The sequence below is a fragment of the Melozone crissalis genome, unplaced genomic scaffold, assembly GCF_028551555.1.
Source record: "Melozone crissalis strain CALT ecotype California unplaced genomic scaffold, PUWL_Pcris_2 ptg000004l_1, whole genome shotgun sequence".
NCBI lineage: Eukaryota > Metazoa > Chordata > Aves > Passeriformes > Passerellidae > Melozone > Melozone crissalis.
Genome location: NW_026535782.1, coordinates 32,838,032 through 32,910,120, shown reverse-complemented (window position 1 = coordinate 32,910,120; position 72,089 = coordinate 32,838,032). Strand labels below are relative to the sequence as shown.

Here is a 72,089-nt window from a genome sequence, read left to right as displayed (position 1 = left end):
TTAGTTGATCTACACAAAAAGTTTCCTGGTGGTTCTAAAAACCTTTCCAAGAAATACCTGGATGAAGGTATTTAATTTCATTTCATGAATCTCTGTTCAAATGACTTCTTGGAAAAGTAATTAGGTTTTCTGCATTCTTCCACACTAACTAAACTGAAATGCATATGAATCAATTCCAGCTTGCTGAGTAAAGAAAAACCTAGGTGATCTTTAAACATGTAGAGGGCAAACAGAACAGCCTGGCAGTTTTTACAGTTATGTGTATCTACTTGCATACATACAGGCATGGACAGAGCCCTGCAAGCACCAAAAGAACTATTAACATGTATAACTAGAGTGAGTTCTGGCCTGGCTCTTGCCAGGTCACTGTACTTCATAGCTTGTACATTTTGGTACAAACATTAAGAAAATAAGAACTGCAGACATTTCAAAATATTTTATGCATCTTTAAATTGCTTCTTTCTGCAAGGTGCTAAAGGGTTGCTATAGAACTCACTGAGGGATAATATACAATTCAGCATGAGTCATGCAGACATAATAAAGGAATAAACATTTTGTGAGTGAATGATGAAAATGTGTATTCTGTTCTCATTCAAAATACTCAATACACTTGTATGTAATATGAAATTAAAATGACATCTCCATGTGAATATTGAGCAAAGTTGGCCTAGATATGAATGTAATGTAATTAAAATCTCACAGATAAAACTGTTGCAGATAAGTATTTTATGTGTCCTAATCAGGCTAAGGCATTACTAAATCAAAACCAAGTGTTGTCATGGCACATAAACACCTCTGTCTCAGAACTGCAGTAAGTGTGCGATACAGAGATGACACCATTTGTATGAACTTATGGATCTGTGAAATCTGTGAGAACTTGATTAGGGTGAAGAATAAAAAAGATAAATTTGTATGAGGTCAAGATGACCTTTAAAGGATAGTGGTGAGACAGATCCTAGTCATGTTCCTGTTCGGCTTCTGTATAGTGACCATTAAATTTATTTCATTCCTTGAAAATTTACATTCTTATACAAGTTTAAAGATGAAATTACAGATTTCTTTCCAACTGAAGAGATATATTTACTATCTTCATCTCGGGCTTTTTTTCATTGGTTTTTTTCCCCTAAATATTTTCAATGTAATTGTTTTATGGATTTTTTTTCAATTTATTTGGGTCATATGGGGTACAGTGAATGGCATTCCTGGCCTTTTTTTGTCAGCCATACAAAACAACTATGCAAATCCTAACAATTCTTAATTCTTTTTAGTTCTACAGTGGAGGGACATGCTCCTGAAAGCTCTGTTGGGGTCAGGGTTTTTATGACAGGAAGGTGATGGAAGTTACATCTTGGAATGAACTTGTCTGACAACTAAAAGCAAATCTGAAAATAAACACAACACTTGTGACAATATAGATATATTAAAAACATATGAGACCATAGTGTATATTGCATATATATGTATTTTTTTCTGCATATCAGTCCAAACAGTTATGAATCAGGATTGCTTTTATTCCCATAAACAGAAATATTTTAATTGCAAAAATCATTAAAAAAAGCCACAAATGTTTGCGAACAAATAACTAGCCCAAAAAAATTACAATTAATTTTAAAGTTCTTCTTCTATTTTTTTATTTCAATCTCTGCTTTTCAGGTTTTTTGGTCCTTTCAGCACACATGGGTCATCTTTTTAAAACATTCTGTAGCAGAAAAGCTGGAAAATTTGTATGGGATTTTGGACAGCACTTAAATTTTCTACAAAGTCTAGTCATTTTTATAAAAAATAGGATTAAAATGGTGATTTGTAGTATATGATTTACCTTCATCTAATACTACAAGAAGAGAACAAAAGGGAAATCCAACTCCATATGCACTATTACACACCACTCCTTCCCATGATTTCGTATGGTAAGAAGTAATTGAAGCACTGTGATGAATCTGGGCCTGAAATCATTTTCTGTGTGCAATTTCAAATTATGTCTCCTTTGTGATACAGAAAATTTATTATTCACTTCAATATTTTAATATAATGAGTTATCATAATTATGAAAAATTGTGAAACCATATTTATATGAATGCAATTATTCATAATTTTACAGAGAAGGGAATTATTTTTTAAAGGACTGATGGCTCATTAACTGATAGAAAAGTCTTTCTTCAGGAAATGACAACATGCAAATATATATACAGTAAATGAAGATTTGAATTTGTGCATTGGTAATTTTTCTACAGGTGAGAAACACTTGACTCAACAAAAGGGGTTTTTTTTGTTTGTTTTGCTCTATCTATCTATGTTTCTATCGATGTATTTATCGATGCATCTATCGATGTACGTATGTATGTATGTATCTATCTATCTATCTATCTATCTATCTATCCATCATCTGTGTATAACTATGCATATAGGACAGCATTAAAACACCTCAGCTCCAGTCTCCATTGTAAAGAGAATGATGAATACAAAGACAAAATCATGTGTGTACGAGCCATTCATTATGGCTGAAATGCTGGCTTTCTGTGGAGGAGAGATATAGAAGTACTAACAGATAAAACTCTATAGGTATGGACAATCTTCAGTTTGTTCAGTTTAGGAGCAAAGTCACATACAGTGGACATCATGTGTAGGTTTTCAGTGGATATATACTCTTCTGAATTCTAGAATTACAGAAGCCCAGTCACTTTTAGAAATGAGGCTATCACAAGTATAATTCAAAAATCTCAGCAACATAATATCTAATCTGAAAGATATTTCCTGATTGAGAAATATTCTTCAAGAACCCAATTGTACTTGAATATCATTTCAGAGACCACCATGTGCACCATCTGTGGGGTTCACGGAACACAGCAGCGTTTCTTTTTCTTGCGAAGTTTGTAGGCCTGAGTGAAGGGGAAAACAACAGGAAAAAAAGATGTCTCCATTCAATAAGCAATTCAGTTAGTGTATGAAATCACTGGCATGACATAAGTAAGTACACAGAAATCACAGTGTGCAGAGAAGCAGAATAGAGCTAGCAGAGACTGAATTATCAGAGAGGCATGTGACTCGTGTTATGGTCAGAATGAAAGCAGAAATTAGAAGGATTGTAATTAAAATATCAAGGTCTTCAGGTCACAGAAACTGTAATTTCTTACAGCTTTCAGTTCCCAAGAATCAAGTTTAATGTTAACCCTATTCCTGAAGTACTTAGTGGAAGTATTGTTGCAGTTCCTTAATTACACTTGAGAGAGTAGGTAACAGAAGAGTAAGTAACATTCCTGCAATAGTAGCCACAAATGAAGGGGGAAAGGACACAGGAAATATACATTTCCACAGAAGAATGTGGCAGCCCCAGACATCCTCCCCACTTCTGGTCTTTGTCTCCCATGGTGGAAGCTATGGGGTTAACCTGCCTCTTTTTGCTCCTGTTAGGGACCAACCAGGTTCTGGGGCTGCTCAGCTGCTTCTGTAGAGCCACAGAATGGTTTAAGTTTGAAGGGACCTTAAATACTATCAGCTCTGAAGCCCCTTGCTGTGGGCAGGGACAACTAACACTAGACCAGGTTGCTCAAAGCCCCATCCAACCTGGCCTTGAATGCTTCCTCTGCTGGGACATTCAAAATATCTCTGGGCAACCTGTTCCAGAGCCTCACCACCTTCACTAAAGAACCTAAACCTAGTTTCTTTCAGTTTAATGACCACAGCAGATTACAGTCTGACATCTTAAAGTAGACTGCCATCAATTCCAGTTTTCTGTAATATGTCAGATTGTCTTTTGTGGCAATTCAAAAGCAGCTGTCTGAGCAGTGCACCCATATCCGTGGTTTAGTGTTAAGTGGCAGAATGCTGTGGGTTGCACATGTCCTAGTGTGGAACTTCTTGGCCTCTTTAGGAGTATTGATGTATTGATATGCAATGCCTAAAAAACCCACAACAACACCTAAGTGCACTGATTTGCTACATAATTTTAATGAAATATTCAGTAGTTGATAATGGCTGACAAGTGTGGTAGATCAGTAATCTCAATTCTCTGACAGACATAAAAATTAATATTTTATCAGCTACAAGCTGACAAGAGACTGAAGTATTGCTACTGGTCACTGCTATAATTTTTGCCTCACACTAAGGCCTTTTTGTAGGCTTTAGTATATATTTCTGTGAAAAGGAAGTAATTTCCTTTATATGATAATGCCATAAAATTCAAAAGAGTTATGATTATAAGCAGAAATAAAGATTTCAGTAAGGTTTTACAAAATAATCTAATACCAAATAAAGATTCACATTTTTTACCTTGAAAATGTGATATATTTAAAACTACTCATCAGAGATCCTTTTACTTACACTTTGGATAAACTGTATAGCTAAATATTCTCCTCTTGTTGTCCTTAAAGTATATGATGTGTTTTACAGAATTCAATTACTTCTGAATTCTGTATAACAATAAGCAAGTTGCATATAAGCATATAGCACAAAAAGACAGCACAACCATAAAGGAAAATGTTTACCAATTCATGAATTTCCCATAAAAATGCAATTTCTCTTATTCCTCAAGAAAACGCATACAGGAAAAAGCAATAGATATGTACCTATATATTTTACCAACAAAATAAAATAAATTGAGTAACACTCAAATCTACTAAAACATAGGGAGAGGGTAATAGCATATGTAGAAGAAAACAGGGACCAGAATTTAATTGTATGCTTGTTTAATTGTATGTTGAATCTCTACTTAAGATCTTTTAAGATCGGTGAATCATTTTAAACTAGAAGATCTATACTGACTTGGAAATTAAGAGTTGATGTGTGAAATGTTATATGGCAATCTTATTATCTGTGGAGACCATAATCTGATATATTTAAATCATTATGTTTGGAATAGTATTTAAAAGTAAGCTTTGTAAGCCAAGACTGAGAAGAAATTACAGGCAAGTTTGTTCTTGTACCATTCTTTTATTCTCTTAGTGTTTTAGCTCACTTCTTCAGTTTCTGATTTTCCTTTCCTTCTATCCCTTCTGCATCTTTTATTATTTCTTTTCTCATGGCATTTTAGCAGCGATTTTTTGGTCAGAAGTTCTGGCATTTATTCACCTTATGATTTCTATCCTGTTTTTCTGGTATTGGGAGCAAAATCTTGAAAAAAATTAGCCCTGAAAATTGTAATTATTTATAAATTACACACATCATGTGTCTTCACCCTGCCTATATTTAAAAGCAAAAAAAAAAAAAATTAAATGAAGCAAGGAGCATAATTTCTTCATAGGTCTCCTGTGGGTGTAGTTTATGCTATTCAGTATATTATTGGGTAACTTGTGTCTTATATTTATTTAGCATCCTTTAATTACCAAGATTAGTTAAAGGATACTAAAGAAATATAAGACATCAAATTAATCTTCAAAATTTCTGTGTCTCAATAGCTTGAATTTTATTCAGTTTTGGGACTTCTGAGAAAAAAATAACGGAAAAAACCCTCAAACCAACAAAAAGAAAGAAATGCTGTCAGAAAGAAATTGCAGAAAGCTTCCATCCTTTCAGAATAATTTTGAAAATAGCTAGAAGTTTTCTTTTTTCCTATGATGAGAAGGAAATTATCTTTCATGTTACCTGAGAAGTGAGGCTTGGAATGTGTTAAATAGAAAACTGAAGGTGAAGAATTCTGTTTCCGGAAGTTTCTAAATTAGCAGCCAAGTACGAGATGGCCTGACTGGCAAATCGAAGAGTATTGATCAGGTGAGAGAAAAGAAAGAAAAGAAAGAAAAGAAAAAGTGAAGACACATCAAAATGCAGCCAGAAAACTTGTTTGCTATAAAATTCATTACTAGATGGGATTACATTTTTCTTCTTACCTATGAGAGAACCACAAAAGCAACCTAGTCCTCTGAGATGCAGATAAATTATTGTGCCAAAACGATTGTAAATTATTGTGCGATATATTATAACTATCATGATTACAATGTAAGACAGAGGACCTTGATTCATCTTTACATGACTGTTTGAGGGAAGGGAAGAATTTCAGTGGCAGCAGAGGGACACAGCGCTCTTGGGCTTGGGCACAGCTCACTTAGCAAACAGCAGTTGCCCCAGATGTGTGTGTGCCTCTGCCTCTGCCAGAAGATCTCACACCCATAACCCAGGATGGAGTTAAGTTTTTTTAATTAACTTAAGTTAATTAAGTTTTTGAAAAGTCATGTGGCCAAATCGAACAGCTGACAGACAATTTTCAGTAGAAAGAAATAAATCAATAAGCTGCATGGCAAAAGAAAAAAAATCAATGAAGAATCAGTTTGATAAATAAAACTGAACCTTTAAATATTGCTTATGAAGCTAAACAAGACTCAAATAAATTCTCTACATCCCAGCCTTTACATTGGAATATAAATCTAAAATTTAAGATTTATCTTAAAAGGAAAATTGTCTAGATGTCGTTACCATATCAAAATTAATCTTTTTTCAAAGGTGAATAAATATAAAAATATTGCCCTTAATTTTTCTGTTAGCTTTCTTTCCTTTGCAAATTTTGTCAAAATTCTTTAAGACAACAAATTACTGTGAATCATAATTATAATGGACATAAGTTGGTGGCTTTCACTGATGAAAAAACTATGGGTATTTATTAAAAGACAGGTAAAAGGTTTCAAATATATGATGCATTTTGCTATTTTAAGCAAAAGTTGTTCAGATTTACTTTTGCTAGATGGTACCATTTAAAACATTTTTTCCTTCCTCTGAAAAGATAAATGAAAAAGAAACCTCTTCCTTCTTTACACTTTGATTTGGTTTATTTACATCTGTTTCCTGAATTGAAACTAATTTTCAACCTCTTATGGCTGAATCCTATCCCGTTCAGCTCTTGACTTTGGTGGGATTACACTCAGAAAGGCTGAAAGACTGAGGAGTACCTGCTTCTCTGACTTGCCTGCTATTTGAACCACTAGTTGTGTTGTCATTATAGGGCAGCAAAGAATCACCTTTATCCTTACTGCATTTCTTTTCCTTTGGAATGAGTGGGAGGCCAAAACCTCTAAAGCTTTGTATTCATTTGTATTCCTTTCACCAATATCCCTCAGAGAGGCATCTTTTTAACATAATGTTTTACTAAATTAAGCAGTAACAGGGGAAATGGCATGTCTCAGCCTGTTATCAGTCAGAAACAGATGGGAAAATTGTGGCTGTGATGCAGAATGCATTAAACTGGGGATTGTAGGGGGTTTTTTGAGCATGTTTTCCTTAAGTTTTGTCCAGTTGATTTGATTGTTTCATCTGCTATTTATGTCCTGTCATTCAGACTGAAAGCTTTTAGGGACACAGACTATCTCATCAGTTATGTTCATACAGTGTTTAGCACAATGAGACCAATATTTCTTTTAAGTGGTAACAAGGTAAAAATAACTGGCAAATACAGACAACAATAATGATAATAAATAAATAAGTAAAAATAATTAATAATAATGCAAAACACTGGCTTGTCTGTCTTGGTTTGAAGAGGCCTTATTTATAGTTGACAAGATGAGATCAAGTGGGATGTCTGGAGGGATGTTGCATCTTTCCTGTGGAAACTACAGAGGGGAAACGGCAACAGCAAGAGCTGCTCAGTCTCACATAGACACTAAAGAGAGTGCAGTGGGCAGCCAGGACAGACAGACTTCAGCCTCGCCAGATTGTGCTTCTAGGGACCAGCCAGAGGTGGTGTCACTGAGAAATCACTGACATTCAATAAAAAACACTGAGGGATCAAGGTCTGACCTTCAAGAACACAGACGGCAGAAAGATAGGAATGTTAAAGCCCCTAATTTGGATTTTCTCCAATTGAAATCTGCACATCTAGTTTCAAAATGGAATTTCTATTGTCACTTTAACCAAATAAAACTGATTTCAGAAATTCTTACATCCTTGTGGAAAAAGTCAAGTATATCTAGATCTAGCCTTATGAGCCTATTGGAAAATACATACAATTTGTAAAAATATGAATTTGTTATTAAGACAATGTGAAATGTATAAATAAAAAATTTAAAAAGTCCTAGGAAAAATTTCTTACAGAGAAAACCATATAGAACTAGTTGAATCTTCAGTCTGTCTTACACCTTAATTATCATCAAGACTACAGCTTGCACTTACTTGGTTTAAGAAATACAAGCTGGCTCATGTGCACTCTGGCTGTGAAATAGACTAAGAATGAACAGAGAAACCATTGTTTTCCCCTTAGAACATAAGTAATTAGTAGTAATAAAAATATTTTAACAGGACAAGAACCTGCATGATACTGTTATTAAAATAATCCATCTTCTCTTTGCTTAAACACTTTGAAAGACAGTCCTTTTTCTTCAACTCTGTGTAGAAGGTCATATTAATTTGTACAATCTGATGTCGCATTCTGTTGTTTAATACTGATTTTATATGGCTAGGGGAAAAACCCACCTTAGTCTGTGTAGTCAAGATAAACATCTGCTGCCATTTTATAAAATGTCCTGCAATTTGTGCTCATGCTGCTTTATGCTGTAGAACAGCACACTGCTTTACCATTGTCCTTTCCTCACCACGTGTCTCCAAATTTCCATTCCCACTTTATGCACATGCTGCCATTGCAGCAAATTGGAGAGGAAGCTACGAACTGAAAAGCACTTTGATAAAAGGATAACAGGGCAGCTGAGCAAATTCGTGGATTGTGTTGACTGCCCATTGTAGTAATGGCTCTGAACAAAGAAGGGGAAATATGGGTTAGCCTTCTTCAGATGCTGATGAGGATATTGTCCTGGACTCTGCAAGATTCAGTGCTTTTGCAGCCCTGTGGTGCAGATGAATCTGATCAGCAGCATCCTGAAAGAGGTCAAGGAGGTGTTTGGAGCTATGGTTCTGTTCTCCCAGCTGCCCAGGGCTCCCTGACCAAGCAAACAACATGCAGCAGAGTGTATAGTGCCTCATGGTTGAGTAAAGGAGAAAGTCAAGGGCCATGGACTACTCTGAAGAAATCTGAATTAAAAGGTGCTTATTATCACATCTTGATGTTTGATCAAAACAATAATAAACCCTTACTCAAAATGTGTCTTACTCTAACTTTATTGTAATGTTCAGGTCAGAGTAAGTTTTCGCAGTCACATAAGGAAGCCAAATGAGATTGAAATGATGACTTTAACTTTTAAACAAAGTCAGCACCAGCATAATTGCTGATCTTCACAGAGGAAATAATGTGTAAGTTACAGATGAATATTTATCTGCATTCAACTGTGGAATAGTTTTAACAGTTAAAAACAGCCTGCAGTCATGTATTCACATCAAAACAGGCCTCTTTAACCTGTCAGCAAGATTCTGAAATCTCTGTAGCTGACCAGATAAAACACTGAAATATCGAAGGATTCTTCTGTTTGTGTGAGCTTGCAATTTTTTCCAAGCCCTTACCTTGTTCCACAATCTCTACCTTCCCCTCACAAAGGAAGCTGTAGCAAGCTGCTGCACTGAAAGAAAAGTTGGATGGTGGATCTGAAGCTAAGTTCATGAGCAACAGAGCACAAGGGCACAAATCTAAGTTAGTGTCATTGTTTCTGACAAAACTTCTGTCTCAGACCAAGAGCTTTTAGCATGAAATCAAAATTACATAGAAGAAGTAACACTGTCTATGCGTGGATTGTGCTAATTAGTTTCTCTTAACAATTTTTACCTGCTCTCTGAAATTGATGTTGATTTTGACATTCCCGCACCCCTTCAAGTGACCATTTTGTAGTTTGGCTTTTTATTTTTGGCATGATCAATATCTGTTCATGTTTTTCATTTTAGCAATAGGATGCTAATGGGATATTTTTCCAGAAATTACATGAAAAGGCCACTTATAATACCCATAATAGAAAAACTATAACATTAGTTTGAGTTTCTGACCATGTACAGCGAAATACTTCCTTATTTGCATTTTCAGAACAGGAATTTAGAACATGTTGTGCCTTGGACAGTGAAACCTTGATCTCTGATTCTCATACCTAGATTGAGATAAGTCTCTCTGAGTGTTGGAAACTCATATTTGCTTGTTGGAACAATGAGGGAAGATAATATTGTTGTGACTCAAAAAAAAAAAAAAAACTGCAGAAAATAAAACTTTAGAAATGTTTAACATATTTAATGATCAAAATTCGATTACAATTTTGATACTGTCTTTAAAATGCCTGACATGCATATGTAGTATAAATGAGAATGATTTGCCTGTTAAATATACAAGAGAATGTGTGCTTCATTACTAATTTTTCATGCTTTGTGATCTTTCAAAGCTGCAACTTCATCTACCTTTGACTGATTAGTTCACTTGCTTCAATTGCATCTCTCACACGATTGGATAATGAGCAGTAGTATAGGCTTTGTATTCCTACATTGCAAGGAAAGATTAGAAATTATAGTGCTCATATCAGAGATATAAAAGTAACTTTGAAGACAAGATATTTCAGTTTAAAAGGGTGTTTTGTTTGATGTAGAATTTTTATTCATCTTATTCAGGTTAACACCCCCAAACCTTTGGCTTATATTAGTTTAAACTGTTAAAGCTGGTGAAGCTTTCAGAGTCTGTGTTTTAATCACTTTCCAACATCTTCCTTGTTTGAAGAGCTCTTAAAGTGAACGAGTTACATTTTCTCACTTAATATTCTTCTAACACCTAATAAGAATAGAATAAAACCCTATTAATTTGATACTTCACAGGTACCTGAAACTCATAAAATGCTAATTAAATCAAAGGTTTTATTTTTTAGCCTGTATAAAACTTATAATCCTTTCATTCTATGATCTGATGATTATAGCCCCAAGACTTCATTTTTTTTTGTTACCTGCAAGGTAAAGGTTATATCACAAGTAAAATAAAAATGCACTGTTCCAGGTTCAGAGCCTCAAAGCAAAACTTAATTAAACTTGAATAGAGTCTTGTAAAAAAAATATGTCAAGGAAAGCAAAAGAAAAAAAACAGTGTTATTTCTTAATTATCCTCTAAGGTTATACTTCAGTTGTTTCTCTTCACTGCCAAGCAATGTTACTCATAGTGAGTACTGGTGTGTTGTAAATGAGCTAGATGTAGCCCACTTTAGGGCTGTATACTGAGATTTGTTTTTCATATGTACTATCATCACCCTGCCAGGGAAATCTCTCATGGTTTGGTTTTATTTCTAGATTTCAGATCTCTCCCTTCCTATAAACCCCCTGAACTTGCAAAATTTTATTCTAGTAACATTTTGGGCATCATTTCTCAATACACACTTAGTATCAAGCAGTTAGCAGAAAGTGCGGTAACTACTAATTTTGACTTGAACATCAGAGGTTGAACATCAAGATAATCTATGAAAAATAAATTGTGTAATAAGCAGAGGAAAAAGAATGAAAGAGAGGAGGATGAGACAGGAGGAACACACATCCATCTGGTATTGTACTAATAATGGAGATGTAAAAGAAACCAGTTTACTCTTGCTGACAAAATGCACAGCACCAGCCAAACATAAACAAACTTTCAGTTATAGAAAAGAGGAGCCAGAGCAATTTCCCTTAGCTGGGAGGGAAAAAATGTAGACAAAAAGCTCTTTCAGCCAAGCTAAGACATGCAGAGTAACATGTGATGCTGCCCAGAGCTTTGAACATGATGAAATACTCCTAACAAGATGTTAAAGCAGAAAAAAACCCCAACCAACTAAAGCACAAAGCACTGGTGAATTTGCCCCCTCTTAAGGGATCCCTAAACACGTGTTATGAGCCAGTGGTGGGTGAGTAAACAGATGAGGAAGGTGACTACCTTCTTTAGCACCACAAAGGGAACCTTGTTCTTGCTGTCCCTGCACAATGGGTGTACCCTGCCAGAGTCCTTGCTCTTGAACCTGGCAGCTGAAATTTAAATCCTGGTTATGTCCTTTCTGGTTATCATATGTCTAAAGGATGATGTATCCAACTTTGTTGATGCTTTTCCATTCCCTCCATATTGTCACTCACAGAAGAGAATAAAACTGGGATGTGAGTAATAACTGTTTTATTGTAGAGTATATGGAAATCATCAGGGAGGCAAACTGTTTTGACTAATCTATACTTCCAACGTTTCCCAACCTGTTGTGGATTGCCTTATTCATTCCACAGGGTTGTAACTCTAAGACAGTCCCTCATTGCCCATTTTTTCAGAATGTATTTGCAGTATATTTTTAACTTTCATAGCCCAGTGGTCAACTTAAAAATAAGAGAGAAGGAAAAATATTGAATTACACAAAACTAAAATATAGTATATTCAAGCTGACTTTTAAAATGTTTCCTACTCCTCATACCCTGAATGCTGAATTAATTTTGAAATTGATTGTAATAATAAAAGAAAGTTCAGAAGTTTCCATGGTCAGAAACCTGTGTCTGTTTTAAATCATATATGCAACCTGCTTTTAGGTTATTGGACAATTCAGTCATTTAAATAAGAGGCTGAGTAATATTTTCATTTTACTGTTATCACTGTTTTATCTGAGATGTGACAGAAAGTATATTTTTTGCTATGGGTCAGTTGGAATATTCCCTACACTATCATCTAAATGAAATATCACCCAAAACAAACAAACAAACAAACAAACAGACAGGATATTCTTTCTCATATATAGAAAGGTAAAAAGATAAAAAGCAGTCTGTGTCCATATATTAGGGAATCTGAGTACATGTCACTAACATGAAAAGCAACCAGTTTTAAAGTATATCTATAATTCAGAAGCATACCTTCATTTCAGACTGATAAAAATCATACTTTGAAGTAACTTACTCACTTATGATTTTAGAAATCATAGCCAGAAGCAAATATCTATTGTCAGGAGAACAGGGTTATATCCTAAGGGAAAGGATTATTATCTGTATACCAAAATATGGCAGAGGAATGTACAACTTTGCTGGTTGTTTCAGATGATTTTATTTCAGATTTAATTTGGCACTGATCTTCATCCCCAATAGCTTTCAGAATTACTTTCTTCTACTCCTCAGGAAAAGAAATAACTGGATAATGAACAATAAATGTTACATGTCATACTTAGTCCAACAAGATGCAAAATTTCTGCATATTTGCAAGTTAGGGCAACATTTTAAATTTGAGATTTGTGTAGCCAGAAGACAAATTTTGTGGCTTACAACTGGGAAGCTGGCAGGATATCGTTCTTTTGATTATATGCAACAGACACAATGTCTTCCAATATATGGTCTAGAATCTGGCATTAGCTGCTGAATTATGTCAATCAAATAAAATAAGTAAAAATTTTTAGTAAGTAAGTAGATTTTCTGCATGCTGTTTTACCATCACCCTCCTTTGACCTGTCTTTAAGTAATTCCCACAAGAATTCATTCACGCAGATATGGAAAGCAAATAGCATTTCTACCATGCACTTCTTGATCCTGATCCCATTTTTGGAGGCACAGCCTCTCCCTGTAGTTATGGATGGAAAGGTGTTCGTCCAGGAGACACAAAGTTCCAGATTTGATGTCACCCTTGGACTAACTCTCTCCACTGATCACACTTTCAGGCCTGGCTGGTCTCCTGTCACCACTGAGTGTCAGCACATAATTCCTGAAGTGAACCCATTCTGTGCTTAGAAACAGCATTTTGTCAGCCCCAGTCTAGACAGGCAAACAAAGCTGAGTTGCAGGAGTTGGTGGACCTGACAGATGGATATGCATCTGTCTCTGCCTCCCCCTACCCCCTTTCTCTCATTGTCTCTCTAATATATGGTCTATCCATAGGTTCGTGTATGCATGTACACCCCCAGACACAGATATCCATGCATATATAGCTGAAAATGCATATGTACAGGTGTATACATGGGTGAACAGTTTATGTATGCATTCTTACAGAAAGAGAATATATGGCAGCTCCAGTAGAAATATGTATAATTTTATAAGTACTATATGATAAGAACACCTGTTGGTCAAAAAGAGTTAAATTTTGAAGCTGTTTTCATGTTAGTCCATCATTTGTGGGATGATTGATTTTATTTTTGCCAGACTTGCAATAAAAAAGCAAATGCTACAATGATGAGTAATATAAGCACTATCCATCTAAGTACCACAAATGTAGAATCATACTCTTTCTTCCCCTATGGTAAAACAAAATCCTTTTGCTAAATTCAAACACTACATGCTTACTAGCTCATTTGTTTTCCATGAACTTGAATATGAACCACAGGTGTTTTATTTTATACAGAAGCATTTAGTAACAACACTTTTCTTCTATTTTTCTCTTTACCTGCTAATCTGTACAAAAACTACGGCTAACTCATAAACCATGGCTAACTCCTTCCCACCAAGCATTCTGCACAAAATAGCTATCCTCCTTTGGCTCATGTGAGGTAGTGAGAGCTATCTTTTTTTCTTCCTACAACAAAAGCTGTTTCAGTTTGGATTTCACAGTGGTGTGTCCGAATTAATTTACACAATTTTTCCAAGAGACTTAGTAGACTCAGTTCACAGGGATTTTGTGATTTATAATCCTTCTATTTCTCACATCAAAGGAGATGACATAGAAGAGATTTCAGTGTTTTGGCTCAGATATAAGAGAGAAAATTTTAAAGAAACTAAACATAAAATCTGCTAAATCACTGCAAAGCGAAAACAAGAATATCTGTTTGTCTTTTTTTTTCATAGTATTTTTTTTAAATAAACTTTCTAAATATGCAAGGCTAAAATGTCTGAAGCCATCTTTCCCTCCTCTGACCCCATTTTAGTTTCTAATGCCAATCCCTCAAGTATTTACTGTACTGTAACCCTAGCCAAATTCAAACCACATGAACAAGAGAGCTGGCTTAATGAAATTATACAACAGATAATTTGCTTTTTTAAATACAAAGTCAAATTGTCCAATATATATTCTACTGGCTCAGAAAATAATTAGGCTAAAATATTAACAGTTTTAAAGTATCTAAGATATTTAAAGCATTGTCTTTAAATTTTTGGTTTTTAACAATTCTCTGTTTTCAAAAAATGAGGATGTAATTTCTATTGAATAAAAACCGAACATTTTCCCACTCCTAACTGATCATTAAACACTTGTTATGAGCCAGTGGTGAGCACACAGGTGAGGAAGGTGTCTGCCTTCTTTGGTATCACAAAGTGAACCTTCTACTTGCTATCTACGTGAACCTTCTACTTGCTTCTGCATGGCACTGCAGAATGGGTGCGGTGTACCCTGCCATGTTCAGGACCCTGTACCTGGCAGCTGAAAATTAAATTCTGGACCTCCTTTCTGGTCTAAAGAATGACGTACCCACTTTATTGGAGCATTTCTATTCCTCCAATATTGTCACAGAAGAGAATAAAACTGGGCTCTGAGTACTTACCCAAAAGTGGAAACACATAAACATATACTTGAAGAACTTTAATTGCTACACTAAATCACCTTTTTCAACATAGTCCACTCTTGACTCTTTCACTACATGCTCAGCTTAACTCTTGGTGCTGCTGCTTCTCCAAATCCACAATTTGTGCTAATCCTCCAGCAAACACCAGAGTTCTTATGCATATGTGAATCTGGCTGCCAAAATTACACAACACTCAAGTTGCCACCATGAAGTATGTACCCAACCTCATCCTCCCAACTTTTGCCGTGTCAATGAGCTTATTTATTTAGCAAGACACTCTGTCCTCCATTAACTTTTTTGCTTATTTTGACAGATTTATGAAAAGCTTTTGAAAACATAATCCTCTGTAAAACAGCTGGAAAAATACCCAGTTGAATTCAGCAGCATTTATCAGTTCTGCTGGGTAAACATGATCGTAACTCTCTGCCCCAATATGAATAAGCATTTCCCATGATTAAGAACTAAAGTTTGATTGTTTGTATTCAGTTTACTTTTACAGGTTAAATAACAATATTACATGCATGGTTTTTCACTGGGATCCCTTCGGAAATCCATTATATATTTCCACTTTTTAAAATAAAATCCATTCTTTTCATTGATTAAACAATGATATCAGCCCTACGAACTAGACAAGGCTTGTTTTGCAGGGTTTTGTCCTCATTTGTCATGTTTAAATAGGGCCACTGCATTTTAAAGATAAGACACCAGGAAAATCAGCTTTCTAACTGGTGCTTTCATGTAATGCATTCAGTCTTAATTGTCTCTTTGTACATTTTTGCAAGAGATTCATTACTTTGAACACACTATTTTTGTGAATAAAACGTGCAAATATGAGGAAGCTTTCTGTCTTTTTAATCATATACTTCACCTGAAGTATATGATTCACCTGTATATGATTATACAGACCTCGACCTTGACAAAGTTTCCCAGTTACTACTTGAAATGTTGGTTACATGTGCTGACTTCCTGAGAGCTTCTGGCTTAAAGCAAGTCTGGTGCCCAAAGCAGCAGAACTTACAAGTACTGTGTCTGTCTGCCCTGAGGCACTCGTTCCTGCCTACTTCTCTTACTCTGGGGAGTTACTTCTTGCTAGTTCATACCTGCAGCAGAGTAAAGCTTTTGTTCAAGTGTATTTTAACATTGTCAAGGATTGGGAAACTCTAGTTGCTACTTACCATGGAAATTTTGCCAGTGACTTTGCCAGGAACAGGATCAATCCCAGCTGCCATAGGCCTGAACCGAAAAGCACATGTACAGAGAATTAAGCTAACAATCTACTCATTAGTTTGTGATTTCAATTCTACAGTAGAACACCCCACACTGCTCTCAGGTGCAGAGTAGTGTCCAAGCTAAAGCAACAGCCCTGAAAAGAGAACGAACCTAACAAGGTCTCCACAGTCACCAAACCTTGTCTGGCACCTCAGTCCCTACAAATTTCACTATCACCTCTGAAGAGTGCATTTAAGGTTTGCTTTTGAGTCACAAGCCCTGTATAGCTGAATGTCTTTCATTTTGAAAATTTGAACTGCATTGCTAAAATGACACTTCAAGGTCTAGGTCAAAGAAAATTCTCACCATAACAACACAAATTCCTTGATACATCATTTGTCTATGAGTAAGGGGAAACTAAATTAGAGTATTCTGTAAAGAAAGCGTTCTACAATATCATCAGTGTAAATATTGCTTATGTTGATTTCTGTGTACAGAAAATAGTGCTTATTTTCAGGCAAATAAGAGTTTAAAATTTCCAGCATTTGTAAATGCATATTCAGAAAAATATAATTTGAGAAAGTTTTATGCCCAAATCGAATTAGTCTTTTTCTAGTATTCATATAGTACTTAGGATGCAAAATAATATCTAGAATCCAAAGTCTATTTTTCTACAGCCTGTTATTCTTAAACTAGAATTTTTACATAGCCTAGCAGTAAATTGTCATTCAAACACTGTCATTTTCAAACATTTCTTCATCACAAATTCTATTAATATGGATTTAGTCAAAGTGTACAACCAGTTAGCTTGAATTTCAAACTCATGTCAAAATATTTCTGTCATAATGAGACCAATTTAACAACTTGGGATCTCATATCTCTATCTATGTAAAATGCCTGGGCGAGAAATAAAATTTTTCCAGATGCTGCAAAATTAGGAGTCTGGATTAAACTAAGGTTCTTCTTTTCAGATGCTGGAAGAACAGGTATCCACAACCAAACTTATCACATCCCCCCAGAGGAACCTAAAGAACAATGATGTTGGGCTGGATGACACTGTGTTAGGTAAATCATGTCTGTGAAGTAATTGTGATACACCAATAGGTATTTTTGCATTTAGTACAGCAAAACCAACAAACAAACCAAACCCCCTAAAACCAAACCTAACCAAAAAAACCAAATCAACATCTCAATTTCATGAGTGAGCTAGTTTGATATTTGAAGGAATTATGAGACCAAATGCAATTTCTAGTCCAAACTAAAGGCACCACTGCAGATTTTGACTTGGTCTACATAAACACAGAGATTAAGTAATTCTGTAACTAACATTTTAGTTTCAGAGGAGCCAAGAGTAAGAAGTTAGGAAACTTATTACAGAAGTTTGTGGACTTTTGCAATGAGTAAGTACAGGGTGTACTGAAGTAAAATATGCAAAAAATTGAGATAGCTTGCTAGAGTCTTCCAGAAAAATTGGTGGTGCAACTCTTGGTGGCAAAGGCAGCGTCGCTAATGAATGATTAAAATTGAGCGCATCTCAATAATAAAACTTCCATTTCTGGAAGTGTAGCTGCAGACAGCCAAGGGAGGAAAAAGCCAAATTATTTCCACACCAGAATACCAAGAAGTACTATGCATGATAGATTCTCATACATGTTTCTAAGACTTTCCTTAGTAATTTTTGACAATGAATAAATTACGAATAGTAAATATGTCTGAAAATATATATATTTAAGATAAACAGTGAGACTACTTATTTGACTTCAATCATATGCTGATTTTTCAATCAAATTGAAAGAAAAAGTAGTCAAAGAGAAATAAAAATTGGTAAGCTCTGTATGGATTTGCTAAGGATAATTCATGCATACTAGCTTCATATTTTTTATTGAGAAAACTAGTATTTTACTTTAATTGTAGGAAATGCTGTCAGAAACTTATTAAACATTTGCTATAATATCAGAAGTCCTACTTGCACAGTTTCTCATGCTTTTCTGCAAACATTTAGCTGCTGAAGGCAGATTCTGTGCAGGTGGACCTTTGCTCTGGTCTGTATTTAACTGGAAACAATGTGTGCTGCATGGGCACTGTACCCTGCTACAGGGGAGCTACTTGTTGTTCCACATAGATGTAGCAGATTAACTCAGGACAAACACTTCTCTATCACAATATTGGAGTAAACTATCACATGCCTGCTCCTTTTAAGACTCAAGCTAATATCTTTTCATGATCTGTATGACTAATATGCATGAGGTTAGTTTCGTATCATCTTTCATTGTTCTAAAAACCCTCAGTTTTTTACTCTTCAAAAACAAAGGGAGGGAACAATGCAGCGACTCTCCAAAAATACATAATGATACATAAAATAGAAAGACAGAAAGCAGTTTAAAAACCTTTTGGCACAAGAAAAAATAATGATGAATAAGCTGTGACTGTTCAAAGATTTCAAACCATCACAGGAGAGAAGTTCTAGAGAGACTTCAGCAAGATGCAGTGGTGAAACCAAAGTAGTTTTAAGAATGAACATGATAAATTTGGGCAGGTTTATACAGGCAGGTTAACTAGGATATCACAGATCTAGATTTGCTAATGCCAGTTGTCCCTTCCAGTCTCTTAGTCCTGTGAATGAAGACACATCCTGATCCTCACTCCCTGGCTTTAACTGATAGTCAACAATTAAATTCTATTAATGTACTATAGGCTTACATATCCTCATTGCTTTATGACTGAAATGTACTAAAATAAAATGAATTGCTTGTGTCTTTTGACACAAGGGTCAAGCTGTGGTTGATTCATAAGGGATTCAGATTGAGGCATATGGAAAACACCAGTCCCCTGTAAACGGATTTTAAACAAAATTCCATGCAGGAGAAAAAAGTAATTTCCATCCTTGCCCATCAATAACTAAAAGTGACACTTGTGTGTGTGCAAGACATGGGCAAAATCTAACATGGATTTTATATTATTATAGAATAACCCAGTTATTAGGCTGCAAGTAGAGAACTATAGTTTCTGTGGGCAGTGATGACTCACAGGATTGCACACATTAGCGGAGCCTTAAATTTGCCCCTGCCAGTCCTAGGATTAAGAAATATGCTTGGGTTTTCTAAGCCCAGAACCTGTCATCACAGGACATATGTTAAAATATACTGGCAAACTGGATTGCTCTGAAATCTCATGAGACAAGAGACATTTTGCAACCTTTTTTAAACCCCTTTTCTTCAAACCACTTTTCTTCATGCAATGCACAGATTAACACAGCTCATGTTATCTTAGATCCAAGAATTTTACAATTCATTTTGAGGACACCACGATTCCATTCTGGCTCACGTCCTTATGCAATGATAAAAAACCCCCAAAGCATAGCAAAATTTTATATTTAAAAAAATGTAACTAGCTCAAACATTAAGGAACAATTCTAAGTACCATGTGCACTTTTAAGCAGGAATTTAACATGAAGGCCATTCTGAATTGAGACCTCAATATAATATCTAAAATGTGACACATTTTTCTACAAGCGATAATAATTTTTAGATAACCGCTCTCCAAGTTTAAAAAAAAAGAACAAATTTCCTTTGTTTTTTATCATTTTACCTTCATTCAGGACAGTACATACATAGCTCAGCTGTATGTTGAACTATTATGTGATGTCTATGTGTGTGTATATATAATGGTTTATATTAATTTAAAATGTGCTAAAACTGAATATACGACAATTTGAAAATATTAGACTTCCATGTAAACATTTTCTTTTTTGAATGCTGTGTTGCAATACATATCTATTTTTGATGTAAAGAAAACAACTCAGTAAACTGCTGGCTTCTTAATTTTCAAGGTAAGTATTTTTTAGCACAGCTGTAGCAATGACACCCATGGCTGAGGTCTTGTTTTTCTTGTATTTTCTGAAGCAGAGCACTTGCTATTCTCCCTACATCCTGTTAGTCTCCCAACATCTCTCTACATGGAACAGTCTTCCTCATGTTGGAGACTGCAGATCTGGATGCAGCCCTCCAGGTGGGGTCTCATGAGAACTGAGGAGTGGGTCAGGACCACCTCCTCACCCTTCTGGCCACACTGCTTTGGATACAGCCTGGGATGCAGTTGGCCCTCCAGGCTGCAAACTCACATTGCCAATTTATGCCACTCTCCTCATCCACAAACACCCCCAAGTCCTTTCTCGGGGGCTCATCTTGATCCATTCTCCACCCAGCCTGCATTTGTGCTTTGGATTGCCCTGACCCTGGTGCAAGACCTTGCACCCGGCCTTGTTGAACTTCACAAGGTTTGCATTAGCCCACTTGTCACACCTGTCCAGGTCCCTCTGGATGGCATCCCGTCCCTCCAGCATGTCCATCACAACACACATCTTGCTGTCATCTGCAGACTTGCTGAGGGTGCACTTGATCCCACTGTACATGCCACCAGCAAAGATTTTAAGCAGTGTCAGTACCAAAACCAACCCCTGAGGTGCCCCACTCACCACTGGTCTCCACTTGGACATCAAGATGTTGGCTGCAGCTCTGGGCACCCAATTCCTTATCCACAGAGTATTCCATCACCAAATCTGTCTCTCCAGTTTGGAGAGCAGAATTCATGCAGGACAGTGTCAAATGCTTTGTACAGTTCCAGGAGGAATACTAGTTACAGGTAGGTGATATCAGGCACAATTGGCCCTTAGTGACGTCATGCTGGCCTTCACCAATAATCTCCTTATCTTCCATGTGCCTTAGCACAGTTTCAGAGGTTCCTTTGATGGTCTCAAACACACTTTAGAAACATCCATTTACATGCCTAAATACATTTAAGTATCTCTCATGGATGGCTTGCAATTGAACATCCTATGCTTTTTATTCTTTGCTGTCACAGAAAATATTTTATCATTGATTAAATCTGTAAAAGTCTTTTGGGGATTTCTGAAAAGAAATGCTCTTCTTTTGTCTTAATATTAGTTTCTGTTATTTACATGGCATTCTGAATTGTAGCAATTGAAATAATAGTTCCTACTTGTTGCACTCTATCATAGAAGTATTAATTTATTTAAAAAACACGTCCCTAACAATTTTCTGGAAAACTGATCATCTCAGATAGAGCACATCATGAGAGGAAATTATTTTTAACTCGTGCAGAGTTTTGAGTTGCTATAATCTTTTTCTTCTAGTCTCAGTGAATTTTGGGGGTTGGAAAGAACTTCCCCTGGGTATGATTTTATTGCTATGACTTTATGGTAAGCACTGGGTCTCAGAGGAGATTATAGCTTCTAAGGTTCTCATGATGTGTTGCATAGATGAATACAAAATGTGGAAGCATTCCTTAGTAAGCAGTAGGTTCTGTATTACTTTCTAAACCAAAATTCGTAAGTTTACGGCTACACTTATACTTTATGTGATACTTTGTATGTATCTCAATATTTTGAACGCTATTTCTTTCTTCTCTGAGTAAAATAAGGTACTTATTTAATTTATTCTGCTAAAGAAATTATGGTCACTATACCATTCCATTAATTATATCTAAACTTTCAATTTACTGAAAATTAAACTTCAAACACCAGTCTCAAACCCTAACTAGCCATACCCTCAAATGACAGTGTCCCTGGAACTATTTTAATCTCTGTACTGGCCCAATGCTTGCAATGTACTCGATTTGCCCCAGTCTTGGAAGAAGAAGGTGCCTTTCTCAGTGTCTCCAGAACACAACAAACAGGTGTTGCAGTCAGGAAATCCATGCTTACTATGCTTGCTATGTCCAAAGGGATAATTTGTGTCTTGAGCAATAAGGCAAAATCTCCTTCAGAACCTTGACCAGATGCCATCTCTTAGAGAACTACAAGCAGCCAGAATGATGCAGCAATATGAAGTCACGGTGGCTGCCAGTGGCTCTGTTCTGTTCAGCTGAAGTTCCTCAACATATTCATTATCATAAAATCAGTAATAATAAGCAACTTATATAAAACATCTTTACTCTCTATCTTTTTAATTAATCCTACTGCTACTCTTGGAAACAGCACATTTTTGTTTTCTTGAATAGATTACTACAGTTCTTAACTAAAGAGGTTACATTTAATAAAATGGAAAAAAATGTTAAAAAGGATCATAAATTATTTAGAATTACTAGATCATGAAACCTTTTGAAAAATATGGAAAAAATAGGAATGGCTGTTTGTTACACAAACTAGTATAGATGTTAATTACAGGTATCACTGAGTTTATAATCTACCATATTCTGGAGTGCAATATTTTAAGGTAAAATTCAGTGCTGAGCTAACACTAAGACAGAATATTAACAAAAGTGACAGATTCAAAAGGTGTAAGACGCAACACTAATTCCACATTTAGCCAGCATGTGAAAAAGTGTCATTTACATGCGCTGAGAATATTAATGATACCTGCATGCAAAAGGCCCAAGTGTCAGATTCTGCACCTGGGATGGGGCAGCCTTGGATGTATGGACAGACTGGGCCAATCTTGCAATGTACGCGATTTGCCCCAGTCTGAGAGGAATCAGGCACCTTTCTCAGTGTCTCCAGAACAAAAAACCAGGTGATGCAGTCAGGAAATCCATTAATCCATCCAGAATGAGTTACTGGAAAGCAGCACCACAGCAAACGACCTGCTGGAAGTCCTGGTTGATGGTGAGCTGAACATGAGTCAGCAGTGCCCTGGCAGCCAGGAGGGCCAACCCTGTCCTGGGGGACATCAGGCACAGCATCACAGCTGGGAAAGGGAGGGGATTGTCCCACTCTGCTCTGCACTGGGGCAGCCTCACCTTGAGTGCTGGGGACAGGTTTGGGTGCCACCATATAGGAAAGACATGAAGCTCTTAAACAGCCTCCAGGGTAAGGACATGAGGTTGGTGAAGGGCTTTGAGGGAAAGCCACATGAGGAGCAGCAGAGGTCACTTGGTCTGCTCAGCCTGGAGGAGACTGAGGGGAGACCTCACTGCAGTTACCACTTCCCCGTGAGGGGAAGAGGAGGGGCAGGCACTGATCTCTTCTCTGTGCTGCCCAGTGACAGGACCCGAGGGAATGGCCTGAAGTTATGCCAGGGTTTAGGCTGGATATTAAGAAAAGGTTCTTCACCCAGTGGGCAGCTTGGTACTGGAACAGGCTCCCCAGAGAAGCAGTCCCAGCATGAAGGCTGACAGAGCTCGAGAAGTGTTCAAACAATGCTCTCAGACACATGGTGTGTGAGGGGCCATCCTGTGCAGAGCCAGGACTTTGGACCCTTGTGGGCCTCTTCCAACTCACGGCATTTAAAACTCTACACGAGTGACAATATAGCAAAACCTAGGAGAAAAATAAAATTGGCATAACTGCTTTTCTTCCAGTCATTTCTCTCCTGCATTTTTTTTCTCTAAAGGTTTGATGGTGTAGAACTATTGTACATCAGCATTTGGGCTTTGCTTTTTATGATAATGATTTTTGTCTTGCTGGCATTTCTTGCTTTCCACTTAGATTTTTTCTCTCTATCCTCAGATCTCCTGAGTCACAAGCAGAGACACTTGGAGAGTCAGACCAGCAATGAGGCTTTCTCTGTGTCTGTGTAACACCCCACCTCAGATCTAAGCTCACCATTAAGGGCACACAGAACTTAAAGGGATCCAGAAATGACCTCTTCCTGTTTCAATTAACTATGCAGTCATATGATCAACATTACTAGTTAATTTACTAAATAGAAGTATCACTCATGAGCAAATGAAAACATAAATTTTTCCTTTTATTAGTACTTAGTGTAAAAGAAACTTAATTCACAGTTAGAAACTTACTCAAAGCAAGTTCATTTTTCCTGAGTTGCAAAGAATATTCAGTGAGTACATAATCCATTATCTACAGGGCTAGTTTTATACATAATTGAAATACACTGTGGAAATTATTAGTTAAGTGAACTAGCACCAATAGCAAGAGACACCCAATGCTCTGATTAACTACTTTTAATAATGAAGCCAAAATGAAAATAAGTTTGTATCACAGGTTTTGCAGTACAAGATGAAGGAAATACAAATCATATAGGCAGACTGTCTTCCATACTCTGGAGGAAAATCTCTCCTTGATTCACGAGGTGTAATAAGGCTATGTATGTTAAAACTGAAGCTGTTGCAATAATTGTTCTTACAGCGAGAATTGAAACCAGTTCATTCTCCATTCGATCGTGCCTATCCACAGCAAAGCCAATGGGCCTCTCCCACCCGGCAGCCGCGCCTTCGAACAGCTCACTTCCTCATCTTTACTACGTCTTCCTTGCTAGGCAGGATCGATCTGCCTTTTTTTTTTTTCTCCCCAAAAGAGAAATGCAAGCAGAGAAAAAACTGACCGAAGGGCAGTGAACACTTTAAGACAGAACCTTTCGGGGAGGCCTTGAAGCCAAACATCACCTTCCTGCGACTGCAGGAATCAGGGCTACAAGAGCTGTGCCCCATCACCACGGGGATGGCCGCTGCCTTCCCCTCCTCTCACCGCCTCCCCATCCCTTCAGCCCGCACGCTCGCTGCCGGCCTCCATCCCGCAGGTGTTGCACTTGCTGCGGCCGCCCCCCTGCTTCCGACAGACCTCTCTTCCTTCCTGGCTCCCACAGCCCTCATTCCCACTCACTCCTTATTTTGGAAAACCTACGCGTTCCCCAGGAAGCCCTCTCCTGTGTGCCTGGCTCCCGCCTCCAGGCCGCCCCCGCCCGTGTGCCGCTACCCCACCAGAGGAAGGCCAGGACGGGCCGCTCCAGCCCGCCTGAGCGTCACACGGACCTGGGGACCGCTACGAGTCTGGGCGCAGAGAGGCGGAGGCGGCAGGGAATGAGGATGAGGCTAAAAACGAGGAACCCGCCGTGCCTAAGCGTGGCCGCGGGGATTTTGGCGCGGCGGCCTCCCTGTCCCCTGGCTGCCGCGCCTGCCTCCTGCCCGCCCGCCTCCGGCAGAGATGCTGCTGCAGGCGGGTGGGTGGGCGCTCCTCCCTGCGTCAGGAGGTGCGGCTCCCCCGGCCCGGCGCTGCCCTCCCCTTTCCTCTCCCCCCGCCGCTTTTATGTCTGTCTTTAAACGCCGCCGCAGTGAGGGTTGGGCACATGTGGCTGCCGCCGCCTGCCCGCCGCTGAGCCCTGCGCCCGCACGGCCCCGCTCGCCATCCTCGCCCGCGGGGGCACTCGGCCCTCCCTTTCCGCAGCTGGCGCCCGGCGGGCGGAGGTAAGGCATGGCATGGCACGGCAGGGCAAGGCACGACATGGCACGGCATGGCAGGGCACGGCACGGCATGGCAGGGCACGGCGCTGACCGTGGCTGCGCGGGGCGGCCCGCGCCTTCCCAGCCCTGCCATGGGACTGGGGCTGCGGGGGAGCGTGGCCGCCTCCGTGTGTCGCCGGGCGGGAAGGGGCAGGATGTACGGGGGGTTCCTTTCCGCCCGGTGTCCACCTTCCTGCGGGTCGGGGTCTTCCCAGCCCACCCGGGGCTTTCACCCTGGTGCCAGCCTCTCGCTGGCGCGGAGAGAGCCGGCGCCTCGGGAAACAATAGCGAGCGCCGGTTAGAGGCCGCCCATGTGTTTTAGCTCGGCGGTGGGTTAAAAGGATGTATGGGGCTGTTTTAATCAGTTTTATTATTATTATCATTGCTATTGGCATGGACGAGGAACTTATATCTTTTTCCGAGTGAAAGAAATTTCATTCATCTCCCGTGTGTTGCGTAAAAAACCTCAGATGCATGTGTAGCGCGTGTTCCGGGCAGCGCGGGCTGTCCCCCTCGGAGCACCGCGGTGATGCATGCGCCTCGCCGCACGGACGAGCCCGGCCTCGGGGGGAGCCGGGTACCCCGGGAGCGGGGTCCATCCCCGGCATGTGCCCGGGCGGACGCGCTGCATTGTTGCTGCGGAGCGTGGGCGTCGCCCGGCGGGGCCGCCCGGAGCCCCCGGCGCCGCGCCACCCACGCCTCTCGCCCCGCCAGGGCGGCGGCAACCCCCGGCCGGGGGCTGCTGCGCCCCGGTGTCAGCCATGTTTGGGTGGGTATGGTAATGAGGACCTTCTCCCCACCTTTGTACCTCTGGGATTTATTTTCTGTGCGGGATTTTGATGGTTGCAGCCCGCCGTGTACTACGACATGTCCACAGGGTTGATTCATACCTACAATGTTCTCCCAGTGATTCTTTTTCTCTTCGATTTGCTTATTAATCATTCTAATTTTCTATGCCTGCATTGCCCGGTTTTGTTCTCGTTTTCCTAGTGTTAGAGCGAAGTGGAATTTCTTCGTAAGGCTTTGCTTTTGTTGTGGAAGTAAATGAGATGATTGTAATATGTCTGCACAGTCATACTGATCTGGCACACGTGAGAGTTGTGGTGGGATTTCATCTATTTAAGTAAATTGCACTGTGTTTTACTTGTTAAAGACCGCATTATCATCAACGATTTCATTTTCAGTGTGCTACTGCAAAAAACAAGCTCACTGCTGTAGTGTTGTTTTCTAAGATAAGTATAATAATTTCTAAATAGTATGTTACCATCTGTGTGTCACTGTGGAGTACCATAGAATATGGACCCGGTTTCCCCCCTACAAAGTGTAAATGAAGTAAAGATTTTGTTATCTGATGTCATATAAATGTATGCTGGCTGTATTGTGCAGGCAGCTTTCTCCATTTGATTAAAAAGCGATGACAACATAATCAGTTTCTGTCTATTAAGCAGTATATTTCCAATTATCTCAGAAAGGAAACTATGAAAAATACTTAGGAAAGTTGCTTAATTTCATTTTGGCTATTATACAAGTGGTTTTTTTTACCCACACCCCATATTAAGATAACCATAGACTCACAGACTGCGCGCAGTGCACGTTGGACACTCCCTTCGGGCTCAGCTCTGCACTTCAGACTCAAGAACAAAAAATCTCATTGGTTTTCATCTGTGCATGAAAACCCAAACCATTCATAGCTGTTCAGATGTGTCACCAGTACAGGAAACTGAGAATGTGAAACTGCCAAGGTATCTTGAAACTAGTTTTACAGCATAATCTGATTCCTTTTGACCTTTCATGTCTTGTCGTTCTTACTATTGTCTTTTTTCCATATTGCAAAAGCCTTTATGCACAAAATGTTTCAAATGCTGAATTAGTCAGAAAAAAAAATCACAAATTATTCAGAAACACAATCTACTGATTGCACCTCTTCCTTTTATTTAGATGACATTGTTGAGGAGTAGTCACTGCTCAAGTGGTATGGAATTACCACTTGAAGTATTCGTGGTAGAATCTTTCTGGGAAGATTTTTTTTTGGAAATTCTCTAGAATAGTGTACCAGAAGTGTACACAACATTAAGGACATTTTTACCTGTTTTCCCAACTACTTTCCATTCTTCTGACCATTTCACTCATCTCCATTAGTAATGTTCTTAAAAGACAAAATACCTGTTGATATCGGAAGTTTTCAGTCTCAAATTTTAATAGATCAGCATAGTAATGGTAGCAGCTTTTACACATGACTTTAGAGATCTCTGAAATCTCAGTTGCAGAATAACTTTGACATATCAGCAGGTGGCTGCTTGGGCGACTCCATTTGTCCTTGAAAATTGATTCAAGGTAACCTTGCCATTACTCAGGAAACACATTGAAGTAATTCAGGGGGGAAAAAAGCATAATTGACAAATGACAACCAAATGCTGTTCCACTGAAGAATCAAATCCTGGTGAGACAGTACAAAGTGGTGTGAAAATGCAGTGGTAACTGCCAGAACAGTTGCATTAGGCAATGGCAGTAACTGGACTGAGCTTCCCATAACCCTACACTGAAGCAGAGCTCTGCATTCTTATCCTTCACTCCTAAGGCTAGGGATGCCTTGTTTGTATGGAAGAAAGCAAAGGAAAAGTTAGTATAATGTTGTGGACAGCAGTGCCTCGAGTCTTGGTGCCAGTAGTCTATTTCCCACTTTGGGGAAAGAGTTTCTTGCTGCTGGCAAATGATAATTTTGCATTTCAAGTGTCAGAAATGTGTACTGCAATATTAATAATTCAGCTCACCTTAAGCCAAAATGGAGAAGGGATGAAAACTGTAGTGGGACGTTTACAGTGTTCATAACTTGAAAGCATGATTTGTGCAATGAAATCAAATAATCAGATGTGATGAGAAGTAAGATTTCTGCTAAAGCATATGTTCAGTTAGGCTTTTTGCTTGTATATAAAAAAGAGGAAGAAATAATAATAAATTGTTCCGAAGGACAACTTGATTTACTTATTAATGCACTCTGAAGCACAGAGGTCAAGAATTAGGGTCTTGGGGCAACTATGTATCTGGTTATATCTAATTTTCAGTAATTGATTTTGCAACTTATGTAACTTTAATACTTTATTGAAATAGCAAACATACTTTTGCAACCTCTCACTTCTGAGAAGTGTGATAAAATTGTACAATAAATTCACGTTTCTCTTGTATCTTATATGATGAGTTTAGAATATGGATATTTCGTTTCAAGTTGCCAATAGTTACACCTTTTCAGTTTGACCAACCAGGGGTAGAATTTCTTCATAATTGCTGATATTGCTTCACTTGAAGGAGTGGTACCACTAAATTTGTTCCTTCAATGAAGTACATATAAGAAAAGACCGCTGAATTAGTGATATACTTTCTCCATTTGAAAAGGAGGTTGCAGTTAGCTTATCCTGTAAGTCTCTGAAATAGTGAGGTTGATTTGTGAGAAGAAAATACTGAGAAACCTGTACAGAAGCGAGAAACTACAATAAGGCAAATTAATTCTTTAGAGATTATGTGCAGCGAAAAAAAACCCTGACATTTAAGAGCTCTAGGTTGTAACATTCTGTCTCTAGATGTTTCTATTGGGCCAGGGATTTGGCAGCAGTCATACAAGCTGTTAAGATCAAGTTTATTGATAATGAACAAACCTGGAAAAGAAACTTTGCTGTTTTTATTGTGTTTGTTCTATAATAGTAGGAAGTATTGTCCTGTAACTAAAATTTAAGGAGACTAATCTGGACCAGAATTTTTTTCTATTTGAGTCTGTGCAGGGTTTTGTTGTAGGATAAAGCCACGAACGGTATTTTGTACGAATGGAGAACAAATTTCCCAGCAGTATGAAACATGCAATGTCACTGAAGACTGGGTAACCTGTATGTGCAGCAGGTGTGAATTCAGTCTGGCATTTTTAAATAGTTTTCCTGTAATATAAATGATTCTGTTGTAGACACCAGAATAAAAACTTTCTTCTGATGTGTTTAAGTCTCCCATAGCCCACAGAGCTCTTATTTTTTTAACAGTGTTGTGCATGTGTAACAGATTTCTCTGCATTCTTCAGTGATGTTTTCTGAGACATGCTAATGCAAGTATAACTGTATAGAATATAATTATCTTTAATTGCAATTGAGTTAAGCACCTATTGAATCTAAATCTTACTGACAGGCTGTATTAAACTAGGTAGGGAAAAATGCTAGCTCATTTAGTTCATGCTGAAGAGCAGCATGATGGTTGCTTCAGTTTATAGCTAGAGATGGGCTTGACTGGGCAAAAAGGTTATGGTGTGTATTCCTATTTCACCAAAGAACACAATGCTGCATTGCAGCAGTAATTCAGTCTGTGCAATGAGTACTGTAACACAGTGGAACTCTTCCTGAAATAATTATCTATACACAGATTCCCCCAGCGATAGCCATTCTTCACAGTCACAGTACTCCCATGAAACCTGGTTTGCTCCTGCAGTCTTCCTCTCTTTTTCACTCAGATATGATGGTCACTAGGTATTCCCCCCCATCTATGTCTGCATAGATTTCTTTTTTGCAGACTTACAGCCATCCGTAGCTCCTAAAACTTCAGTTTTCATTTTCTGTATTGCTTGTTCCCATCATGCTTTTTCTTCCCAGCTTGTCAACTCATATTTGAGATGCATTTTGTACATTTCTTTTTGGTGCAAAAGGCTCCTCTTCTGCACTTTTGCACATGATTCTTCTCCAGTGATTTCATACAGACTGAAACATTTGGCATGTATACCAATAAAAATCATTTATGAACATGTGTCATGGTGACAATCCTGACTTTTAGTTCCATGTCCTCTGCTTAACCATACTGGTTTCTTCATTGGGAGTCAAAGGGAAGACTTGGTGAACAGCAATGTAAGACACAAGCTTGTGGGACTGGACTGGTACACCACACTAGCATAATCTACTTTCAAAACTGAGATTATATTGATGTGAACTGGCTGCAGCTTTTTATTACATTTTGCCTCCCTCACAGCAGCATGTTGGTATGTAACTGCTTCCTCCGGGAAGAAAGCAGTGCTCTGAAGAATAGAATGTTGATCTCTTTTGATTGACCCCTTCAATGGTAAACATTGAACCAAAAAAAGGTATTGAGGATTATTTGTAAAACATTAAAAATGAAATGTAAGTAATTTTGTGAAATCACTGTGTTTCCATCAGAAGTAAAAATAAGATTATAAAATAAAAAAGTGCACTGTGTTAGAAAATAATATTTTTGGCCCTCCTTTTCAGAGGGAAGTGCTGGTTTTAAAAAGAAATGCGATGTAAGAATTATTGTGTTGTAATTTATATTTGGAAAACACTGCTAGAAGTTCGTTAATACTTAGTTATATCAGTTGTTGCAATAGTATTGTGGGATGTTTTAAACATGAAATTGCCTTACAAATGGCTTTTTATAGAGGTTTGTGCTGAATTTCCAAGAACGTGGGGCAGCTGTACTCATTATACTTTCTAATCTGTAAGTGAGGGGATTTTTTTGTGCCTCTTTTTCTGTACATGTTGGGAAAGTCTCCAGCCCTGTAACTTTAATTGTTTATTGGTATTAGACAGCTGAGAGAACCAGAAGTACAGTGTTCTAGTAGGTATCTCTATATTGATTGGCATGCAGATCTGTCTGATAGAGATGCATGGGAAGGAGCCCAGCACAAGATTCACTGCCAGTGTAATGGTGAAGAGGAGCAGCAGTGTTGAACAGAACCAGAATAACTCCCTTACTAGGTATTCCTTGCAACAAAGATTGTGAGAAAAGGACGTGCAGCCGTGTTTTTCAATGTGTCTTTTGGTCCTTTGACTAATGACGTTCCTTTGGGTCTTACTGCAAATGCTTGTAAGTTTTGTCAGTGGAGGCATTGCAAGTCTTATCTCCCTGTGCCAGCATTTCTGAATGCAGGCCTGAAGCTGAAACAAAAGTTCTACAGCGAGCTTGGATCTCCCAGGGAGCTAATTTGGGTCTGAATTCCCTGTGGCAAAGGATTATTATTGCTTAATCTGCTAGTGGTGTGGAGGTCTAATAAGGTTACTTTACTTGTGCATGCTGGTGCATTGGGTTTTTTCATGGAAAAAAATAACAAAATTCCTGCTGTGTTCTGAGAGAGAAAGGTGGGGTCTGTAGTTTGCTTGGTATCAAAAAAGTCAGAAAATACTTACTGTTTTATCTTTCAGTATGTGAAAGAAATAGATATTAGCATATCAAGGACAATGCTAGTAACACAGAATTCAAATCTAGCTCATGTGTTTGTTTTAGTAAAGTTTTTGCAAAAGTTTGTTTATGTCAACTCAGATTATTGATTGTGCTTATTTCAGTGACAGAATAATTTTCTAAATATTCCTTTAACTGAACCATGTACTGTTCATCAATTTCAATTCTTTTAAATTCCATCAAACAATACAGACGTTTGTCAGGTCAGTTCAAGAGTAATTTTAGATTTCTTTATAAATGGAATTTTACATAAAAAAAAGGACAGTCATTCTTATTTGCTCATTTCAGTCATGGAAAATTCCAGAAAAATAGTATATTCTCCAATAAAGGTGGTAATAAAAATTTCCCTTCAGTGTTTTCATCTGACAGGTTACATCGTTTGAGTCATGAAAAGGATGAGATGCTGAGAACATAATCAATTGATCAAATTCCATTATCTAAATTCAAGACAAAAAAAAAAAATACAACCTACAAACAAACAGCTTCAATAAGGCTAAATTATATTTTAGGCATTTTACTTTTAATCCAAGGTACTGGTTAAGTCATAGTAACGTTTTAAAATAGCTGACAAGATTTTGGGCTTCAAGTGCTAATATAATGATACTTTCTCCTAAGTATAATTTAAAAATTGACATAACGAATCCCCATTTTACTAAGGATTTACAAAATTACCTGTCTCATCATATAGTTCTGTATTTCTTTACAAGGCAGTGTAGAAGGTAACAAGTACTGGAACTAACTGAAGATGTTCAACAGAATATGTGTGGTATTTTCTAGTTTAATGCTGATGAACTTCAGTACCGGATTGTATCCAAGTGATGTGGGAGCATGGAATAGCATTTTATGTGGTGAAGTGCTCAAGTTCAATACTCTGATGAGGAAAAAGAAAGCCTGTTCAGTGGTTTGTGTTTAGCTAATCAGTGCTGGTGAGTACCTCTACTCCTTCTCCCTATTCAGACTTCACACAGGAGCATTCATGTCTATACCTGGCTCAAGCTGAGTAGTTTGATACCAGTCTTCTGTGCAGGTTTGTTCTGGATCAAAGAGCAGCTTCTGTGCGTGTCACTGACTGCGCTCTGGGAGTGCTGATCACGGAGCAGTGGACTCCTTGCACAAACCTGCTGGGTTCACACTTCAAACATTTGTACCTGATGGCAGTATCTCTTGAGAGAGGACTCCTTATTTGCTTTAGTACCAGCTCCTTTAGTACCGAGAAAAGTTGTTAAATCTGACAGTAGGAGAGTGCTTTGGATTTGTGGTGTGTCCGGAAGGACTGTGCTCCATCCTTGGTGCAGTCTGGCCAGTGATAATGTATTGAGTTAGGAAAGCAGTCCAGTTAGAACCATGCACCAGTCTGCTGAGCATGCCTCCCGCATTTTCTCAAGCCCTGCAAATGTTGCAGTCTATACAGGGATATTTCTGTGGATAGCATACTGCTTAATGGAAGGTTAATGAAAGGGAAGTTATTATGATACTGTGCTAGGAGTAGAAATCTCAAGCCCAGCTTATCCTGAAGCGTAGCAGTGCAATGTTTAATGCATGACAGGACAGAGTGATGCAATTTTTGTTGGAATTGACTCATCAGTGAGAGCTCCAGATAAATCATATTGCTGCTCTGCAAGTTACTCTATCTAAAATAATTAAAACAGGTATGACCTTTTAAAACATTTCAGTAAATACTTATCTATGGCTTGTGTCTTTTTGACTGAAAAGCTCTTTTTGTTATTACAGTTAGAGAAGGATTTCAGACTTAGAGACAACTACTGATGTCGTTTCACATGTGCAGCTGTTTCATTTTAATGTAATCCCTGAACTTATTACTAATTACTGGAACTGAGAAGCTGCTCTCTAATTTACATCAGTGAAACAAAGGGAAAAACAAGTTTGAAATGTGACAAAAAGTAATATTTGAAGTACCAGGTGCTGTGGCTTATAGTCCCAGAGCTCCATTAGGATTGCTTAAATGCTTCAGCTTAATGTGTTGTTTGCATTTTGGTTCTATATGGGTATCTCAGTCAGAACTCGGAGCCACTGAATCATGTATGAACTAGAAGAGGGTGTAGTCCTTTGAAGACTGCAATGCAAAAGACAGAACAGATGAAAAGAGGCCCACACAGACATTCATTTAGCCCAGATACACAGGATAGAGTATTAGGAGTTCTCTCCTGTACAAACAAACAACTTTTCCCCTATTTTACTGTTCTCTGTATAGCTCATACACCTTTTTTTTTTTTTTTTTTGAAGAACTGGTATCAGTCAAAGCAAAGCCTGGTGCTAGTCCCACCACATGTCAGAAGGAAGGTTTATAGGACCCTGAGCCGTTCAGTGACAGTAGTGAACATGAAGCAGATCACAAGCCAAGTAGGTTCTACTATGCTTTAAAAATTTGGGCTGACTGCCAGAGCTAGAGTTGCTGAGAGGAGGCAGTAACAGAAGGGAAAGTGAGAAGACAGTGACCGGAGTCTGGGGAATCGGTGAAAAGAGGTTACAACAAGAGTTCAGTAGGCAACTGGAGTGAACTTCAACTTCCCAATCTTTGGGAATTATTGGAAAAAGTAATTGCCTTGTTGGCTGGGAGGCTGGTGCTGGGACTTGTGGTGCAGAGGTTTTGTTCTGGCGCTCTCCTTTGGCTCTGCCGCAGAAGTGGCTGCGAGGTGCTTGCCCTCTCAGTGAGCAGTACCTTGCAGCTCTCCACTGCATGGCATTTTGTCAGGATGTGATGCAGCCTTCATACTATGGATCACATAGACGTTGCAGCAAGTCCATAAGCAAAAGCTGTAAGGTCTCATTTTTCCTGAAGTAATTTCTGATTCTCATCAGTTAGCAGTTCTTGATTAGACTTCTTGTGTATTCTTTACAGAAACCCTCTTTAGAGCTTTCATGAAGCTTAACACATAATCTAAATCCTTTTTAAGACTCTTAATTGTGCAGATGGCTTTGCACACACTAGTTTTATCCCATGTGATTAGTGAAGAATTTATTGAAATACATTCCTCCTCAAAATCTTATGGTTACCTTTTGTATGGCAGCTGCAAGCAAGTCTGTCTTTTTAAATGATTGTGTTTAAGAAAAACACATATTCAAACACAGGCATTTTTGTTTCTGTGCATACACATTTGAAGCAGTAGGCTTTTAAAATGGATTTGGCATTTCAAATATTTCAGATAGCTTCTTAGAAAGAGGAAATAATTAAAAAATATCTAAAGTATCAAAGCTTATAAGAGATGAGCATCTCTCCTTTCAAACTATGACTGTGATTATATATTCCAGGATGGAGAGTAACAAGAAAATAAGTTACCATTGCTTTTGAACTAGTAGGTGCATCCTCTCTATCAAAATTTTAGTTGCTGCATGACTTTCTGAAATGGTCTGAAATACTTAATTTACTTTGGTTAAAATATACTTTAAATTCAAGTAAAGCCATTAAGTCAGGAAGCAAGGGAGTTGGGCTCCTACATTTTATGTAAAGTGCATACCCTTTTATGCCTGATGTGAAGAATCTTCTTATGGTATCAAAGTATGAGCAGTTAGCCTATCAGTCCTTAGGAACTAAAACAAAACAAGTGAATGAAATGTAATTTATAAAATATTTTAGACCAAATAGTGGACTTATTTCCTACAATTAGAAAGTGGTCTAACATCCCTTTCTTCTTGTTTTGTCCTCTTGTCAAATCATTGAGCTATGCAAAAATGGGTAAAACAAAGGACACCATTTCAAAATTAAGTTTCTTCTGCATAATAATATAATATCCTTTTTCATTTCTTTTTCCACAGATACTTTCAGTAGAGCAAGTGTTGAGAAACAGAAGGCCTTACTCTTGATTCCCTGGTATCAAGGACCCATCAGGCACCATCTTCAGTCTTTTTATTCAGTATTTTATCCCAAACAGAGGGAGAGTCTACTTCAGTGTCCATCTGTTTCAGCTGAACATCATCTCCTTGCTGTTTGTTTCAAATCACAAATGCCTAAGAACAGCAAGGTAGTGAAAAGAGATCTAGATGATGAGGTCATTGAGTCAGTTAAGGACCTGCTCTCTAATGAGGACTCTTCAGATGATGCCTTCAAGAAGAGTGAACTTATGGTTGAGGATCCAGAAGAAAAAGATGTAGATGTTGAAGAAGGCTCAGATGTAGAAGATGAAAGACCTGCTTGGAACAGCAAACTCCAGTATATTTTGGCACAAGTTGGATTTTCTGTGGGATTGGGGAATGTGTGGCGATTCCCCTATCTGTGTCAGAAGAATGGTGGAGGTAAGTTTTGTGATACAGCTGGTTGTACCTAGATGATGATGCTGACCTTTCAGATTTCAAAGTTAGCAGAGAGAGCCACAGTCAAACCTGCTCCAACATGTCAAGTTTTTCTTTAGTTTTTGCCAGAGCCTATGAAGAATAACCCACATTCTCTTTATTTATTTAGAAAGAGGCATTTGTTAAAGTAGCAGATCCTTCCAAGATGCCATTTACTCATTTTAGGGTAGAAGGCTCTTGATACAACCTTAGCTACTGCTCACACCAGTGGCTGCCCATAGCACATAATTATGAAGGGTTGCATTGTTTTGGACCTGATTATTGTGCTTAAGTGTTCTTTATAGTAATTTGACAATAGATCAAGACGTTAAAGCTACATCCACTTTAAAGACCAAAGCAGCATTTATCTTTTAGTATTTAGTGGTACTAAGTTTCACAGCTTTACTTTCTAATTGCTTTTAACTCCTCGCCATTTAATCATGTTTTACTTCTGGCAAGAACTTCAGAATACTCTGAGAGGGAAAAAGAAAGGGTTTTTGTTTTGTTTTGTTTTTTTACTGATCTGTTTTTGTGCTGTTAGACAGTTTACTATTTTTGTAAATAACAAGGTACCTTTCACTTAAAACAATGGCATCAAGCTGTTTCTTAGTTGACCATCTGTGGTCCTGAATGCAGTTTGAAGTATGAGGCTGGAAACTTTCCTTCCTCTATGAATGCAGGATTAGTATTTCATCCAATGCTATACGATACCCAAATATACTACATTAATGCACACTCTATTGCAGCTAATTACTAAGCTGAATTCAAAACAAACCTGTCACTTTTTGTGATACAGAAAGTGAATGTGTACAGAAAATTAAGAATAGCATTCTACTCCTGCTGCTTTTTTAAAAGCTGAATGATACAACTGATGTAGTTGAGGAGTATAGAAATGAGCTTAGAATATGATAAAAGTGTCATTCTTTATTTGTTTTCTCTCAGTTCAAGCACTAAAAATTAAGTTCATGCATTTATGCTTTTAGGATAAAGTTATATCCTTTTATATCAGTAGTTTGTTGGGGGTTTTTTTGCTATCGTTTAAGTTTTGTTTTTTCTCTTATTCTGGAGAGAAAGTAATTTAATGATTGATTTAAAGTATGGTGTCAAGATGTAGTCTCAGAGACAATGGACTACAGCAGTTTATTTTGTGAAGTTGTGTCCCTTTGAAAGTCTGTGTCTAATGTTGTCGGGAATTTTGCAAGCCAGTTGGATTCTCCTTTGAACCAATAGAAGGGATCCATTGGTGTGTTCCTTGGGCTGTTGGTTTCATGGCCTCAGGTGCTTTTAAAGTTACTCTGTCAGTAAGGGTAAATTTAATTCTGGTCAAATATAAATAAATTTAGTCAATAATTTCACATTTCAGGAAAAGAAAACCAAAAAAACCACAACAAAACCCCTAAAACAGTAAACTAGCCAATCTTCAAGGATTATGACACTTCATTAATCAAATTTGAAAAAGTAACTATGATGTCACTTGAGATTGTAGTTAAGTGTTTTCTCCTGTGCTGTGATTGCAGGAAATCGGATGCATAGCACAGCCTGTGGAGATACAGTGCTTTCTGCTCATGCTGAGACAAGAGTGTATTTGGCTTTTAACAATAATTTTGCACCATTTTAGCAAATGGCAGCCTTCTGAGCAACAGAGAAAAGGAATTTATCATTAGAGCTGAAGCTTACTTGGTTTTCAAGTTAATCATAATGCAAGATGGAGAAGGTGACACAAAGCTTGGAAATATGTAAAGTTAACTGGTGCCTGTATGTGTGTGCAGATGGACAGATAATTGTCACAAGTGCATAGAAGAATGGGGGGAGGGAGTGAAAACTTCAAGCACATGGTAAGAAAGCCTACACACATTTTGTATGATTCTGTTTTCTGCTACACATAATATTTCAAATACGTTTCCTAGGTCAAATTGGAGTGGTTTTGTGTAACCCATGTAAACATTAGTGTCAGAACTGTTCTGTAATCTTCTGCTGATAAAGCTGATAAATACCTGTTGAAGTCTCTTTGTATAAGGTAAACTTTCCTAGTGTATACTAGGTCTCTACCTTCAGTTTAGACCTTCATTTTCTTCCCTGTGTTTAAGGAACTTATATCTGAAATATACCATGTGAGGGGAAGGAAGTATATTGAAAAGTAGTAAACCAATAGATCCAGTTCCAATTTAACCAAAAAAGAAGTAAAAACCATAGTTTCTTATTAGTTTCCTTCACAGCCTTCGTACAACACTAAAGCCACCAGTAAAAGAAAAAGCAAATCCTAAGTGTGGAATAATCTCAATTTTTGTCTTTTTTTAAACTTCTGTGACAAGAACAGCACAATAAAGATAGATAAGACACAGCAAGGTTAGCCCAAATAGATATATATTATTCAAGAATTTTGTGGGAAAAAAAATGTGTGTTTCCCACCCTATTTTCAGTAGAGATCTAATTTGTTTATGGCTGTGGCCCAGGGTATAATGGCACTCCTAATGTCAGAGCTCTCTACTGCTTCAGTGAGATACCTGTGATACAATCTTTAAAAGTTACTTGAGCAGCACTATGCTGCAGTGAGAATTTGGATGTCTGTAGATACATTTGCAATCTCTGTTTCTGGGTCTGATCTGTTTTAACCAAACCAACTTCCTTCAGTTTATTTCTTGTGATTATTGCTTTAATTAATAGCAGCTCATAAATATTTAGAGTATTACCTGGTATTTTTTTGTAGTTAACTAAGTTAAAACTAGTCTGGGAAGCTCTTTGCTGACTTTCACTGTTGTCTTATTCCCAGAAAAATGTTTGTTGGGAGGGGTGAGGAAAAAGGCTGATATACAGCTGGGAGATACTTGGATCCCACTCTGGGGATGTAACTGTAATGTCAAAAGTATCGAGTGGAAAAAAGAGTCTGGGAGCAGCTAAGAGCACTCCAGGGTGCTATTTTTCTTGACTTTGAAAGGGAGGGCACAAAGGAGTTTTAGGCTCTGTGAAACAGGGGCTAAAGATGTTCAGTAAAGTTTTGAGAACTGACTGTGGATCTCTCTGTCCTCACCACAGGCCCTTTTACCCCAGGCAGACAATGCCCAGACTCCATCTGGCACTTAGGGCACCTCTGCCACTCTCTGCAGTCTAACAGATAAAAAAGCGGTCTCATTCTTGATTCTTGATAAAGACAATTTATGCTGGAGCTGAGTATGCTCAGTTTCATTTCTGCACTGTAGGATTTGTTTGTTCCTCCTATATAACAATTTCATAACCTCTGTTAGCATAGCATAGGTTCAGAGCTGCCTCAGATTCCTGTGCTTGATAGCCTTAAAAATGAACTGCTCAAGTCTACCCAGTCTTGCCAAGATGCTCATAAATAGTGAAAAACTAGATTTACAATTTCCTGCTGCTCCTGTCATCTGGAGGACATTACACACCTTTCACTATTTTCAAACAAAGAAAATATTTAAAGCTTCTTCTGTTTGGTTGTCTTTTCCCTTTAGGATTAGCAGATGTATAATGATACTGGTACATAATTAGAAGTAACAAAAGCAAAATAAATTAGCTATCTGCTAAAGTGACTAAGTGTTACTTTGAAGAAAAGTGAGGAGTCTCCAAGATACTACATGTCCAAAGATTTTGTGTTGCATTTTTGTGAGCATTAACTTAATTTTTCTTTTTTTTTCCTTTTCTTTTTTTTTAAAGTAAGTATTTTTTAATAACTCTGTGATGTAAAAAGTCAAAAGAACTAAACAATTATAGATAAAAGTTGTGAGCAAAATAGGAAAAATGGTAGCAGATGATGCTGTCATTATGTTTTGAAAAGATTGACTTTGAATAGAGTCACATTGTGAGTTTTTACAGTTGATTAGTCTGAATTTTTTACTGAAACACCAACAGATTGACATTAAAGTTCTGTTCTCTAATGAAAAAGCATGGCAGTTGTACTTTTCCTCTTGGAAGCAAACAACTAATGAAGGAGAAATGGGAGCAAAGCAAAAATTCCCTTGTACTCCAGCACTCAAGTATGGATTCAGAGGCTTTATTATGTAGCTTTGGATCAGTAATTTATATTCAGTGCCTTGAGTTCACTGATAACTACAGTATAATCTTTTTGAGTTCAGTATTATCAGACTCAAAATTTAGTTGTACTTTGGTGTACTGAAAATGTCGTGTTTCTATTTTGCAAGTGTAATTCTTCATTGAGGCGATTTGGCTAAGGTGATACTCACCCTTTAAGCACAGTTCTGTAAACAGGCACACCTGAACATTCTGAAACTGAAACTAGTGACAGGAAGACTGTGATATCTCAGGATACAGATAAAACATAAAACCATTTATCAGAGTTTTCCTGACAGAAGCAGTTTCCATTTTGTAGAGGTAAATAATTTTACTTATGGAAGCTTAGTATACGGTTAATTTATAGTGTTCTGTTGCTCACTTGTTGTAACTTCAAAAATTTAAGTATTTGATATTGAAAATCAGGTTATCCTCATCTGAATGTCAGCTTCTTGCTTGCATTCTGTTAGAAAGCATCTAGTAAGCGATAAGAGCTGGGATCACTCTTCAAGACAGTAGTAAACTATCTTGATTGAATAAGAATTAAATCAGACACCAGACAATTAAAATCTAGTCCAGCAGTAGCTGAAACAAATGTGGAAAGTTAATAAGTTTTTCAGGTTATAGCAAGAATTGCTAGGAGAAAAAAATTTGTCTGTAGTATCAAGGTGGTAATGGTTATGTTGCCTTGGGTTACTGCTTTTGAAAGTATTTTCTAAGTCTTTAATCACTAATGAATCATATAATTTTATGATTTTTGGAGCATTTTTAAGAGCTTAAATCAAAACCAAGGTCATTATTTGGCTTCTGTCAATAATATTGCCAAATGCAGTCCTTACGGTAATCTCAAGAAAGACAGTTTACCAGATATCCCATTCTGGTGCTTGATTAAATAAAAAAAATAAGGAAATCAAAGTAGTGCACAGTTTTAACAATCATGAAATCTTCCTGCAATCTCTTACATCTTTGTCATTCATTCTAGTAAAGAAGGATTAGGGTTTTTTTTTCTTATTGAGATGATTTTTTTTAATACGGAAGCCAATGTTTAAGATCACAACAGGCAAAAACAGAAGTGACTTCACAGTTAAATAATTTTGTAAGCGTAGAATGGAGACCTTAGGATCCTGAACTACACAGAATTGTAATATTCTGAAGGCAGCTTAGATGATAGATGTAGCAGACAACTGATTGTAGGATGTTGTTCAAGGCCAATTTATTATTCAAATTCAAATTAGAATAGTCCTTTTCCAGTATAATAACTGCAAGGTTCCATGTTTTCATGCGCAGGCAAGAGACATGCTGGGATGTTTCCATAGTGATTCTTTTTTAGGATGAAATTAGGATGTCTTAGAGTTCTTTAAAGTATGTCTAGCTTCAAGGGAAGACTTCAGCAAAATACTTGCCCAGAGGTGCTGTGGTTTCCTGTTGACTGTGGGGCATAGAAGCCCTTTGCAGCTGTGATACAACTGTATAATCCAGCTATATCCAAGCTCTAATGTACCGAAACTCACTCGTGCACAATTTTCCATTGTGTCCATTTTGGCGACAAGAACAAGATCAGAAGGAAGCTCAGGAGGTTTGAATAATCCGAAGAACCAGCACTTCAGGTGCTTTGCACAAAGCTAGCAGTATAGAGCTGAACTCTGCTGTCTGGCTACCCACTGAATTACAGAGCTGTCATGTCTAGTGTAATGTGGATTTAACACCACATTTATTGAACTCATTTAATAGAGTCTAACTGATAAATCTTGCAATTTACATTTGATACTGCACCATAAAACACCCACATCAGCCCAGTCTTTAAACGTGTGCTTAACTTTGCAGCCTTGTGATTAAGGTTGTGGACTGGGACACTGAAGAGCTGGGTTCAGTTCCTGCTCTAGTACAGTCATCCAGTGGGATACAGGGTAAGTCACTAGGCCCCAATTTTTTTGAGCTGTATAGGTTTATCTCTGCTCAACTGTGGCACATCTGTCTAATTAAGATCTAAGGTATAATTTACAATAGCATTATATGATATAACACCTGTGTACTGTTGGCTTTCAATGAATTGTATGAGCAGATTTTTTAAAGACAGTGGTGCCAAAGCTTCTCACTTGCAATGTAAATTCTGTGTTGCAGAAATTTTGAGAGTCAATCAGGGGTATTTAATTGTTTCTGTGTTATACGTTTTTAAGACAGATAGTCCCCCTCATTTTTGAATGTGGTTGTTTCTCTGTTACACAGCTTTCCTCACATTTATTTTTTTCTGTCTCTTTTATTAATAGCAAGTAAGTCCTTTGCATTCTTTGCACATAGAAGATGAACTGCGAGAGACACCAAAGTACTGAATGTAGCTGCTACCTGAGTAAAAACAATGCTTCAGTAGACACTGTCAGACAATATCATTGCATAGCATGTTATCATGGAGTTCGTGGATAACATAGCCTATAGACTGTGAGGTATATGAGACCAATATTCTTTGTCTGGTGCAACAGTGGTTTTATCATAGAATCGTAGAATGGTTTGGTTTGGAAGGGACCTTAAAGATCTTCTGGTTCAAACTGCCCTGCCATAGGCAAGGAACCTTCCACTAGCCCAGGTTACTCAACACCCCATCCAGTTGGCCTTGAGCAGTTCTGGGGATGGGGAGTTCAAAACCTCCCTGGGCAACCTGTTCCAGCGCCTAATCAACCTTATGGTAAAGAATTTCTTCCTAATATCTCATCTAAATCTACCCTCCTTCATCTAAAGCACCTTCCTCCTTATCCTGTCACTACAAGACCTTATTAAAGGCCTATAGCTCTCTTGTAGGTCCCCTTTAGTACTGCTATAAGGTTCTGTAAGGTCTCTCCAGAACCTTCTCGTTTCCAGAACTGAATAACCTCAACTTTCCCAGGTCTGTTTTGCTGTCCAGTGACCAGCTTGGTGCCTGTGGACTCATTCCAGGTGGTCAACATCTTATGTCAGGGCTCCCATTTTTCTCAGATTTTATTTCTCCCTTTTTCCCCTCTAGTCTTGAACTCAAGACTGCAGTTAATCCATAATTAATATCTTTATAGGATCTTTGTAATGGAAGGGGGTGTCCAATTAGTGTGTACTTTGTGAGGAGCAAGATAGCAAGGGGACCTAAATGGGAATGAATGCTACCCAAACATCTGAGACCTCCTGCACATCCTAGGAAGGTTTAGCTTTTCTAACATAAACTGTATTGCATGAGATAAATTGCCCACTAAGGGTACAAAAATGCCAGTGCATTTTGATAGATTCCTAAAAAAGCCCTAGAAAATTGACCCTGGATGAGGGAACTTGAAGTAGGACTTAGCTGGAGTTGAGGATAAATGCCAAAATGGTTTCTGAACTTTGCTCAGCTTCTCTTTCATCACAGGATGAAGACATTGATTATACAAGTTAGGAGCTCTGAATCTAAGCTTCTGAGGTCTTTAGATCTTTGCTTTGTAGCTTGCTTCAACACGCTGCAGTCTGCACCTCTCAAAGGTTTTCCCTTAGCCTTAAAACAGTTTCAAGCAGAAGTTCTAAGGCCTTTGAGTTAGTTGTCCAGCACAGTGGTCTATATTGCAGTGTAAGAGCCACACAAAGTCAGGTGCCATGTTACTTATGCTGATGCCTGCATGTTTTGTTAGCGCTGGTACTAAATACGCCAAAACACCAAGGAGGAAGATAGGCTTGGAACTTGTCAGTGTGCTCAGTGTATGAATATATTTGCTTGTATTGAGGCTTCCTGAAATAAATGGAGATGCATCCTTAAGTTAGAATTGTGTATGATCAGTTCCTGGGAATAAGACCTTAAAAAAGAGGAATTGCTTTTTATATATATGTTTATGTAAAGGTGAAGTTACAGTTGCATTTTCAAATATGACTTGAAGAAGAGAGTTGGTGAGTACTGCAAGATACAAATCGACAATACTGCATTTCGCTTCCACCTCATGTTTCTGTTTTCTGTCTGGAGCCTTGTGGCAACAGGCTGATACAATTTTCTTGCTTAGCTGGGTAGCATCATTATTATGTACAGTATGAAGTCCCCTTTTTGAGCATCTGAGAAATGGAGAAATCAAGAGATATCTTCTGAAACTTCTTATGATTGAAGCTCACTCAAAACGTTGTGTACACAGTGTTTTCTATATTTCCTTTATATGCAGTCTTGCTGCTCTGTTACAAGTCAAGCTCTAAGGTTTTCTAAGAAATGCTGATTTAGCTCCTGATGATTCTGTATCTCTAAAATGTTTGATTGAATGTCCAATATTTCAAACAAATAACTCATTTCAAGAAGATCTCACTTGCAGAAAAGCTTGCCTGAAACATGTTACAGTGCTTTATAGATTAGGTGTCTTTGGTTTTTTGATATCTTACAAGACTTATGACCAAGGTTCAGCTAAAATTATTCTTGCATGTGATGAAAAAAGTTTTGCAGTGAAGGACACTAATCAAAATTTGAAGCTATTAGAAATTTTCACATGTGTTCTGTCAAGTTCTGACTCTTCTTCCATTTACTCTGATTTATTCTTTGTTCCCCTCATAGGTGCTTATCTTGTGCCATACTTAATCTTGCTACTGATAATAGGGATTCCACTCTTTTTCTTGGAGCTTGCTGTCGGGCAGAGGATCCGTCGAGGGAGTATTGGTGTGTGGAATTACATCAGCCCCAAACTTGGAGGGATTGGATTTGCAAGCTGTGTGGTAAGTTTTTTAGCACTGTGTTGTTTGCTTTCAGATGTTATGATTTAGACTTGCAGTTTTGCTGCAGGGAAAGCCCATTGATTTATAGCTGAGCATCAAGGTCAGTTTTCAGTGTTTTTGAAGATCTTAGAACTTGAATCGATCCATTTAAACTGTTGGCATATATGTGTCTATTAAGTCAGTCAGCTTGTATTCTGTGATTCTTTTGAAATTAGGAACGGTGGAACAGAGTACCCTTCTAGAGGGAAAATGCCTGTAACAGTATAGGTGTAACATAAATATGGAGAAAAGTGAAAATTTAGAAAATGTCAGGTACTTTAAGGGGATAAGTCCTTCTCCTCTTCTTCTGATTTAGTTGAATAAAACTAAATTTAGTTAATCAAGTTCATTGACTGATGTACAGGAATATGCAGCAGTTCAGCAGGCATTATTTTATTTGCTTCATAAATGTAACTTTTTGGTTGTTTTTTTTTTCCTTCTTACTAGGTATGCTTCTTTGTGGCCCTGTACTACAATGTCATTATTGGATGGAGCCTGTTTTACTTTTCACAGTCTTTTCAGCATCCGTTACCATGGGACCAATGTCCTTTAGTTAAAAATGCATCTCATACCTGTAAGTCTGTGTTAATATAAGGTTCTTAAAAATCTTTAAAGTATATAAAATTTGAAGTTTTCAAACAAAAAGGAGAAAAAGTACAATTTAAGAAGATATTTGTGTGAAAAAGTGTTCTATTTATGTGTTTTTAAGTGTCCTATAAGAGCACTGTTTTCTATGTAAATTAAATTTCTTTGTAAATAGAAATGAGATAATCAGTCCTTTGAGTTTTGCTATAATGAGATAATCTCTTACAGACATATTCTATAACAGCATGAAAAGTTCATTGTCATTTGGGTTTGGTTATCTTATAACAGTAGATATTTTGTATTATTACTGCTATTGAAATACAAATTATTTATTCTTTTCCTTTTTTTTTCAGATTCTAAATTTTCTTTAATTATTTCTTGTGGGTTTATATACCACTTGAATAAGGAACAACCAGGGATGTTTGAAAAGTTCTGCCTTTTTGTACTGTCTTTTCCAGAGTTGTTTGCTTCAGTTATTATTCAGAAATAGTACTTGTAAATGTTGACACACAGTCAAACTGAATGTATTCCACAAGCTACTGTCCATTAATTGAGCAGCAGTGGTTGTTTATGTACTCTTGTTCTTCTTAAATATTAAGACACAGCGTGTCGGCCTAAGTTGAGCAGAAGCCATCTGAACTAAGTTTAAAAAAAGAAAACTAATATATTTGTTAACATCTTACCATTTTTAATAGGTTATTTCAGTGAAGATCTGTCATCTGTGTTAGGTTAGGTTAAAAAGAGTGTATTTTCCCCCTATTTTTCAGGACATGCTTACATGTATGGTTCATTGTTAGGTATAAATAATTTATAAAGATTATTAAGTAATATTTTCTCTGAAGAAATCTTTCTGTTTATGTGTTACGATTCTTGATACACACAGTTTCTTAAAACTGTTTGGTAACATGACTATAACAGAATTACAGTATGATCCAAGGAATCACTTCTGGAATATACATAGCAACTTTCATTCAATATATCTGTGTAGGAACCACTTATTTCCTTTTCTCCTTTTCTCATCACTTTGGTATCATTATGCTATTATTTTATTGGTTATAATGGTAGTTAAGTCCCGGTTTATTTGAGTGTCATATCAAAGGAAACACACCTATTCATTTTCCATATGTCTTCAGATTTGTGTTCATTGCAGAGAGGTAGTTTTCATAGTATGTAATTCATAGGATCATATGCAGATAATGTAATTTTATTTGTGATAAATGGAATATATTCATCTAAGCCTGCCTACTGTTTAGTTCTGAAGTGAGAAATAAATTCTGCCTTGGAGTAGGTTTAACCATAATGCAAGGAATACATTGTCCCAAAAAGGTGTTTTAAAAGACATATCCAGAAGCTTTCACTGATAGCAGTCACTTTTTCTTTTAGACAATGTCTTAACACTGTTTTTTGAGTTTAGTTTTTTAATAAATGATGATGGCACAATTACAAATATTGAGAAGTGATAGAACACTGTTATGAAATATCTCTCCCAAACCCTTTCTTTACTTGCTAACATCTCTTTGACAGTTGTGGAGCCTGAGTGTGAAAAAAGTTCTGCAACCACTTATTACTGGTACAGGGAAGCACTGAATATTTCCAGCTCTCTGTCAGAGAGTGGGGGTTTGAATTGGAAGATGACTATCTGCTTGCTGGCTGCCTGGGTCATGGTGTGCTTAGCCATGATCAAAGGCATTCAGTCTTCAGGCAAAGTGAGTATACTGTTTACCTGCATGTCACTGTTTAATTTTGAGGCATTTCAGGACATTCCTGTTCACCACACTGTCTGTTTACTCTCGTGAAATCTGTAGGAGCAGGTTAAGTGCTTTCACTCACTCCTGCATTTGTATAATCTCAAGTAGAAGAATATTAGTAGTTAAGCATTAAATTAAAATTCTATCAGTTTTATTGGAAATGGTAATTATTTAGTGGGACTTCAGATCTGAAGAAGAATTATTTTGCTTCTCATCAGCATAGATGTTGCTTGTAACTGTACCTCAGCTTTATTGTGCAGCATAAGTCTCATAAGTGTTTTGAGTTTCTAAGGAAATGAGTTTCCATGTGTACTCACCGTATGACTGCAGTGCATTCACATATGCATGCTTCTGGCATGAACACAGCAGCTTTCCAGGATTCTGGATTGTTTCTTTTGACTAATGATTTACCATCCCTTTGCATCTGAGTACTGTTAACTTGTCTTCTTTCCTTTGCATGCAGCCAGCTGGATTTGCTGGTGAAAGATTTACTAGATCTGTTGATCTCAGTGGGATTTTCAGAGGAAAAACAATTTGTCCTGATAGCAAAATTCTTTGCTATTAAAAAGTTTAGCACTGACATGGCAATTTCTGTGACCTCCTTGGGGCATTTCAGTTAAAGAAATAAGTAGCAAGTTTAACTAGAGAATCATTTTACTAAGCTTTACAGAATAAATTTTCTTTTCAGTCATGGGTAATGAGATATCAGATTTGATTACTATTTTTTGTTGTTTTGACAGTAAGCATGTGATTGAATTCATTGGTTATGTACTTTCTATTGATTCTTGTGTCCTTTCCTTCTGAAGACAAAATTAGTTTCTCTTCAGGCTGCGTACCTTTGCCATACCCAGTCAAAGTGCTTTTGTAAAGAGAAGCATTTCTGCAACAGTTTACTTCTGTCTTTGTTTTCCTCTCATTGAATTAATACTCAATTTCCCTGGAAGTCCAGTGGTTCTTTATTGGTTAGTGATAAATAATCAGGCAGTTGTATTGCCTTTGTATAGTACAGAATTTAATTTCTTTTACAATCATGTGATTTTGCCTTCTTCTGCAGAGACAAGGGGAAGGGGAAGTGTTCTGCATATTTCTTAGACCATATGATCATCAATTCAGTCAAATATCCAAAGGATACTGTGCAGTGAATGAACATATTGAAAAGAAACTCTGTGTTAAATGTCATGTTACATTTTTTTCTTGCCTTCTTGTGTTTCAGATCATGTATTTTAGTTCCCTTTTTCCATATGTGGTACTTTTATGCTTTCTGATCAGAGGACTGCTCCTTAATGGGTCAGTGGATGGAATTCGTCACATGTTCACCCCTAAGGTATGTGCTTAATTTCTGTTTGCAGGGTATTGAAGTTTCAGTGGCAATATGACCATTTATGAATGCTCTCATTTAAGCTTATTGTTGTCATAGAGCATTTGGCTGTATTTCTGTTTGCTTAAATTGCAAAATTTTTGTTGATCTCAGTGGCACAATACCAAGCCCTAAAGTCCAAAGGCTCTAGGTGTTCCAAGGGTCTGTAGAGTTACCTTTCTTAGGTGAGGGCTCCCAGAGCTATACATCTCTACAAAGCTAAACAGCTGAGAGTGCAGTTTAGAGGATTCAGGAAGTTTAGAGAGCTCTAAATACTGAAAAAAGAAGTTTGCCATTTTCTAATATTGAAATGTGTAATTCTGGGTTGTCAGTGCCTTACTTTGCACTTTTATCACGACATGAATAATTAACTTGTCCCTTTTGGAAAAGAGTGGGTTTTTTCCCTCCTTTTTAGAAAAAACTTAAAGCTGTTTACATAGTAGTCCAAAGTACAGGTGACCTGCATTTAATAGTGATTAATATAAGTACTTGCCACTCAGCTTTCCTTATCAATTTTCTTATGACTTGCCAAGATAGCAGCAGTCCTAAGCATATTTTTTTTACTGCCAGTATTTTTGCCAGGAACATGCCTTACACAGCTTTAGGTTTTCTAACTATGGAGGTGATAAGGAGTGTTATCAATCACTTGGCTTGAAGATCTAAATATACTACCCACACCTATCTCAAATGCTTGCAACTACATCTATACTATAGGAACAGCATGTTTGAATAGTCAAAACCATACTCAGGAATGAGTAAGTCTGGGCTTCATATTGTCTTGTGAAATGGACTTTCCAATGAGTCCACTTCACAATACAGCTGAGAAAAACAGGACTATTATTTCAAAAATGAAAGCTAAATAACATAATCAAAATCAATGCACATAGTGGCTAATGCCAGATGACAGGGTGCTGTCAGTTGTTTTGATTCCAGGTGTTTTTAGTCTGGAGAACTGTCATCCTATAAAAATGACCTTTGTCGTCTCTCGCATTGATGCAGTCATGTTCCACTTCACTCACTGTCACCACTTTAGAGAGTCATGCTTGTGCAGAAACTTGGAGGCTGCTCAGGCAAATTTGAGAAACCTGAGGAAGAGAGAAATGTAATGCCTGCTAACGAGAGAAAGTCTAAAGTGAAGGTGAAATACAGACCTCTATAAGATATAATTTGGTTTCTCAACCACAGTGTTAATACTTCCTTTGGCTGGAGAACTACCACTAGATACTGAGGGAAAATAAATATAAAAACTGCCCTTGAATACCAACACCTCTTCAGTATTCACTATTTCCTCAGTTATACTTAAAAATAGTTGCAGCTGGTGTTTACTTTATGGTTACATTATACTTAATTATACAAATGTTTCAACTGTTCATTTAAATGATGTCAAAAGAAAAATGGTTCTTAATTTCTTCTGACAGTTTCCAGTTTTGTATCAAAATTTAAGCTGTGGTGTAAATGTGAAGATAGGAGGCCTGTATGTGATATGTATTATATGTGAATATAAACCTTACAAAATATTTCCATTGTAATTTTTTGTACTTGAGCACTAATTTGGACTGTAGATTCAAAGGAGACTACCTGAAGAAATTCAAACTCCCACACCTGTTGTTTCATTCACTCCACTGTGCTAGCACTTTATTTGGGCATCCAGGCTCTAAAAAGGAATGCTAAACTAATCTAGCATGAAATTTATCCAGGTAGATAGATGTGAGAGGGAGAAGCATCTTTTTGGCCCAATTAGCTGAACAAATGGCCACATTTTGAGCACAGATGATTGCAGCAAATTCCCATCAGTGGGAGAGGATTGGCACACATTGGTGCAGGTGTGAGAGTGCAAGACTAATGCAGAAGGGGAGGATTTCTCTGTTTGGCATGGCTGTTAAACAAAGCAGAAATTCTAAATAAGAAAATTCATGGAAAACCTAAAGAAAGGTATGTGAAAAGCCCACTTAACTACTGCAGGTAAATCGTGGGATTATATGAAGCTGAAGTACAGAGACTCCAGAATTTCACATACAATACCTAATAGCAAATCAGTCTAGAGTTAATTTTGAAAGCTTGGGCTACATGCATCCAAAAACACACTACTTCTGATGGTACCAAAGGATATATTATAGGAAGTGAGTAGGGTTTTGGTATTTCAAGCAATTGGAGATTTGTTACAGTTAAGAGTGTTCCTTGCTCTCCCTCTGGTGGGAAAGCTCTGGCATGACAGTGCCTGAGTTAGAATTACTTGCAGTAGCCACTTGTGCATTGAATTATAATCTAAATTGTAAGTCAGAAATATGTTTATTCTCATAAACACCTTTTCCCAATTTTACTGTATTTCAGCTATATATAAGTGAATAAAGAAGCTTTCTGCTGTTTTTCTATAATAAATGTTATATCTCCATGGGAAACAGACATTTTATCCAAAATGTTGTAACAATAGCAGATTTCTTTCTCCTCAGAGTAAGACAGTCAGTCTGATAATTCTGGCATCTATGCTGATGCTTTTCCGTTTTATTTCTATGAATAAACCTAGGGCTTAAAGAAAATAAAAGTCACTTGCATTAAGAGAGGCCCTGATTCAGCTTGAGCAAATCTGATGTTTAAATTTGACATGTTCTTCTTTAATGCTTTTTTGTGAATTGGTATCTAGAAGAATTTGAGATAGATGACTCATAGCTTTGTAAAAAAGTGGAGTTTTTTTGAGCAATGCAGTTGATCTGAGTGAGCGATACTGTTAAATTTTTTGATGAAAGACTTAGTTGCTCCTGTAATACATGACCTATTTAACAAAGGGTTAAGTTCAAGGCATCTGACTTAAGAGGTTTGACTCAGGCACTATACAGCTTGTGGTGGCAAGTGTTCATTTCATGTATTTTGTTTTGCTTTACTTATTTGCATGTAATAGAATTCCATATAAGCATGTGTATCTCATGTTCACCTTCTTTTTGTTCATTTGAAAAGTGACAGCAAGGCAACTTCAGTCATACTCATTGCATTTCTTAAAAGGGTTGATCAATCTAAAATACATCTTAAGTCTAACAGAAGTCAGTACATATTTACATACTGTAAATAAAAAAGTATTGTTAAAAAAACCCCTCTCTTATTTCTCAGTATAACTAGCTGATGTTTCAGTTAGATAGCTCCAGTAGTGTCTCGTTGTTTGGAACATATGTATAGCATGTTTCTCCTCGATGTTTAGATAATATAAAATAAGTAGAAATTTTGGCCCGTAAGTTTGCCAGCTTCAGGGGTTGCATTCAGCTTTCATTTTATCATAATGAAAATACGGTTGTAGTGGAGTAGTAGCATTTTTATGATGTAGTGTTTATTCTGTTGTTTTTTTCATATAATAGAAATGCCTTTTATAGCTGACATATATTATATCTAATTTCAAACAGCTTGAAATAATGCTGGAGCCCAAGGTCTGGAGAGAAGCTGCTACTCAGGTGTTCTTTGCCTTAGGGCTTGGATTTGGTGGAGTCATTGCCTTTTCAAGCTACAACAAGAGAGACAACAACTGCCATTTTGATGCTGTACTGGTGTCCTTCATCAATTTTTTCACTTCTGTGCTGGCAACTTTGGTGGTGTTTGCAGTTCTGGGCTTCAAAGCCAATATCATAAATGAAAAATGTGTTACCCAGTATGAATATCCATTTCTTCTTTTAAAATTATTTTTACGGTTTATTTCATTTATGAATTAACACAGACCACTGAGTTTGTTCTCTCTGTTCTATTGTGTTTTACAGAAATTCAGAGAAGATTTTAAAACTTCTGAAAATGGGCAATCTCAGCCAAGATATGATCCCACATCATATCAATTTCTCAAGCATTACAGCAGAAGATTACAATTTAGTTTATTACATTATACAGAAAGTCAAAGAAAAACAGTTTGATTCTCTTGGTCTGAAATCTTGTCAAATTGAAGATGAACTTGACAAGGTGAGATTCAGTCTTGAATACAGAGATTAGGAAGAGATGAATATTTGCAACCATGAAGTAAGCTGTGACATGTACCTACAGTGAGTGTCAGTACAGTGTACCTGTGAGCTGTGCACCTATAAAGACATGGATGGAAACATGGCTGATTCCAGCTCACTTGAGGACTTTTGGGTTTGATGTCTTAATACAGTCTTCACTGATTTATAATATATTTTGATCATTATATCATTCTTCTCAGGAGGATAAGTTTTTTAAGCTCTGTTTTTCAGAAGAACCGAGCATGAGAGTTTATCCAAAGACTAAACAGAGGTGTTACCTATTCAGTGTCTCAGACTGCAATTTATATTTATATAATAATATGTATTAATATAATAATATTTATATAATTTATCTCTAATCATTCTATCTTAGTGTTAAGATACAATTATTAGATATAAATACTACTTCACTAAAAAAAAAAATTATCTGCTTATTAGGTAGTTGTTTAATGAGTATCATCCTGTTTTTAAATCTTACAGTAAACCAAATCTGTAACAGAAATTATAGTTTTCTAGCTTTAGACAGGCAATTGCAGATTGAAACACTGACTTCTATATATTGCACCAGCATCTGAAGATAAAATATGAAATTGGTGACTTAGACTTCTAAGATTTCTATACTATGGCTGCTGTTTAAATTTGAAAAAAAAAGTATAGAAATTAGATCCTTTATATGTTTCCTGGAGAATACAGAGTGTATTTTGTATTAGTTCGATATAGTAGCTGTCATGCAGAATTATCAGTGAAGGAGAGAAAGAAGTTCTGATTGGACAAGAGAGGAAAATTCTTCATAATGAGCGCAGTCAGCCCTCAGACTAATCTCTCAGTGGACGTGGTGGTTTCCACGTCATGGGACATTTTTAAGATTCAGCTGGACAGGGTGCTGGACCATCTTGTTTAGACTGCTTTTGCCAAGAAAGTCTGGACCAGATGATCCATGAGACGCCTTCAAACCTCATAGCTTTCTATGAAAGAAATGTGTTAATTCTAATCAACTTAGAAATTCTCATGTTTCAGTAAATAATATTAATTGGAAGAATTATGTATTAGATAGCAATTTCCCTCTCTGCCATCAAGAGGTAATCAATGACACCATATGAACACAAAGTCAGACTTGCCAGGCTGTCACAATACCAAAAAACCAAAAAAAATTCATGAATAATGATATAATTTCTTTTCCTCACTGACAGGCAGTTCAAGGAACTGGTTTAGCTTTTATTGCATTTACAGAAGCAATGACCCACTTCCCTGCTTCTCCCTTCTGGTCAGTCATGTTCTTTCTCATGTTAGTAAATTTGGGACTTGGAAGTATGTTTGGAACCATTGAAGGCATTATCACGCCCATTGTTGATACCTTCAAGGTCAGGAAAGAAATTCTTACTGGTGAGTTACACAAACATTCTTTTCTCCAAAGACCAGTAAAATGAAATTTTTTTTGGCACTATGTTTTTTTTGGTTTTTTTTCTTTGGACATGAAGGTTTACAGAGCAGTAAATCACTGTGTTCCAGACTGTACTTCCATGCACAGGCACGTTAATATCTGCAAATAAAACCTTTTTTCCTCAATGTTATAGTAGCATAAACACCCTAAAACTTAAATTTTAATTCAATTTCTATTACAAGTTTCTCTATGGGCAGTCCTTTTGGGCTCTTTCAGAATGCTTTCCATTCCATCCCGTGTCACACATTGGAGAAACAAAGGAAAAGGGAAGAGTGAAAATACATTGCAAATTACTACAAATTATTCCTGAGCAGGCCAGATGAAATCTTAATTTATAATTAAATTTTTTTTATGGCAAAATCAGTACAGTAACTCTCTAGAGAAACATATTTTTTCCCTGTTAAATGTTTATAAAGTCTTAAACAAGACATCTAGTTGTTTTGTTTGGGGTTTTTTTTTATTATTTCAATGCCCTAAGTTACTAGTTTGGGGTTTTTTTAATTACTTAAATGCCCTAAGTTATTTGAGGTGTAGCATGTTCACGTAGCCTTGACTTGTAGGGATTTCTATTTTTTGTATAAAGCACCAGCAAAGGTGTGAAAGTTAGGTTTCTGAAAACCTTCAGCAAGAGATTTGATGTGTTGTGCACAAATTCAGCTTTCCTATCAATGCCTATAGAAGGTGGGATAGAAAATAAATTTTAAAAAATGGTGCTTTAACATTGGCTAACTCTATGAAGAAAATAATAAACTTTATGAGAGAAATAATAATACATTTTATGAGAGTTAACCCCTGATGTAGCAGAGCAACTGCCTTTTTCCCCAGTTGCTTTCCTCACTGTACTGAGATAAAAAGTAATATTTGATAGGTAAAAAAAATCAAATTCTTAAAAAAAGATGAATCCATTGATTTTTCAGAAATCCTAAGTTCCTAAAGCCCTTTTTGGTCTGTTTGTTGTTTTTTTTTTTTTAATTGGGTCCTAACTTCTTGCTGAATAACCAGTACAACAATTAGAATTAGCTGTTCTTCCTAGTATGTGTGCAAGTACCATGATTTATAGTCATTACACTGGAGTAATGCAGCATTTTACAGTAATTCCTTGTTACTCTGTTAGACAAAAAAATTAATTAGGGTAAAGAAACATTCAAGAACTGTCTTTCTCTTGTAACTTTTTAAAGTTGCATGATTTTAAACTCAGTTGTACTGAAAAGATTACAACTTGATGTGCTGTTCTGTTAATGAACTGAAAAAAATTGAAATATCTGGATTATTTTTCATGCAGTACTAGTGGTATTTAAGAAGGATTATAGCTGCAATAGATTTTGTGCTTACAAGACAGAAGCTTTCAACTTTTACAGAATTGTTAGTTCATTTGCAACTCTTCGAGTTCAGAGAAACCAACTCAAATGCTTAAATTTATGTTGCATTCAACAATGCCTCATGATGAGTGGTGGAAAGTCCATAAAGACATTATAGTAGTAGTTCCTACAAGGTTCAAGACTTCTACCATAGTATTTGAAACAGTTTTATTGTCTTACATTAAGTACTATGATCAATAATAATCAAATGCTTTGGATTCATGCAATGGGTGTATTCTGTAAAGATATTTTATATTTTGACCCAGATTAATTTCACCTAATTTTGTACTTCTTAGATGCATCCTTAGCCTAAGTTCTCTGAGAGAAAAAAAAAGAGCACTTAAAACTGTAAGAATCAGTCTTACTGATGCTCAGCCTACAACTGATTCCATGATTTATTGAAAGTTGACTTACTCAAGCATTAAGTCCTGTTGCTGACAAATTTAGTTGGAGAAAATTACATTGAGATCCATTATGCAGGATCAGCCATTCATCAGAAATATATTTTGGGTTGTCCAAAGAAGGGACCGAAATGTTGTTTAATGTACAAATACATTTGGACAGATCTAATAGAACTTCATGCCATTAATGATCTTCTAGGAGCAGTCTATTCAGCCTTTGTATTTTTTAGAATCATAGTCTTTTTAGAATGATAGAAACTTCTTCATATTATTTTTTCCCCATATTTTCACTTCTAAGTTCTTTTTGCTTCTGAATTCCAAAAGTTGAGCTGGTGACCAGTTACCATGATGTGTGATGTTTTGCCTACTGATTTATTTTACCTCTGCATTTACATTACGTTTTGTGAGAAATAGTCACTTGATTAATCTCTGCTGATTAATCTCTTAATCAGGACTGCTGTAATATGGAGATTCTAGTAATTCTAATTTCATAATTCTCTGTTTTGTAGGAAAGAGGTAGGATAACTAATATTCTTAAAATTGAGAGCCCCTAAGCAGTAGAATGTTACTGACTTGACTTTTATGAAATAATACATTAGTTCCTCCTTGTGTGTGGAACTTTGTTGTAGTTATAGCTCACATTTCTGTCCTTTATTCCAGTCATCTGCTGCTTGGTAGCATTTTTTATTGGCCTGATCTTTGTGCAGCGCTCTGGAAATTATTTTGTGACAATGTTTGATGACTATTCAGCTACTCTGCCCCTGCTTATCGTGGTCATTTTGGAGAATATTGCAGTCATCCAAATTTATGGAATAGACAAGTAAGTGAAGGAAATGTATCTCCCTGTCCATATCAACACCATTCTTTACAATAATTATTACTATTTTAATTAAAGTGTATGAAGCATCTGCATTTTACACAGGAACACAAGTAATTAGCAAACATGACAGTCTGGTCCAGAATTTAGTCTGTTACTAAGAACAGGTTTGGAGCAAGATACACTACATCAGAACAGTGTACTGAAACCCAAAGAATAATTGCAAGAGGTCCAAAAACAAGAGAATGCAGTAAAAGAGACAAAATTAGAAATTTAGAAAGGAGGCCAGATAGAAAAGTATAGGGAATTTGTATTAACAAAAACATCAAGAAGATTTCAGAAATAACCATAGTGTAAGCAACAGATGAGGATGACAGTATTCAGGCAGCCTGAGAAAGAAACAAAGCAAGCTCTAATGGCAGGGAAAAGAAAAAAGTTTCAATTTAAGAACTAAATTGTATTTAGGGTGTTATAGCAATTAATTTCTCTTTGCATTAGTTGTGAGAGAGGAGATGACAGCAAAAACAGGGTCAAAGCTTACTTGGAAGCAGCACAGCTGACAATGAAGTCAAGTGACCTGTTGGGGATGGATGAAGAGGAATGACCATAAATCCCATTTTTGTTTATTTTTTGTTGAATTAATTTATGTCTAAAATCAGCAGAATGTGTTCAGTGAGATCAGTATATGACATGCTTAAGTAATAGAAGGGTTTGTATCAAAAATAACTTATGCCATGCACAGGTTAAACAGAACATGCTGTACTAACATGTTGTAGTAATTAAAATGTTTGTAATTCCTTTGCATGAAGAAAAAGTGTGATATAGAATGAGTGGGGTTTATTTGACTTTTCACTTGTCTGATTTGAGTAATCAGCAATCATTTATCACAATGAAACAAAACTACAAGAAAATTTAATTTTATGGTTTTCAGACATTGTTTCTGGTCTTTGCAAGTAGTAGTTGGTCTGCTTGCTTGCTCAGGGAGAATTCCAACTTGGACCACATGTATAATCCTATAATTGATCATTTAGATATAAAAACACCACATAGATTATTTTACACATGCAACCAAAAGACAAAAGAGATGACCTGGTTATAAGGTTGGTAACGTCCAAGCTCCACTGTGAATGGAAGTAGATATGCCAAAAGTCAGCAGCTGACCTGTGAGGAGGTTGATGTTTAGGCATAGCTAAAATATGGTAATCCTTTGCTTATGACTCACAGTGCAGGCAATAAATGTTTTCAGAAGAGCTTCTGACAGGATACAGTGAAAAGTTAACAGCCAAGTTTCTAATTTATAATGACCACCCGAGTATTCCCTCTGCAGTATTCCTAGTATTTCTTCTGATGTATGTTTCTGCAGAAACCCAGCAATTCAGTTTGCAAAAAATGTCAGTATCAACAGCCTCAGGCTGCCATTGGCTGTGATAGTACCAAGGGTTCCCTGTAGATAAAGTTCTGTATGAATGTCTAATTATTAGACATTAAATCTTTGATCAGATAGTAGTAAACCAAAGCATAGCATCCAAAGGGTGCTATAGAAAAGAGACAATGTGTGAATTTCTGTAGCCAAGAAGGAAAATCTCCCACACTGTAATCAGTGCTCTAAGGAGCTAAAGGAGACTTTTAGAAGAGGATGAGTAGGATGGAGACAATAGAAGACTACTTTAAAGTAAGGATAACAGATTCATGTTTAACTGGTAGAAGAACTGGAGATCTCAGAAAGAGAAGGCTACCTATAGAGGGTACAATCCATTTGTAAATTCAGCTTCCTTTTAATGATGTGGTTTTTTTCAGTGTAAACAAACAATAGAATGCCTCAAGCTGTGCAGTTAAATTTTTTTTCTGAGAGCTTACATGACAGAAGCTTAAAATGTGTAAAAAAAAATAAATTGGAAAGCATCCTTCTATAAGAGCTTTTTTGAGATGCACATTTCAAAAGGGAGTGAGACCACAAGGGAGTTAAACCAATCATTGCTTGTGCACACTCCAAAAGAATTATTTCTAAAATCATTCTCTGTTTCTACTGGCTCTGGAACCATGTACTCCATCATGAGTACGAAAATAGGAGTTTTGTTCATGTCTTAACTTAAAATTTTGAGGAGAAAGGTAGCAGTTTTATAGCTTGGAAGAGTTTTATTTCAGCAGCTTATATGATGCAAACCATAGCTTGTGCATAAAGCTGGTTTCTTTTAGACTGCAGCACATGTGTGGGTTCAAAATTAATGTTACACATCTGCAAGATGTGCTGGTAAACAACCCAGTAGACAATAGAAGAAAATGTAAAAAAGAATCTTCTAAAAGAAATGTGAGTTTAAATATCTTCAGCACATTCCACCAAGCAGCTTACTGAATCACTGTACTGTGCAGGGATTCCTTTTGTTCGTCTGATCAGAACTACTAGTATAAGCTCTATTTTTCAGCCCATCAAGTAATTTAAACTACACCTATTTCTATATGTACATTTTTTCCAGTGTGTTGATTCCCTCAGGTTGAGTGCTGTGTATTGATTATAGTGATCAAAATCTCAGTGTCTACACTAACAATAACTTTTTAATCCATTCACAGATTTATGGAGGACCTGAAGGATATGCTGGGGTTTTCTCCAAGCCAGTATTATTACTACATGTGGAAGTATGTTTCACCCTTTGTATTGTTATGTTTGCTGGTAGCTAGCATTGTCCAAATGGGATTGAGTCCTCCTGGTTACAATGCTTGGATTGAGGATACGGTATGTATATAGTATGTATGTGTATATGTAGCGTTTGTATTTATGTATGATACCATCAGCATCATCATTGTGATCATATCTGAAGCATTTAAAGCACATGAGCAGACAAAAAAGTTACGATTAGAAATTCAAAATCAGCATAAATAATGACATGATTGCTTTTATCTCAAGTAACTTTGATGTAAAACCAACAGTTTTTTAATTTTAAGTAGTTCTGCTTTAAAATATAACTGATTGACACAAACCTGTATGCTCTGGGTGACTTACTTCGTAACGTATGATAAAGAAATTCATAATCATGCGAGAGGTTCACATTCATTAAGTCTTATTTTACTGCAGAAAACAGATGATAACTGCATAAATCATTTCAGATATCACATCAGGGTTTTTTATGTGTCATAATTTTTTCCCTTTGGGAACACATATCACAGTGTAGCAGCTGTATTAAAACCTGGCTCTGATAAGAACTTGTCTCGGTGAGTGTCAAGACAGTTCTGAGCTTTGACTTCAAAAAGAGATTTTAGTCAAGGGAACTCTGAAGACTTCAGCTAGTTGTAGGCCCATGAGCCCTCAGCTGTTTCTACAGGCTTTTTATGCAAAGCAGACAGAGAGAAAATGTCAGAGACAGTCATCTAACGAAACTTTCCCAAATTAGCTGGGGGGGAAGTCACAGCAAAGACAGGTAAAGGATAAACACAGGAGGTTGGCTTTACTATTGATAGTATGCCTGCCTCTATCCAGAGAGCTACATGATTCTCAGAAAAATGCTCTTGTCACATTTGAGTCTTGCCCTCAAAAATTAGAAGGAGAGATACCTTAGAATACCAAACATGCCATTCCTTTCCACACACAAAGTCAGGCAAGCAGACCCTGTTGGCTGTTTATGCCTGGATGCAGTAGAGGTGGGAGTGTAGTAGTGCCCCAGCATTACAGTTTACCTGATGTTTATGCAAACTGTAGTAACTGAGATGGTTCCTGTCTAGTCCTTTAGCCTACGGAACAGGGGCTAATTTTCCAGGCATAGTTACAGATAACCACTGCACACTTGTCTGTTCTGGACCTCCTTTAAGTGATCAGGAAGCTATAGAGAAATGTAGCAGAAAGCCTGAAGTGAAAATCTTCATTTGTGTGCTGCTGAAGTGCTCTCAAAAACTGTTCAGCAGTGTTTTAGTCCTGCTCACTGGCTGAAAGATAGCAATCCTACATCTCCATGGCTCTTCAAATCTGAGATCTGTAGTGGTGCCCACACTGTGAGTGCCGTGGAGTTTTCTGCTTGAAAACTGCAGACCTCAATGAGGACGGCAGGTTTTTGTTATTTTTCTGGTAAAGATGTATTAATCATTTTTCTGTTGTGTTTCTCAGGCTACAGAAGAGTTCCACAGCTATCCAACATGGGGAATGATTGTCTGTATATCTTTGATGGTGTTGGCCATACTGCCAGTCCCAATAGTCTTCATGGTACGCCGTTGCAACCTTATTGATGACAGTTCTGGTAGTTTGGCATCTGTATCCTACAAAAGAGGTCGGATAATAAAGGAACCTGTTAATCTGGAGGGAGATAATACAAGTCTGATTCATGGGAAGAGTCCAAGTGAAGTGCCATCTCCAAATTTCGGCAAAAACATATATCGAAAACAGACTGGCTCGCCGACTCTGGACACGGCTCCAAACGGGCGTTATGGTATTGGCTACCTGATGGCAGATATGCCTGACATGCCAGAGTCTGATTTGTAACCACTGAACAAAAAAAGTGCTGAGTTTCTTCTCTCACTGATCACGGCCCTGCTGTGAGAAGTGGTCAGCGTCACTTGCTAGGGTGCGATCTCACGTGCTCCACAGTGACAGTCTTTAAAATGTCATGATAGTACGTACTGGTTGAGAAAATTCTGAGTTTTTATTTGCACTGAAGGAAAGATTCAAATGCAATGGCAGCCTACATCTGCCAGGATAGCCAAGAATTTGATTTTTAAATTAACTTCTAAATTTAAAGCTTTCTATTTCTGAAGCCCAGGTCTTGCTCAAATGATAAAATATTTCTGAGGTTATATCATTGAAAATCAATTTCTTTCTGCTGAATTTCAGGTTGACTCCCAAGTATTAATGGTGAGCTCAGTAGTAGTTCACCAAACCTGTGTTTGTGTAAACACCTGTATATACCTTATGTAGATATGCTGTACTTATTTTATTAGCACTGATAATTACTTAGGCTATTAGCTGAGTAAAAAACAAACCTGCAAACTATTTTCTTATGTAATAGCTGTATAGAGCAATAGTATTAGAAAATCAAGGAGTAGACTTATAGGAAGGCGATCAAAGATTCCCTGTTCACTGGGGACTGCGTAAACTGTGGCTGTATATTTTGTGTAAAATATTTGCTTTTTCAGTGTGAAAACAATGTTAGAGTGAGTCACTCCAAGAATCTTAAGGATTGTGCAGATTCTGCATTTTTTTCTATGCTGTGTGCCTAAAAAAGACCTTGATATTTATTGTGGTTACAAGATTACATATATATTATATTTATATAATATACTTGTAATGTAAATATGTATATTATTCTGTATGTAATCGTTTCAAAAGTTGAAGCAAATGGCTTTTTTAATTAGTCTCCTTCAGTTTTGCTTCTGTTTTATGCAGATAATTTTTTTTCAGTCAGTAATTGTTAAGAACTGTATGGCATTACATTTTAACCAATGAATAAAGAGATTGATAAGGTATTTCTCTGTGGTATCCTAATACACTTACTATAACACAGCCTGTTTTTTCCTCATCTGGACTACCTGAAAAAAGGATATTACCTAGATGAATAGAGATGCTAAAAGAGCTTGAAAACAAAAGATCAGTCAAAATAAACTTTTGGACAAGGCCGTTTACTGTGAGTACAGGAGGTGATGTAGCGTTGTAAACTGGCAGGATACACTGGAAGCTGGTACATGATCTACTCCTTACCCTAAAGTGTTTTAAAATTAGGCATAAATTATGACTTTTCTACCTCTACTAAGCAAAGGGAAGAACTTGTTTACATTGTCCCAGCATCAAAGAACTAGATGAATTTATTTGAGGTAAATGCAAGTCTCTGAAACTCTGTGTCTCAAGACCACAGTTTCGTGCATGTCAGTATGGAAAAGCTATGACAAATAAATGGAAAGAAGCAGAATGTTACACCAAAACACTTTAGCAACTTGATAAAATTCCTTATGGATAACTCTTCTGTCACAGGAGAATAAACTCAGATAATTTTCCACTTTTAACCTGAGAGCTTTTGAAATCATTTCCAATCATTGGAAAGTTGAACTAGAAGCACTAGCTGACAAAAAGCTATATTTAATTATCAGGCTTATTTTACATGTGATAGAAATTATGCACATAAAGAAGCATTTAAAGAAGTCCTCTAAAATGCACGTATTGGAACGTAGGGGTAGAGTTTGCATAATTTAAGCAGATTGTTCTTTTATAACTGATGTATTGGCAGCATTAGCATGTGTGTAATGTCTCACCATTAGAGACAGAGCAAGCATGTGCAAAATAATCCTGTTGTGGCAGAGCAGCAGCAAATTTCCACCATCATAACACATGAGGTTTCTACCATGACTCTTTGAGGTAGTTGCCATGCATCCCTCTGTGCCCAGTCCACAGAGTGCAGAACTCTTTTCTTACAGATGAGTTACCTGCACTGACATATGCTTTTACTTTTATAAACCTTAGTTTTCAATGGTCAAATGTTTGCTGCTACAGAAGAGCTCTTAAAATGAATGTGAGGAAGATCTTACTATTAAGGTACAATAGCTACTTCTGTTTAATGCATCACAAAGGGGACTAATGCTGCTTTAGCCAACTGCTGAAGATCATTCTGCCTGGAATATATGTCTGCCCTTTTGCCCTTTACTTCAACACTTTTTATAAGTATTAAGACTTTCCACTCATTTAAACCATTAGTTCTCAGTTGGTTCCTTCCTACTAACTCCAGTTAGCACATGACCTGAGCTTCATGAAATGTTTCAGGCTTGAGAAAACCCAGAATGTATGTCTTGTCTGCTGTCAGATGTTCAATTCATAATTTGATAATAACTATGATTGAACATGCTCAAGTGCAGAAGTTCTTTAGCTGTGGTTTAGTGTTACAGGGCTTGCAAGTGTTTTTCAGGGTGAAGAGAGAGAAGAGAATGTTGACCTCATGTTCAGAAGGCTTGATTTATTATTTTATTATATATATTACATTATTACTACGCTAATAGGAATAGAGAGAAAAGTTGTCAGAAGGCTAGCTAGCTAAGAATACAAAAGGAAGGAATAACAAAGTTCTGTGTCCAGGCAGAAAGCAAGAACAGCTCTGCTTTGAGTGGTCAGTAAATCCAAACATTCACCCAAGACCAATCACAGAGGCACCTGTTGCATTCCACAGCAGCAGATAACCATTGCTTACATTTTGTTTCTGAAGCCACAGCTTCTCAGAAAGGGGAAAAGTCCTAAAGAATGGATTTTTATGAAAAGATGTCTGTGACAGTTTAGTATGATGGTCTCTTAAAAAGGCACAATATGTTCAGCCTAAAGAAGCAGTACTGGTCAAAAAAAACCCGCCAGATGTGAAGACTTAAAAAATCTAAAAGTAATTACTATAAAGTGTCACATCCAGGTTCTTACATATTAATGAAAGAACTACTGAAGCAAAGAAATTTTATGTACATTTGTTGTTAAAGCCAAGGGATTCTTCAGCTTTGGGAGCAAAGTAGTAGAAGGAGAGGGCAGAAGAGAGATGTTTCATATGTACCTACTTAAAGGTCTGTGTGTCATATCAGTTATAGCTGCATTTAATCTGGAGGGGTGAGGGGAGTGGTTTAAGGAAGAGATCATTGCAGAAGTCAGTCATGCTTAAAATTAAAGAAAATCCTAATTGAGTCTTACACAATTTTGTTCTTAGGAAATGGCCTAAGAACAAGATCATCCATGTGGAAAGTGAAAATAGATTTCCAATATATTTATTGCAGAAGGCATAAGGTTCCTCTAACCAATATTAATTTTGGGATCTGATTAAATTTCTGCTACAGAAATTTAAAACAATCAGTCACCGTTAATATGACACAAATGAAGGCCACATAATTACCTCCATACTCATCAGTGGAGGTTCCCAAATTCACTGAAGTACAGGATAGACATACAGTCTTGATGCCTGATTTTAGTCTTTTTTGATGGATCAAAATTTTATTGATACCTTACAGAGTATCATGCAGTGATGAAAAGAAAGAGAATAGGGAGAAAAAAAAAAATAAAAATATATAAGCATGAAAAAAGGGTTGAACAATCTTAACCCTATTCTCAGGAAGCAGCAGATACAGTTTAGTTATGAATCCTTATTCTGCCATAATGGGAAGAGTGGTCTTGTCACACTAGGGAGAAATCAGTTATGATTGTGATAGCAGTAGCAGAGAAAAAACAGGATGTGTTTGCAAAAGAATTTTAGATACTCTGAAAATACCTGCCTTGATTAAACAGCATGGAACACTCAAGTGCCCTGTTCAGGTGACATGCAGAGTATTTAAATAAAGCTTTCTACTTCTACCACTTCTTTGAGAAGTTAGCAGAAAGACGGTTATGTGAATTTTAAAAAAATGCAGAAATTTAATATCAACATCTAAATGCCTAGTTAGATTCTGTGGTTTGAGGAAAAAGGAGGAAGTCAAAATGCTAGCTGTAATTTAGGTGCCTTGCCACCTGGTGGCGCTCGTATGTCACGTCTGTTGGGGAAATGTTACGCTCAGGAGGTTTGAAAAGGACAGAATAATATATTTTTATTCTCTATCAAGACAAGACTTCTGAATGATCATGGTGCTGCTAAAGCTCAGAACTTAATTAATGTGTTCCTTCAGCAGATTTCATACATATTGGGTTTTTATTTTCAAAACCCCCAAATTTTTAATGCTATCAAAAGTAAAACCAAGCTGTCAGTATCCCACATTCAAGTAGTACACTTTTGGGTCTTGTGAGTAGGCAGTAGGTGTTGAGTCAGTATTTTGAAACAGTACTTTCTAACATGCTTTATTATTATTATTTTTAAATATCTTATTAGTAGCTATTTTTATTTCTTAAATTAGCAAATTAATCAGTTGACAAATTAGTGGAATAGGAGAATCTTTGACTCTAATATTATTACTAATAATTACATTAAAAACTTCAGGGTTTCTCACTGCCATCATCAGTAAATGATTAAAGTTGCCAGGAGGCAGATGAAAGGTGTTGAGGAGGTAGCAATGAACACTGATAAGAGGCAGCAGCTGAAGGAGTGGCTCTGGCCTGCAGCATTGTTTCTGAGGAAAGCAGCTACTGAGATGTCTGGTTTTTAGGGGCTGGTAAATGTGCCTTGGGCATCTGTTTAACCCTTTTGTTAAGGAAGGTGTTAAGTATTTCTCACCAGCTCTGACAAAACCACCATGTCTTCCATTTATACTGTACTCATCATTACTGACAACTGAGTGAAAAGACTAACCCAGACAACCTTTTCTGAAATCAGCATCAATACATGCCTTTAGTGATTTTTATCCAGCAAAGTACACAGAATGACAATGAGAGGTCCCATGACACAGTCTTTAAATTAGGGTATTACAGAATACATTCAGTGAAAAAACAGGTGTAGGAATTCTCTCTTTTTATTCAGTCTGATGTAATTTTCTGGTTTTGGTGATGCCTTCTGAATCTTTCCAACCCTCAACAGGTGAAAAAAAAAGAATGTGTTTTCCAACACTTGAGATTCAAAGATGTGAGATATTCTCTTAACTGAAAGAAGTTGAAAGAAGAATGGTGTGAAAAGGCAAAAGAAATTTCCTTCAAAGCAAGTCTAGTAGATTTTCAGATTTTTGATTCAAGCAAAAAGGAAACATACAAAGAAAGAGTCAGGCTTGCAATCCTGCAAATAAAGAATTAAGAAACATGTCAAAAGATTGATGAAAGGGGGTGGAATTTAAATGGAATACATTAAAAAAGGAAACCGATACTGAGGAAATAAGACTGATTCAATAAATGACAAAGTGTAAATTGAACAGATAGTAGTTGATCAGAAAGATAAAGGGGTATGGGTGAAACAAAAAGGGCTTCAGAAGGAAAACAGATTTTGATGGCTGGTGAAGTATGCTGTAATCAAGCCTTTAGATGAAATAGTCTGCAGTAAGATATAGCTGTTAAACAGAGGTATGAATCAAAGGTAGTTGAAGTTTTGTTAGCATAGGGGGAGAAGGAAAGAGGAGGAATGAATCAGGACAGGAGAACGCTGAGCTGGGAAGAAAGACTTGAGCTGTGCTAGAATTAATTTCCCTTCAAGTATTCAAGTGTCTCTGACAGTGTACTGAAGAGCTTGATTATTTTTCATAGCACATTTTGAGATGTTCTGGAGAAAGATGTTAAGGAAATGCAGCCTTCCAAAATTACTTCATTTTAGCTGTCTTGATCTGAAGACAAAACTCTCAGGGTAAAATAGCAGTGAAATTTTGCCATGTATTGAAGGTTTAAGGAGAAAAATAATTACTTAAAAGCACAGAAAACTCAGTGTATGAGAATATGAGGTGAAGAAAAATGAGTTAGTGACTAAAAGCTCGGAGTTGGAGATCACTGTGGTACTGTGATTTAACATTTTAGTAAATCTCTTGGGTATTTGCCTACCATCAAGGATATGAATAGTTCCAACCATTATTCGCAGACTTGAAATTAGCCAAAATCTCCAAGCACCTAAATGATATGCATTATACTGCCTGGTCCCTGGAATGGAAACCAGATACCCAGCCTCCCATATGCACAGCATCTGGACAGTGAAGTGCTCCAAAATTACATGCCTGTAAATGGGCAACATTTGATGTGAGACTTAAGTGTGACAGAACCCCTTGTTATCAAAAAAGAAGGAACTGAGGCACTCTGGAGAAACTGCCCAACAGACAGATAAGACATCAGTGTCTGTGGGTCGCTGCAGAAATTAAATGTTAAGCTTTGATAAAGTATGAAATATTTTGAATAAAACTATGTTTAATTATATGGATGTTGTGTTTAAGAAAGCTGTCATGAATGTTCTGCTCTCCCATAGGCAGCAAAACCAACCTGCTTACCTGACACAAAAAAAATAGAGTGGCTTTCGAAAATGTTGCAAAGATTATATGTACACATTCCCTTTACCTAGATGTATATGTAAACATATGTATGTTTCTACAGTTCATCTTACTTTCTGAGAGAAGAGCAAAAAGGAGATGGAACAGTTGGCATTTAAAGGTCTGTCTTAACTCCTCAAGAAGCTTTATTTTTAAGTAAGTTTAGTATAAAGAATCTTCAAAGCAGCAAACAGCTAAAAAGTAAGGTCATTAGAAAGAGGTTTTGAATTAAGTAAATAAAAGAGTTCTTTAGACATATTTTCATAAGAGACTCTAAAGGTTTCCTTAGACCTCATATTCTTTAGGGTCAACTTAACAAGGCCGCCACAGACCTCATAGATGTCACAAGTCAAGGTTAGCCTCTTACACATCTTAATTCACACATTGTTATAAGCTTCCTTTTGATTTTGATTCCTCTCTGCTGCCCCAGGATTTATCAGATGGTTCCCATTTTCACTACAAGCTGCAGAAGCAGCTGTGCTGGCACAATGGATGTGGTGGTGTGGAGACAGGAAGGAAGGGCTGAGAGCAGAAATTCCTTAAACCCCCACTGCCACCAAAGAAAGAAACATGGGGTTTTGCCTTCAGCTTTAGAAATATTCAGTATTCTCTATGAAAAATATGTTACAAACAAATCAAAAATTGCAGAAGTATCCAGCCTTTTAGGGGTTCTACATCATTTACAGTTGTCAGGCAGCTGAAAATTAGACAACCCATGGTGTACAGATATATGGCCATACAGCTGTATAAGAAACACTGTTGGGACTAAATCATGATTTTAGAACAATCATTAAAAACAAAACTGAATCAGAATTCTTAGGTTTCATTATGCAGCCTTTTTCTTCTGTTTTCAGAGATTCCGTTTTCTATCCTTCCATATCTGTCATTTACCCCTTACAGAATTAGCAATCTTCAGGACTCAATAGTTTGTTGAAGCATCTGGAATTCGCAAAAACAGCCTCACACACACACAAAAAAATCGCTGTTGAATTATCTACATTTGTTTTCTGAATTGCAGTTTGAATGCAGAGAAGCTGAGCCTGTACTGCTGTGCTGGACAGAAAACACTTGTGCCAGTACTACACAGGTCAGAAGGAGTCTGCTCCAGAAGACACTCTGACTGTGTACACATCCTGCACCTCTTTGTATTGGCTGTGTAAAGGACACAGGGATCTAATTCTCATTCTCTGCAACACTTCAAACCATTCTTAGCTGAAGCACCTGTTGTGGGATGTGCTGAAGCGACTGAACAAATCTAGCAATTTGGTGAAGGGGAGGAGGAGGAGATTCTTTCTATCTTCCTACTCTCACTCCTGCCCACTTCATATTCATCAGACCCTCATGGACAGATCCATTTCATTAGCCCAGGAAACTCCTTCACCTCTTATTCCAATTATTTTTTTTTAAGTTGTGAATCAAACTGATTCATCTCAGGACAAAGTGAATGCAAGCATAGATGCAAGAGGGAGGAGGTGCTGTACACTCAGGAAAGGAATGGACTGCTGGAGTTGGGTAGGGAATGGACACGTCTCATTTATTAGTAATGAAATTATTATATCTGCACAGTCATGTAGCATTTCACCGAGAGAGATGTATGATGGAATAAATCTAAACTTTGGCCTAGAAGAAGCAGTTCTCAAATTCCCTATATCAATTAAAAGCCTATCTTATGTGTACATGAACTTTCACAATATGTATTAAATTCATAAAGCACATTCTTATTTTAAAGCACGTTAATGATCTCTGGAAAAATTGTGAGGGAAATATTAGAGCTTTATCCTGTCTTCAAAGTGAATACAATAATTTGCCACACTTTTAGTTTTTAAGTCTGCTTGCTTGCTGCCGCTGAACTCGGGAAGTTTCCCTGTCTTGAAGGGGATTGAGTGTGCTGTTGACCTTTCATCATCATAGTTGTAAGGCTGAATAGCTAATTTTATTTAACAGTATATAATTACTTAGCTATGGCAAACCATTTCTTTAAAGACTTCAAATGTGTCCAAAGTCAGATCTGAGATTTGACTCCTAGCATGACATTTACAGACATATATGATATTTTGAGTGCTGCCCAGGCAAACTATTTCAGAAATGCAGAATGTGGTGTAACAGATTTTAAGACTGTGCCTAGAAATGAAGAAAACTAGGGTTTGCTTCAGGCAAGGTACTGGGAAGCAGTGGTATGGATAAACATACTCAGTGGAGATACCTACTGTTCCCTCAAGACAGTGTTTTACTGACAAAGGACAAATGAGTACTGATCTTTAGGGAGACATGGATATAATTCTTTTATAAAGAAAATTCTTTATAAAAGCTCAGAGATCATGAACACTCTTATAGTTGGCCTTTTGGACAGAAGTCATCTGTGGGGTAGCATCACTGTTGCCCCAGTCATCACCCTAAACTCAGATTTATTACAATTGTTAAAATGGTTAGAAAAATGCAACAGCAACAAAAAGAGACATTAACTGTGATGCTCACTTATATTCCTCTTCACTTGCCTTTCTTGAAAGATAAAATAAGTAAACCACTCCAAAAGTGAGAAAATAATGCCTCTTTTTTTTTTTTTTTTCATGTGTATATCATGCTAAGGAAGTGAGATAGTGCACATAAATTAAAGGGATTTATCCCTCATTTTGTTGATTTCAAGTTTTAAGGGGAAAATATGATATTTCATTCTCTATACGAAGAAAGTCATGCTACAATGTGGAAAGTCTTGAATGTGGGATAGAAGATTTAAGCTTTAAACCTCTGTTTACTTTAATGGGTGCCACACAGCTTAACTCTTTGAAGATATGACTCTGAGCAACCACTAGGAATGAAGATTTTGATTTTTGAATCTTTCATGTTACTACACATCCTGACTCACATTACACAATTGTGCCAAGCTGTGCTGTTAGTGCCAGTATCTTTTTGACTTGCAGTACAGTGGCTCCTAATTTATGTTGACAGTCCAGCCTTGAACTAATATAGCTGCATCATCACCAGCATTAGAAAGAATTCATCTCTGTTGGCAAGTGCTTCCTTTCTACATGGAGGAGACAGTTCCACGCATTGATAGGTGTCATTGAAAATAATTATTTGAGTTGTAAAAAAATCCTTTCCCATGACAGTTTCTTTCATGGGAGGGAAGAGTATGCTTGTAGGAGGTTGCATAACTTGGTATTTCCTCACCTTTAACTTTTCATCTCTTTTCATCAAAAGTAGAAAATAAAAATAAATTAAAAATTAAAAGAAGAAGAAGAAAAGAATAAAAACAGATTACAGAATTGAGAATTTATTCCAATGAGGTAGGTTTGTTACAAAACCTGAGAGATGGTCATCTTTGTCATGAATAATGCTTGGTAAGCTTGTAAAAACCTCCAAATCAGCAAGTGGGAGAATTCTTCTTGTGCAGGTAGAACTGTGCAATTTGCATGGGATACACTTCCTTCCCAGCCACTACACTACCCCTGGAGAGGCGCAGGTACCAATCCACAGGAGGCAGGATGCTGTCAGCAATTGGGAATGGGTTGGGTTGTTATTGCTGCTCATACATAGGACTTCTCTCTTTGCTGATGTTATGACAACACTGATTCTCCAACATTTTTAAGCCTATGAGAATGCAAGATTATTTTGGATCATTTTAGCCCCTTCCCAGTACTGTGGGACCGTGATGCGTGCTTTTTATTTTTAATTTTTTTTTTTAGTTTAAATCTCTGCTTACACAAAGATCCCATGAAAGAGGGTGTTTGATCTCTATTCCCCAGGGAAGAAAAAACTAGAAAGAAACACAAATGAAATTTGTCATAGATTTAGAAACAAAGATCAGATCACAGTCACTGGAAAGGAGAGGAAGAAGCTGAAACTTGCCTTATAAAGACAAAGAGAGAAATGTGTCCTTACTTTAAAATTTATTTTGTGGGATTAAGAGATGATGGATACTGATACAATTTCACATACCTATTGCAGAGCTGACTACCCCTATAACCCTTGGGAAATGTGTTTGAAGTAGGGGGTTTTTAATTTTTTTTTTTTTTAACCAACAGAAGGAGCAGGCAGTTCCCTAGTTTAATTGAGGGGTTTAGCTATCTTTTTCTCCTATTACTTTTTTTTGAGGTGGAAAAAAAAAAATTGGGCATTTTTTTCTTTAAAAGTAGAAAATTCAAATGCATGTTGACATTTCCTGATGGTGTGCAGTTATATCTATCACCCAAGTGTGTTTGGGAGAATGAGATTGTCTGGCAGCAGGTGCTGTACAGAGAAGGCACATGTGGAGCTGTGACATAGGGTGCAAAAATGTCCAAACAGCTGAGCACCAAGAATGTCAGGACAGGTACACAATGTAAGCTTGAAACCAGTTCTGCATATGCAACAAGTAACTGACAGGAGAGAATTTCTTAAGGTTCAAGTACAGAGTTATGCATCAGGGAATACTAGATCTAAACCTAACTTTGACTGAGATTTCTTGTGTGATTTCATTTAATTTATCTCCCTTCTACCTGTCCTTTTCTGCATAAAGTCTGAATATGTTGCCACCCTTTAACAATAACAATAACAATAACAATAACAATAACAATAACAATAATCTTTTTGTCACTTTTATATTGAAGATAGTCAAAATAGCAGAGTGAGCATTCTTTTTCTAGTTAATATT

The 72,089-nt window shown here is 37.1% G+C and overlaps 1 protein-coding gene across 1 annotated transcript; it reads left to right on the top strand.

The window, feature by feature from the left end:
* The first annotated feature begins 25,541 nt into the window (after nt 1-25,541).
* SLC6A15 (solute carrier family 6 member 15) lies at nt 25,542-62,076 on the top strand. Its single transcript, XM_054277045.1, has 12 exons — nt 25,542-25,658; nt 35,685-36,161; nt 44,737-44,894; nt 45,381-45,507; nt 47,043-47,224; nt 48,480-48,590; nt 52,013-52,254; nt 52,361-52,553; nt 53,782-53,974; nt 56,452-56,611; nt 59,177-59,339; nt 60,702-62,076. Exons 2-12 carry the CDS (start codon nt 35,873-35,875, stop codon nt 61,071-61,073), a joined length of 2,190 nt encoding a protein of 729 aa, XP_054133020.1. The 5' UTR covers nt 25,542-25,658; nt 35,685-35,872; the 3' UTR covers nt 61,074-62,076.
* The last annotated feature ends 10,013 nt before the right edge of the window (nt 62,077-72,089 follow it).

Excerpts from the sequence above, each read along its gene's own strand:
- SLC6A15 (XM_054277045.1), top strand. The coding sequence starts at position 35,873 with ATGCCTAAGAACAGCAAGGTAGTGAAAAGAGATCTAGATGATGAGGTC. Across the intron at positions 45,508-47,042 it reads TAAAAATGCATCTCATACCT|TTGTGGAGCCTGAGTGTGAA; the intron begins GTAAGTCTGTGT and ends TCTCTTTGACAG. Across the intron at positions 56,612-59,176 it reads CAAATTTATGGAATAGACAA|ATTTATGGAGGACCTGAAGG; the intron begins GTAAGTGAAGGA and ends ATCCATTCACAG.